This window comes from Silene latifolia, chromosome 9 (genome assembly GCF_048544455.1).
Source record: "Silene latifolia isolate original U9 population chromosome 9, ASM4854445v1, whole genome shotgun sequence".
Classification (NCBI taxonomy): domain Eukaryota; kingdom Viridiplantae; phylum Streptophyta; class Magnoliopsida; order Caryophyllales; family Caryophyllaceae; genus Silene; species Silene latifolia.
Window position 1 is genome coordinate 114,761,898 of NC_133534.1, and position 72,089 is coordinate 114,833,986.

The 72,089-nt window shown below is 39.9% G+C and overlaps 3 protein-coding genes across 3 annotated transcripts; 1 reads left to right on the forward strand and 2 right to left on the reverse strand.

Annotated features, from left to right (window-relative positions):
- Positions 1–9,872: 9,872 nt before the first annotated feature.
- Positions 9,873–10,818, reverse strand: LOC141601494 (uncharacterized). Its single transcript, XM_074421781.1, has 2 exons — positions 10,356–10,818; positions 9,873–10,198 (listed from the first exon to the last, which is right to left on the reverse strand). The coding sequence occupies exons 1-2, from the start codon at positions 10,816–10,818 to the stop codon at positions 9,873–9,875; spliced, it is 789 nt and encodes a 262-aa protein (XP_074277882.1).
- A 12,149-nt stretch (positions 10,819–22,967) lies between these two features.
- On the forward strand, positions 22,968–25,886 carry LOC141601495 (protein FAR-RED IMPAIRED RESPONSE 1-like). The gene is made up of 5 exons (XM_074421782.1): positions 22,968–22,983; positions 23,513–23,617; positions 23,725–23,874; positions 24,299–24,738; positions 25,341–25,886. Exons 1-5 carry the CDS (start codon positions 22,968–22,970, stop codon positions 25,884–25,886), a joined length of 1,257 nt encoding a protein of 418 aa, XP_074277883.1.
- Positions 25,887–27,272: 1,386 nt separating this feature from the next.
- LOC141598252 (uncharacterized) lies at positions 27,273–29,665 on the reverse strand. The gene is made up of 9 exons (XM_074418086.1): positions 29,520–29,665; positions 29,254–29,432; positions 29,082–29,175; positions 28,933–29,004; positions 28,672–28,770; positions 28,419–28,571; positions 28,054–28,329; positions 27,878–27,943; positions 27,273–27,471 (listed from the first exon to the last, which is right to left on the reverse strand). The coding sequence occupies exons 1-9, from the start codon at positions 29,577–29,579 to the stop codon at positions 27,451–27,453; spliced, it is 1,020 nt and encodes a 339-aa protein (XP_074274187.1). The 5' UTR covers positions 29,580–29,665; the 3' UTR covers positions 27,273–27,450.
- Positions 29,666–72,089: the final 42,424 nt, after the last annotated feature.

Consider the following 72,089-nt stretch of genomic DNA (forward strand, 5'->3'; position numbering starts at 1 on the left):
ATAAAAATCCGATGCAACCAATATTCCAAACCCTAACTATGATATTGAATGTGAAACTTAGATAAAAAACTTGATGTAAAAACTGGATGCTAAACTGAAGTTTCTAGGTTACGTTATATAGCAACTAACATAATTTTATTTCCTTAACCTAACATAAATTTGGGCTTCAAGATTCACGGTCTGTTAATTCTCGTCTGGAATAGCAACCTGGTCGATCGACTGCTAGGACTGGTCGATCGACTGGTCTTCAGTAAACAGTAGCTTCTGGAACCCGCAGTTTGGTCGATCGACTGATGGCAGTGGTCGATCGACTGCTTGAGCTGCTACTTGACTTCTATAAACTCGTGGACTTGTCTTTTGGGCCTTGAATTGTGCACCAAGCTCGTTCCTCGGGTGAATACTTCACGTCATATGAAATGCAGGATACTCGGGGACGGATTTAGCTCGATTTCCGCTGGGTTCTTCACATTTCTGCAATAATGTACAAAAATACGGAAGTAGACGGAAATAGGGAGAAATGTAGCATAAACTACATAAATGAGCTCTGAAACGCGTGTAAAAGGGGATGTAAAACATCATATAAAGAACACGCATCAGATATGTCGTATGTTGGCATGGATTGGTTGCAGTTGCTTAAAGGTAGGTTCGCCTACTCAGTTTCTGTAGATAGTCTAGTGTGTCGATTGTGGTGTCGTTGTTGTTGTATTGTGGTTGTGTTTGTGTGGCAGCGTATATACGGTTGTTGGTTGTTGTTGTATTGCAGTGGTTTGGGATTGTTTGTCTCTGGTTCTCGAGATGCGTTCTCGGCTGAGTGGAGTCACTTGCGGGAGTGGCTTCACGCCCTAGTTTTGCCCTCCGTGGAACCCGCCACGGGAGGGGATGTGCACATTAATGGGATAGGGTTATCGCTCGGTATGATGAGCGGGGCTTAGGTGGGAACGGCTGCGGTCCCCCACTGGCAGGGCTGGTCCAGTGGACAGTCGGTGACGGAGATTGATTGGAGTGGGTGTGATTGTGTGTGTGACTGATTGTGTTGTATTGTATTGTTAGATGTTGTTGGCATTGTTGTGTCTTATCTCAGTACTGACCTTGTGTGGTTGTCTTGTTGTCTTATGTGTCTGCCGTGATCCCTTATGGTGAGCAGTCTGTCTTAGCAGGTGTTGATGTCGTTGTTAGCTGAAGTCCGGGCAGGGATGAATTCATACGAGATTTGATAGTAATAGTGAGTAGCCTTTGAGTTGTATCTTTTATATCGTCAGTTGGTTTTAAATCACTTGTAATATAACTTAATAGTTCTTTTATCGACATTTGATTATTACTGTCCTCGGGCAACCGAGATGGTAATGCCCTTATATGCTAAGGAAGGCCTAGTTAAGGCTCCTCTGGATATGGGGGTGTTACAAAGTGGTATCAGAGCGACGATTTTGGAACCTGTAACAAATAAACTTAATGAACGTAGCGAGTCTAATAAAATGAACCTTGTGTATGTGTAATGGGAGCCCCAGCTGATGCTAGATTTTAGGTGAGTAGGCGCCCTCATTTCAAAATCTTGGCCCCATGATACTTAAGCCAGTCACAGGGTATGGGAATGTAGAGTCTGTGTGTATATATGTGATGTATATGTTAGTTGTGTCTGAGTTATTTGTGGTTGAGTCTTTGCTAACGTAGAGATGGGTATATTAGTTGCGTTTGGATGGTGTATAGTGAAGTTTTGGCATGATTAGTGAGCTTGTACGATGATTATGAGAAATGTGACAAGAGTTTATTTGATAGAAATGCGTGAAAATGTGAAAGTGTATGCCGTAATATGAAGGTGATCATGTTAGTGTTTGCTTCAGGTTGTTAATAACGATAATCATATATGAGTTTATATTTCCTACTGTAGCTATAAATATGATAGTTAAAGAAGTGTTGAGTTATAATATGAGACATAGCATATGGTAATGCGTATATGCCTTGTTTATTGGTTGAAACTTTCCGCTGCGTGACGATCGGTTTATGTAGAATGATTTGCTTATGATTTAATTTGGAACAGGATAGGCCTTAATTTGCTATGTAGAGTATGCATTTATATGACATATGAAAGAATGAATTATCGTTAATTATATGTTTCATGTTGATGTGAACACGAGTTTGGTAGTAATGTGGTAAGATAAGTTTAAGTATGGTAGGATGACGTGATTTTGCTTATGAATGACTCAGTAGCAGGTAAACCGAGTTGGGTAATTTGTTGTAGCGTATTATGACATAAAACTTATTTGTTGAGACGATATGGTATGCTTGAGTAATAATGGTAATGCGTGAACGAACATGATAACTAGTGACGAATCCGAACTTAGTTTGGAATCGACACGCGATATTGTTTTTGCAGGAATCTTCAATTTACTTCGTATTTTGACCGAGTACTTAACTATACTTGACCGAGTGCGAGTGCTTACTAGACCGAGTAGACCTCACTCGATCTAGTTAGGAAGCTATGACGTTGGGATGTGGAAATTTTCTGCAGATACTCGACGAAATAGCGCCTACTCGATCGAGTAGAGGGCACTCGATCGAGTACCCTAGACACTCGATCGAGTAGGTTACTGTACAATGATTCTTACGGGTTTCTTAAAACCCTTATTTCTTCATACTGTCCTCATTCCTTCTTCTTTATTTCGAACCATAAGCTCTCATAACCCTCAGAAACTTCCATAATCTTGTAGTGTGGTGACCGATTTTGGGTTGTTTCTTCTTATTTGTTTACATTCTTTTACTTTCCTACTTAATCAAGGTATGATTTCTTCCCTATTTACATGTTTTTATGCCTTTAAATTTGTTGGGATGATGGTATATCTGAAATTTTCGATTCATATGGGCAAATTATTGCTTTTAATTGTTGTAATATGATTTACATGCTTCCCTTTCATGAATGTTGGTGATTAATTGCTGTAAAATAGGCTAGAAATTGCCGATTTGGGGGCCGAAATTTTCTAGGGTTACAAAATCAAAACTTTGTTTGATTGTTTTCTACATGTTGGATGATTAAATTGAGTACTACATGTTGTATATACCTTGTTGAAAGTTGGATTTTGATGATTTTCGTCTTAAAACTTGCCTTAAAACTCCGTCTTAAAAGTGCCCCAAATTGAAATTCGTTTTCTATATCTGAAATTTGGTGTTGAATATGATTGTTTAAGTAAGGGTAAACTTCAACATGGTAATGGTGATGTTAATTGATGGTGAATATGTCAAAATCATTACAGCTGTAGAGACCGTCTGACAAGTCTAATTGAGTTGTTTGTTTCTAATATTGAAGGTTGATGATGATATGTTTTAAATTACTTTTCTATAAGCATGTACAAATACCTCACATGTTATTAGGGTGTATATAGAGTAACATTTGAATCGTGCTAGAATGTTAGAATTGGTTGGGTATGTTGTGTTTACCATGCTAAACTTTTCACAACTATTGAATATGAGTTGCTATAAACTGAATGTACATATCAAATTGGGAAATTACTGGTGAAAGTGTGTACCTAGTTTCGTATCCAAGTTCAATTGTATGAATTATGTGCTTCACATGTCTATACAAGTTTGGTTTAAGTTATATGCTGAAACAGATGTCGAGACTGAACATAGGGACCCGACAAAGCAAAAGGGGGAGGACTTCACAGCCTGAGACTGGGGAAGGGAGTGGACCCGTGGTACCCGCGGTACCGGAGTACCCTTCGGTAGTGTTTGTAGATTTTAAACAGAGAGAGCGTTTTGTGGTTTTGCAAAAACGCAAAATGAGGCCAACTCGGTGTGTGGATACCACACTCCTGACTGATTTGGGAATAGAGACGGATGTCCGTCACATATTTGAGACCTTGGGCTTTACGGGGTTGTATCGGCTGAGGAAACATTCCTACCCTTTCCTTACTTTGGAGTTTATGAGCTCCTTTAGTTATGACCCAGCTGCCCAAACCGTTGAGTTTCGGTTGATGAACACAAGTTTCTTGCTTACCATGGACCTTTTCGCGTCTCACCTTGGGTTAACCAAGCCTCCCAAGGATTCTATCACTGATACTCCTGCTGAGTGCGGTGTCTGCCGCCTAATGCCTTGTCTTACCGGAAAGCCAGCTCCCACCTCAAGTAACATGTTGATTAATGATGTCCAGCATGTTACCTTGAGGATCTTTCTTCGTTCTCTTTCGAACCTCCTTTATGATAGACCGGATATCAGTAAACTGAACAATCATGAGGTGTTGCTTCTGATGTCTTACCACAACCCGGAGCGGGCCGAGAGGGTGGTCTTTAATGCTCCTGCCATCGTCTGCGCTAGCCTTGCTTTGATGGCTACTGCCACTTCCCGGCACTTGATCTGTGGCGCTATCGCCACTTGGTTAGCTAAAAAGCTAACCACCTTTGAGGCTTCTTCGGAGTATGTGCCTCTGGCTACACCGGTGCCCATCATGGACCGTGACTACTACCTCGACCTGAAATGGTTGAGAACTTTAGCTGATGGCAGCCTTGCTTGGAGGGTGTGGGGCATGAGCTCGATGAAGATTCCGGCTCCTGAGCACCTCCCACCGACAGAGCCGTTAGACCCGATGGTCATAGCTGTGGACTCCGATGAGGAGGAGGAGGGTGATGATGTACATCGACAGTTGAGGACGTACCTCATTGATGACACGATTCTCGAGGTGATGCCCGAGCCGAAGAAGGGGGAGAACGCGGCGGTAGTGGAGGAGAGGCCCAGGTTGGGGAGAGGACCCCGTCGAGGGAGAGAGAGGACCGCTGAGACTAGATCACGACCGGTAGCACCACCACAGCAGCACCCTTTTCCGTGCTACCCCTACCTTGACACCCCGGAGACGCGATCGAGTTACTTGGCAGAGAGAGTGTCATCTACTTTGACACTCAGGAATATGCACGAGATGGCGTACACTCAGGGGATTGGGACAGAGGGACCGCATCCGGTATGGTGGAGTGGAGTTGGGGACTATAGTGGGGTTTTCCACTCTTACGGGGTGGATCAGTCTGCTTGGGGGACGCCTCAGTCCTTTGCCTTTGGCGGCTTGACCCCGTGGTACGTGAGTCCTGGAGCTGGAGCGGGGGTTGATGCGGGTATTGGGTCGTCGGGAGCGGGCACTTCGGGAGGTGATGGTGGTGGTGATGAGGTGATGGAGGAGGAGCAGCAGTAGCAGCAGCAGGAGTGATACTCTTATTTCTTTATCCTTGTTTATGGTCGTTGGTGTTGGATGTTAGTAGTTGTTAGTAGTTAGAACTTTTATTTTCGGATTTGTATGGTTGGCCATAAGGCCGGATTTACTAGCTTGACTTGATTGCAGGATTTTGTGAGTCGGTAAGTCATTCCGACTCATGTTATGTGACGATTACATATATATACATGTGGGTTATGACAGGTTTTCCAAGGTATTTGACCTGTAGGTACTCGACAGAGTACCCCATACTCGGTCGAGTAGCTGCAGGTGTGAAGGAAATGAAGCATTCTGATCTCAGGGCTACTCGATCGAGTAGCCAAGACACTCGATCGAGTAGCGGGCACTCGATCGAGTACCACTACATACTCGATCGAGTAGCACTATTACAGGGACTTTTGAGAAATTAAAATTGTTTAATGGTTACATAATTACATGCGTGATGTTTAGCATGGTTATTGATGCTTAGTAACACCTTTGAACTGCTAATTTCATATGTTGGAAGTCGTGCTTGGTTTTAAAGGCGTATTTGTAGCGAATAGTGGAGTTGTGATTATTCTAATTGCATTCGTTTTGCATCCGTTTTGTCCACAACTTATATTTCACTGAATTCTATATATACAAACTCAAATGATATGCTTATACGTGCTTGACGGTGACTAGTTGTTCAAATATGGTTGTATATATTGTTATGATTGACTAGTTGTACGAGTAATATAAGTAATGTCAACAATGAATAATATGGTTTGGATGTATGTCACGATGCATGTAATAAGTAACATATTTAGTGATTTGGTGGTGAACTTCGGGGACGAAGTTCCATTTTAGAGGGGAAGAGTAATGTCGCAAAATAAAAAGGCTGATAAAAAGGCTGATTTTGAGATTATGTTGTTGTTCGTTTAAAATGTTTTGTTGTTTATTTACAAAATTTTCTATTGCTTTGGTCACATTGCTTGTATGAAGTTGTAATTGGTTACCTTAGTTTGTTGAGTAATTCATGCATCGAAGTGAAAGTGGATAGTATGTTTTAAAAGACGGTCATAAAGAGATAGTTGTGGTGCAATGTGTCGTAGTAGAATCGCGTTGTTGAGTAACATGGTGGTATAGTCGTGCGGCATGAAGTTGATATGAGATATGTTTCGTGTTGATAGTTGTTACTAGTGAGTGGGGTAATCTCATATATGATGGGTGATCGTTGTTTGTGCTGGTTCGTATTGCGAGGTTGGTGTTTTATATGATAGTTGTAAGAGTCGATATGTATAGAGAGTTAGACAGTGATGATGATGACATGGGGGATGGCATTTCAGGGGAGTAGTGACATGTGTCGAAAGAGTAGTGATGTCGTTGTGTTCCCGTGTCTTGTGCTTGAGTTAGGTGAGTTGAACTTCGGGGACGAAGTTCTTTTTAAGGGGAGAAGACTGTAATACCCGCCCTTTTAGAGACTCTTTGACCAGCGTTGACTGACCTTGGGAGCGGTAATAGTCCTTAGAAGTGCGTGTCAAAGTTATCTTGGGTTGTGAGTTTCGGGTGGTACTCGATAGAGTAGAGGCTACTCGATCGAGTAGCTAGGATACTCGATCGAGTAGGGTGTCACTCGATCGAGTATGTGGGATACTCGATCGAGTAACGGGTTTTCAGCGAGGGTTTTTAATCGCGTTTTGTTAAATCCGCAAATCATTTCCGCCTCATTCCTTCAATCCTTGAGTCGCCTCTTTCCCTTTCCTTCACCATAAAACCTACATGGAAGCCTTTGAAGGTTCTTATGCCTTAGGAGAGCGTAACCTGAGTCGGGTAGCGGTCTTTTTCCGGGTTTCTCCTTGTAGGTAAGTCGTCATCATCATCCGTATCCTTGTCTTTGCAGTTAGGGTTTACTTGGTAGTAATAGATGATTGTGTTGTGGTTATAGGCATTGCTTGATTGCTGGATATGTCGTATGTTGACATGGATTAGTTGCAGTTGCTTAAAGGTAGGTTCGCCTACTCAGTTTCTGTAGATAGTCTAGTGTGTCGATTGTGGTGTCGTTGTTGTTGTATTATGGTTGTGTTTGTGTTGCAGCGTATATACGGTTGTTGGTTGTTGTTGTATTGCAGCGGTTTGTGATTGTTTGTCTCTGGTTCTCGAGATGCGTTCTCGGCTGAGTGGAGTCACTTGCGGGAGTGGCTTCACGCCCTAGTTTCGCCCTCCGTGGAACCCGCCACGGGAGGGAATGTGCACATTAATGGGACAGGGTTATCGCTCGGTATGATGAGCGGGGCTTAGGTGGGAACGGCTGCGGTCCCCCACTGGCAGGGCTGGTCCAGTGGACAGTCGGTGACGGAGATTGATTGGAGTGGGTGTGATTGTGTGTGTGACTGATTGTGTTGTATTGTATTGTTAGATGTTGTTGGCATTGTTGTGTCTTATCTCAGTACTGACCTTGTGTGGTTGTCTTTTTGTCTTATGTGTCTGCCGTGATCCCTTATGGTGAGCAGTCTGTCTTAGCAGGTGTTGATGTCGTTGATAGCTGGAGTCCGGGCAGGGATGATTTCTCGCGAGATTTGATAGTAATAGCGAGTAGCCTTTGAGTTGTATCTTTTATATCGTCAGTTGGTTTTAAATCACTTGTAATATAACTTAATAGTTCTTTTATCGACATTTGATTATTACTGTCCTCGGGCAACCGAGATGGTAATGCCCTTATATGCTAAGGAAGGCCTAGTTAAGGCTCCTCTTGATATGGGGGTGTTACAATTACTTCCCACTTGTATTCTTTAAAATGAGATTTAAACATGTGATCATCATGATCGACAATTGTGATCGCATTATTGTCGGAGGACACATATTCCAACAGGAGCAGATTAAGCTGATCAGACCGAGGATGAGAGCGGCCCAGGATCGACAAAAGAGTTATGCTGATCTACATCGTCGGGATATAGAGTTTTAGGTTGGGGACAAGGTCCTTTTGAAAGTGTCTCCTATGCATGGGGTCATGAGATTTGGTAAGAAAGGGAAGCTGAGCCAGAAGTTCATAGGACCGTATGAGATCTTAGACCGTGTGGGTGAGGTTGCTTATCAGTTGGCTTTACCGTCTGCTTTGGATAAGGTACATAATGTGTTTCATGTGTCTCAGCAGCGAAAGTATGTTAGTGATCCGTCACATGTGTTAGAGGTAGAGAACATAGAGCTGGATAAGTCCTTGTCTTATCTTGAGGTGCCTAAGCAGATTCTTGATCGAAAGGTTAGGAAAACTAGACATAGTGAGACAGTGTTGCTTAAGGTTCTTTGGTCTAACCATGAGGTTGAGGAGGCTACATGGGAAGGGGAAGAGGCTATGAGGGAGCGGTATCCGTCTCTTTTTGATCAGGTATGTATGGTTACGGGGACGTAACCGTGTTTCTTTTAGGAGGGTAGGAGATGGTCGCAAAGAGTTTTTACATGTATTTATGTTGATTTTGATATAGTTAGTAGTTGTTTGAGTCGGGTTGAGTTTGGTTTGGGAAGTATGTTTTGGAGTTTTATGTTGAGTTTTGTTTTCGTTGTTGTGTCGGGAGAGTGTTAGTGTGTTTTTGTTTTGTTGTGGTTTGAACTTCGGGGACGAAGTTCTTTTTAAGGAGGAAAGACTGTAATACTACGGTTTTATGAGTCTTTAGGTACTCTATCGAGTGGGGCTTACTCTGTCGAGTAAGTATGTTTTTATACAAAGCAGTAGTCTGCCTGTAGGGTACTCAATCGAGTAGGCTTGACACTTGATCGAGTAAGTGGCACTCGATCGAGTAAGTGACTTACTCGATCGAGTAAGTCGGTTATCGGGTGTTTTGCGACGGGTTTGTTAATAATGCGGATTAATATATATTAAGTTCCGTCATCTTCTTTAAACACTTTTACAAAACCTAAAATCACAGTCAAGAGAGATTTCAAGTTACGTTGTATCATTCATTCGCATTATTAGAAAATCCCGGAACTAGAGGTGTCGGTTTCCTTTGTTCTTTGTATCGTTGTGATCCTTGCGTCATGGGTAAGTTCTACATATCATTTTTATAGCATTTGGTTAATATTGGTTAAACCCTAATTTGGGGATTTGGGGGTTTTATGATCATATGGTTAAGGTAGTAATTATATGTATGAATGTATAGGAGGAGGCTTTGTTGAGGAGAGATTCTGAGTAGCTGCTTAGATCGTCTGATTCTGTGATTGCATTCCAAGTAGGGTTTCCCTACTCGGTATTAATTACATGATGTGTGTGGTGGTTGTATTGTGATTATTGATTAATTATATTGCTGGTGATTGTGACGGTTGTTGGTTTATATCGTTGATTGTTTTTTTTTTGGTTAAATGTAAGCTTTTATTAATGAATAACAAGATACATCAAGGAATACAAAGGTTTAAGGCCACACTTAGCATCCTTGCCAATCAGCAAAGAATGTCTAAGTGTTGTACCCAGGTTTTGTCAATACTCAAAACTGGTAATACAATAAATTGCTTCAGTCTAGCATGAACCAGCTTTTGAATTTCCTTCACAACATTAGCAGGTCTCGTAAGCTTCAGGTCAATCCTGCACTTGTTTCTCTCAAGCCAAATATAATACCAACAGGCCATCTTAGCCATTCTACAAGCATGTTTCTGCAAATCAGTTCCTTGCTGAATACCATAGTCCGAATTAAGTTGCATCCAGTCCTCAATCATTGCCAATATCTTCTTACTATAAGGTCAGTCCTTAAAAATATGTAAATGCGTCTCAGTAAATGCTGCACACAGAACACGGCAGTCATTAGCAATCAAGTGAAATTTGTACAGCTTGTCCTTAGTATTGAGTGCTTCATGTTTAACCAGCCATCCAATGAACGAATGCTTAGGGACACACCATCTATTCCAAATCTCAGAATGCCAATTTACAGGGGGGTGCAGTCCTTGCAGCCAGCAGTAACCAGACCCAACAGAATAACCCTTAGAATCAGGCATCCAAGAGTTATTCACATAACCAACAGCCATCCTGTCCTTTACCTTGCATATATTTCTCCAATTCCAATTGGAGTCTGTAGGAGGAATATAAGTAGCTCAATCAGCTCCTTTCATATATATATATATGGTCTATCCATTGAACCCACAGTCTATCAGCTTTGATATAAATCCAGTTCACCAGCTTTCCTACAGTAGCTATGTTCCATAGCTCAGCATTTTTTACACCCAAACCTCCAGTTTTCTTGCTGCAGCAGACCTTATCCCATGCCACCAGTGGGGCTCTTTGATATTCTATACCCCCATCCCACAAATAATTCCTGCAAACTGCAACAATTCTATGTATAACCATTTTAGGAATAAGGAAAATTGCTGACCAGTAGTTGTGCAAAGTGTTTAACACAGAGTTAATCAGTGTCAATCTACCAGCATAGCTCAACTTTCGAGCTCCAATCCTCCTTACTCTAGCAACTATCTTCTCCACAAGGATGTTACAATCTTGCCTTGTCAGTCTCCCAGCCTGAATTGGGATCCCAAGGTATCTGAAAGGTAAAACACCCTCCTTAAATCTGGAAATCTGAAGAATATCCTGTTTCACAGTATTAGATACACCAGCAAAAATAACTTCAGATTTAGCAACATTGATTTTCAAGCCAGATGAAGCAGAAAAGGTGGAGAATGCTCTCAACATCAGCATAATAGAGGTTGTATCTCCCCTACAAAAGAGCAGCAAATCATCTGCAAAGAGCAAATGGTTCAGTCTAAGCTCCTTGTAAAGTGGATGGTATCGTTGATTGTTGTTCTTGTATAATTGTCTGTGATATTCGGGGCGCATCCCTGGCTGAGTGGAGTCACTTGCGGGAGTGGCTTCACGCCCTTGATTCGCCTCCTGTGGAACCCGCCACAGGAGGGATGTGCACATTAAGGAAACTTGGGTTATTCGCTCAGTGGTTGATGAGCGTGGATTTGGTGGGTACGGCTGCGGTCCCCCACTGGCGGTGTGGAGTACCTGTTGTGATGGGTACTCTGGCAGGACTACACACTTTTGTGTGTAGTTAGTTGTGTTGAGATTGATTATGGAGACCGGAGACTAATGTGTTGATTGAGCTGTTTGGCATTTATTTCACTGTGGTTTATATCGTGTAATTAGTACTGACCCCGTTTAATTGTTTTAAAAACTGTGGTGATCCATTCGGGGATGGTGAGCAGTTGTTGAGCAGGTCTGATCTGGTGCATATGGGCTAGCCGGGATGAGTCATCACTTGGCAGTTAGAAGAGTCTTCCGCTATGTCAGACGATGTCTTTTAGTTGTTCAGTTTTATTAGTAGACAGTTTTGGATTGGTTGTATTTCAGTTAACAGTTTTTGGTTTGAACATGTAATCACTTAAACCGTATTCTCTTTTAAATTATGGTTCATCATTGTCTTATGATTATCATTGCCTCGGGTAACCGAGATGGTGACGTTCCTATACCTGAGTGGTCCTGGTAAGGCACTTGGAATATGAGGGTGTCACAATACCCATCCTAAACCCTAGAGCCAGTAGTAATATCCATATCCACCATACAAATATTATCCTTGACGCCAACCAACACACCGGCCAAGGGACCAAAATAAATTATAGTTGAAATCAGCGAGAACAAAGATAGAAGAAAGATTGAAGTCGGATGTATAGAGTAATTTGCTCGAAATCACAGTAATGGCGGTTGATTGTTGTAGGGTAGCATGAACATGAGCTTCAACTAAACATATAAGCACAATGAATTAGCATAATAGGAAAATTTCTGGGAAATTAGGGTTAATTACACAAATTGATGAATCTCGGGGGAAAAAATACATGAATGAACAAATTAGGGAAAGTATGGAGTATAATCGCCATTACCTGAATCCGCAGAAATGTGCGTGCGGTGGAAGGAGCGAAAATGGTGGTGATCGATGAATTCAACCCTAATTTGAGAAGCGGTTTGAGAAGAGTCAAAAATATGGTGATCGGAGTGATATGATCGTAGAGGATGATTGGAGTGGACGATCTAAGAGAGAGAAAGAGGATTTTTGATAGTGAGGGAGTTTGGAAGGTTTGGGGGGTCTGATGGCGTTGAAATTTTCGGGAACTTATTTACCAACAATCTTAATCTAATGGTTGTGAGTGGTTCTCATAGTTCTCATTATCTTGGTGGTTCTCACAGGATCCCGAATATATATATATATATATATATATATATATATATATATATATAGATATATATATATATATATATATATATATATATATATATATATATATATATATATATATATAGATATATATATATATATATATAGATATATATATATATATATATATATATATAGATAGATATATATATATGTATATATATATGTATATATATATCTATATATATATATATATATGTATATATATTTCATTTTGGGTTATCTAGTCAACTGTTGTTCTTTCTATTTTAAGATTACATTTGATGAACAATTTTCACTTATCATCTTATAATAAGCTCTCTAATCTTTTCTTGATATTTGTGCCAAAACCAAAGAACAATAATTGACAAGAACGGAGGGAGTAATAAATTCTAACAACTATATAATTCATTTTTTTATTTATTAATTTCACCATGTAAATTTTGGCTTAAATCCATATAACGTTCTTAGACCAGATACTTTATAAAATGAGTAAGTCTTCTCGAGAAACAATCTCACAAAGTCACAATAAATATATATACATATATATATATATATATATATATATATATATATATATATATATATATATATATATATATAGGGTAGGGGTCACGTACGAACTAAAGTTCAGTACGAACCGTACGAACTAACCCAACTAATAAAAGACACAAAATCTCACCAGTTCTTCCTCTCACTCTAATCCAATAAAAGACGCGCATCTTGATTTCTTCGTTTCTCTTTCCGACACCATTGATGCGCCTTCTATCTGTTAGGTTTATTTACCTCTTATTAGACTCCTCTAATAGTGAACTAATTAACTTCTTAATTATTTGATCTTTAGATCTAGTTCATGCATAACAAAATAAGAGATTTATAAGAAAAACAATGTCCCTTACATTGTAGGATGGTTCGAAATTTTGGGCACAAATAAGGTCACCTTCCTTATTTGTTCTTGAGCTTAAAATGTTGGATGATCCTCCGAAATCCTAATGTAGAGATTCTCCTTTCGATTGCACCCAAGACTAATCCCTTAAACTAGTATACTAATTAACTTGATTAATACACTAGTACCCTTAAAATTAATTCTAATATTATCACTATTACTACACTAGTAATCTTATTTTGATATTAGAATGGAAGAACAAATTCTTGTATTTCTAAAAACTTGTTTTAGAGAGATTGAGAGAACTAGAGAATATTTTGCATGTAGTATTGTGTGAATGAATGAGTAGTGTGTAAATGAGAAAAAAAATTCTCATAAAGAGAAGGAGGGAGGGCGGTTGGAACAAGGGAGTGATGCCAAAAATTAGCATCTCACTTTTCCTTTTTATCTTCTCAACATAATAGGTATGTAAGAATAGGTGTAAGGCTAGTTGTAGGTAGGCATCATCATGTTATTTTATCAAATAAAATAAAACAACCATAATCCATCAATACTCCCTCCATTTCGGTCCAACGCATAAAATGGACTACCATTTTATTTTGTCAATTTGTCATTTGTCACACAATATGTTACATGTAGTATGTTACATGTTATTAATTAATTTAATGCATATTTATCACATAAATATCATTTTATAAATTAATTAAATTACATACAACAAATTGACTAGTAATACTTGATCACATAAATAAAATGGGTCATTTAATTATAATTCACAATATCTTGTAATTATAATTAACCATTCATTCTTATCTCAATTGTTTCTCAAACAATAATCAATTTTAGTAATAAAGTATTTCAATTACTAAAATAAATCTTATTTAATCCCATTACAATAAGATATCAATATTCTCTTTCACCAACGAATTGTTCAATTTTAAGGAATTGATCAACTTGTATCGTCATACAATTAATCAATTTATCTATTAAGGGAGTTGTCCTTTAGGTGTGACCTTAAGGGATCAACTGACCACCACCGTCAAACGACAGTAATGTCAAACTCTAGTTAGCCAATCATTACCGATTAATGTTGATCAGTTGACTATAAAATGAATCATCCCTTTCGTATTCTTAATATGAGATTTAAACATGTGATCGCACTATTGTTGAGGACACATATTCCAACAATCTCCCACTTGTCTAAGACAAGTGTGCGTCACCAATTCTCTTGTCCTATTACAATCTCCCACTCAATGCAAGGTGTCTCGCAGGTCGTACTTGCATTTGATCATATCTTGAGTGGTTTCCTCGATCTGGAGAGTAACTATCTGACCGGAATTATCTACCGTAGATACCTTCCGAGCGTGGCCACGCATTTCCAGTTCACTACTCCTCGAGTGGCCTTGAGATTTCAAACAACCCTGACAAGGAGGTGGACAATTCCTATCGCACTATTCCCTTTGTTTAGCCACATTTCATCATAACCCAAAATATACTCATTTGACCTCATTTACGACAGTCGTAGAGCATAAATCAAAGCCAATCAGAAATTTGTGCCAACTTGGGCGAATTGTCTCTAGTCAAAAGAATTGACTCATAAGAATACTATAGCAGCTCTTGCCACGACCAGGCTTTACGAATTACCAGAACTCTATAAGCGGTCACTACCCGACAGAGTGTCCCATACAGTCTGCCTATGTGATCGACTAGTCATCCCATATGACTCTATGGCACTTGAACTTGCCATCAATCGCATCACACTCTAATCACTTCGAGACGTCACCTCACATAATTAACTAGGGGCGAATACCATGTGAATCCAGTTCACTTTAATGGGGTTCAATTTGTCTCTACAACCCATTTGGATACAACAAGGTAACGGGTGAGTTTAATAAAAAATCAAACGATAAATGCGATTATCATATATGAATAGTCAATACACTATTACTACTTCATATCCTATGATCTTTAGTGTATCTTTTACACTAGTCAAAATGTAATAAAAGCTTGGCAAGTGGATATACCCTATATCCATATATTCCAACTTTATCAATTGCTATTTCCTTCTTTTCAATGTTATATCTAATAACATGAATTTATCTAAGTATATGTCTAGTCTTCTTACTAGACTTGGGCTCTTTAACTTGAAAGATGCTCCCACTGTTATCTCATAACTAGTGATAAAGTCATTTGTAGAGGGATTCACCCTTAATCCCTACGTTGACCATTTTAGCACAATTTACTTAGATTCCTTTTGTAGAATTTGCAATGCGCGAAACTAAAACACTTTTATAGTCTCTTACTCCTAAGTCAATAAGACATCCTAGGATTTCAACAAATCCTGTTGGGTTTGGAAACTAAAGTTTGTGCAACCCTTCAACACATAACTTTGTTTATCATCCAAACATCTGAACGAATCCTTAATTCTTCTCAAGAATCTCAAAGGATGTTCTTTAAGGCTTTCACAAGACCATCTTATGAATTAACTTGTTATTGACTCATTATGCTCCTAGCATATGGTTCATCACAGCACGTGCGTCTGTTGGCATACATGATCGTTCTAATGGCGGAAATATTAGCAATCGATTTCATGTAATCAACAACTTAATAGGTTCAGTGAACGACTATGACTCCATCATAGTAATTCCACTTCCATCAACATGAATAACCTATTCTACCTTGTTGATGTACAACAGATACGAAAGATCTTATCCTCATAAGACTCTCAACTCTATGCCAATATTCTCTCACATAGATTCAAAAATCTAGAATACTTTGCACCTTATTCCAAGTCTCCCAATCAATCTTTTACAGAAGAAAGCATTGGTACATTATTCTCAATAAGTAATATGCTATCAACATATAAGACGTGGAGAAACAATTCTAGCTCCCACTTAACTTCATGTATAATCATGATTCTTCAATCATGTGAATGAAACCATTCACTATTATCACATGAACGAAAAATATAATCCTTTAATGCTTGCTTAAGACCATCCTAGGATCACTTAAGAAAGCTACGCATAATATGTTAGGATTCTTAGATCATTATCTAAGGTTTTGTGTTCCAAACACATCCTTCTCTAAATTTCCATTTTCGTATTTTTAATATCATTTGCCATCCTTCATCAAAATGAAATGTGGCGATTCCTAACATAATTTATCTTGATCAACATCTTCATGTCAATCTTATGCATTTGAGTACTCTAAAGCTCTATTTACCTTTAAAGAGACCCTCGCTTTAAAGTAAATCTACTCTTGAGTAATAATTTTTGGATTGTAATGATATGGCTCGTTTGTAACAAGGTCGATTTGGAATAAGGTCATAATACCATTACTTTCACAAAGCAATATTTTAACAACAAGACATGTGTGCTAAACTCCCACTGAACTATACTCCCATTCTATCTTTATAGATTATAGTCCCATTACTTTCACATTAACTATAAGACATGTTTGTTATGATCCAATCTACTCCCACTCTATCTCTTAGAAATACCTCTATCTTCTTAAGAGATAGCTTTGTGAGTAACAAACATATATGGTGAAGTAATTGGAAGTTTGTCTAGATTGACGTGTTAGCACATAAAAGACCAGCTCCATCATGGCAGCTTGATTCATGTTATATGCCAGTCTGATGCATGTCATATGTTAAATAGACTCTCTATTTTAGGTATCTCATGGTTGACCATCCGTTTAGAATTACGTGTCTGTTTTGGATTGCAATTTCCCAAAATTGAGTTCAATAACTCAAACCGACTCATATTAGTTTAATTTTTATGGGTAGTGACACTAGGTCATAATCCATATTATAAATCAAATTCATTACTTAGATCTTTGCCACTACGATTGGATTGTAATGCTTTAGTACTTTGTTCAATTGGTTCTCTACGTCATTTAGAAATTTCTCAAATTTCTCAAATGCTTCACTTTATATCTGATTAAGTAAATATACCCATATCTACTTAAATCATCCGTAAAAGTGACGAAGTAGTCATAAATTCCCCTTTCGGTGATGCTCATTAGAACACATACATCTGCATGTATTAGTTCCAATAAATCACTCGCTCATGTCCCTTTACCACTAAAGGGAGTACAAATCATTTTGCAAAGGAGACAAGATTCGCATATTCCATATGATTGTAAATCAAATGGTCCAATAATTCTAGTCGACACTAGCGTTTAATGCGTTTCTCATTTATGTGACCTAATAGAAAAAGCCAAATGTACAAATCATTTGGATTACTAGTTATGAGTCTTTTGGATTGTATTATGAAGATATCTTTGCTTGAGTTGGAAGTGTCTAAAACTTGTATATCATAAAGATAAGTGACATGGCTCACAACCATGTCTATTTTCAACAAAATAAATCCTTTCATGTCTAACATAGAAATGGAAATAATATTTTAGACAAGGTGGGTACATAATAACAATTATATAGATTACAACTCAAAGCTATTAGGAAAAACAAGTACATAAGTCCCTCTTGAAGTGGCGGCTACCCTAGCTTCATTTCCTTGTCGGAAATTTATATCACTCTTGTTTAGCTTTTCCACATTTCCAAGTCCTACTTGGAGTAATAAGTCCAACTTTGATATCTCCCAAATACTTGGGGCAATTTCGCTTCCAATGGCCCATGACATTACAATAATGACATTCCTCATTGGATTGGGCACTGTTAGGCCTGGAAATCCGCAGATATCCCTGAATCAATGTATCACCTTAACCTGACTATCAGGCCGCCAGGGTGTCAGGCTATCAGGACACATGAAGACAGGCGCCAGGCCATGGAGAGGATAACGGTCAAAATATCAGGACGATATCATACCAGGAGCTTATATTACAAGAGGAATATACGCGCGGCATTGAATAGGAAGATATCGCAATTAATGCAGCAATTAAGGACGTAATATTGAGAATTATTGCGGGTAATTAAGGAGAATATTCCGCATTAATGCCAGGATCAAGCAGCCGTTCAGCTAGTGCCTATATAAAGAGCATTTGGAAATCATTTGAAAGGATATACAAGACGAGAAATAGCAGACAATATACATATACAAATCTTACATATTTACGTCCCATTGTGCTAAACATATAATACAATAGTGAAATCCTCTCCTGGCTTGGTGCCCGTGGTTTTTTCTCATTTAAGGGTTTTCCACGTACAAAATTCTTTGTCTTGTTATTGTTATTTTTATCATCTTTATATCTTTATATTCTGCTTTGATAACCTGACTAATAAACCATATAGAGCTAGTTAACCCTACCTAAATCAACCCAGACCTGATCTTTCCTTGCGCAAAATCCACACAAAACAGGCACCCTTCTTGGTCTTGGTTTTGGTAGTCCCACTATCCATTTCCAATTCATTATCATGTTTGGGTTTCTCACCCATCTTTGCCTTTCCTTTACTACTACCAATACTCCTTTCATTTGCAAGAACACTTTTGCTAGAACTCCCACTGAATTTAATATTTCTCCTTGTTTCTTCAAACAAGGATGCCTTGGGTTTAGTGAGATTTTCTTCACAAGATTTTCTTACCAAAGTGGTGGGCATTAATATTTGAGTGGGTGGTGTGGAGGTGGTAAAGAAGCAAAAATTTCCATCCAGACCAATGCCAAAGCGTAATTCTCTAATCGTATCATTGTCATACTCCGAGCACTTCTCATCGAATGATTGGAGCCATGAATCAATGGTGATAGGTGTAGGAGTATTAGATGAATTCATTGCGTATAATTAACTAAAAAAACGGAAATGAAGGAAATAATTAACATCTATCGTTTTAATAATACTTGTAAACAAGTATTGCATTTATATAGTGACCTCTACCCAACTATTATAAATGATTCCGAGATCCAAATTCATATTAACTCGGGCACGGTGAGCCGATTCATCCCTTATCAATATAACTCAGTGGATTAACTCTTAATCGATTCTACTTCTAGAACTCTCGGTCAATAAAAATTACTTTAATATTTATCTTTAGCCCGGAACACATGCGACTTCGGTCACGAATACTTCCGTTGAGCTCAATCCAAATTTTGATGTAATAACATTTTATTACCCACTTACCCAACGTAACAAGTTTAGTACCCCGGTGAGCCAAGCCTACTTCCTCACGAAATTGGGACTCATGGTTTCTACTATTTGGTAAGGCTCGTTCTCAATTATTAATTAGTGAGAGGTCTTGTCAATTTATTATCTATCACGTTTTAAGTGAACTAAAGCGGTGAACTACGATAACTATAATTGACACGGTCGATGACTCGATATGAAATGCATGTTGTTGTTATGGCGATTTGGCAATGCATGTAACATATTAAAAGAAATGCAAAGCAATAATAGTAAATTCCTAGTATGGCCTTCCTAAAATTAGAAAATCAAATAATCTATTACATATTCGGAAACCAACTCCTTTGGTACCTTGAATCATCAAGTGGCACGCCACCCAAGAACACCGTCTTCGTCGGAACACCTTTCCGAATGGCACCGTCTTTGAAGAAACTCCATAATTACAAATAATAATAAAAATACAAAGCTATTCCTATTATACATTTGTAAAATGGAAAAACTAGTAAAAATAAAAGTGATACGAGATCACATTAAATTACAACCGAATCAATATTCCCTTTCATTACGGGTAATTATCGATTAAAACTAAGGCCATACTAAGATAAAATTAAATAATTCAAAATTATATAAGTAAAAGACATTCATCAATTGAAATATGCAGCATTATAATATGTATCTATCATGCCAAATTATGTGCCAAATCGCCCTATTTAACTTATATCGTATATATAACCCGGTTTTATGGAAATGCGTGATCATAACTTCTTAAAATCACAAATTAACACTTAAACCGCATTTAAGCTCAAGTTAATTATCCTAAAACTCTTAGGACTCAAAAATTAGTCATCACTCAATTTTTGACAATAATTCAACTTGATTTAATTTTTTTGCTCATTTTTTACCTTAAAGTCATACTCCCTCCATACCACACCAATGGTAACATTAACTTTTTCACACTTGTCGAGATACGTTTTGCAACGCGAATATCTTTAATTACACATTAAAAATTATAAAAATTTGATATTCTTATAACATGCATGGCGATAAATCAAACAATATCTCACATGACTATATTTTGTCTTATAGATTAAGAATAATATCGAAGATTCCCTACGATCATGAATAGTGCCAAGATTCTCAATGTTACCATTGGTGTGGTATGGAGGGAGTAATATTTATGAAATAAATCCAAATTAAATTACAATAATTTTGAATTTTGAATTTTAAATTTTTGAATATTCTGGAATAATTCTATGATACTCATAATATCAAAAATCATGGTTAAAATTTTTGAATTAATTTTGAGAAAATATAGTTGCAATTTATCGGTTTTATCTCATAAAACATCTAAAGTATCCAAAAATTAATCTAATCAATTTTACAACTTTAGATCTGATAAGTGGGATATTTAGGCAACCTAAAATAATTTTCTCATGTCATGCAATTCGTTTTAGCTATTTATGCGAAAATAGTCACTATTTATGCCATTTTTACTCTAAAAAATCATAAATCATGCCAAATGAGATCATTTCATCTCAAAATTTACATACACTCTGTAAATCATGCATGTGACAACATTTTAATTTTTCATGGCCTAGTTCAAAGTTTAACTATTTTTAACCATTTTACCTCTTTTAATCCATTTTTATCTCATAAAAATCATAAATCATGCAATATTAATCAAATTAATACGGGATTTTACACACTACTTGTAAAATATGCATGTGAGGTCATATAAAAGTTTCAAGGTCAGAGAGTAAGTTTAACCATTTTTAGTCATTTAACATCCAGTTATGCCATTTTTACACTAAAAATTCATAAATTATGAAATATTAATCACATTAATATGATATTTTACATGCAATACATAAAATATTCATGTGAGGTCATACTAAAATCTCACGGCCAGTAGTGAAGGTTAACTTATTTTAGTGAATAAAAGTTCATTTTACTCATAAAAATGTAAAAAAATCACTAAAAATCATTAAAATGAACAATAAATATCCATAAATCATAAAAATGACGTAAACATATTTTAGAACAAGAATATATAACATGCATCATTATTTTGTGGCTTACTCATATAAATCACAAATTTTTAGTTTTATATGTTAACATTTTAACTCGGAAAAACAATAACCGATTATGCATGCAACATCCTTATGCTCTGATACCACTTGTTAGGTTTATTTACCTCTTATTAGACTCCTCTAATAGTGAACTAATTAACTTCTTAATTATTTGTTCTTTAGATCTAGTGCATGCATAACAAAATAAAAGATTTATAAGAAAAACAATGTCCCTTACATTGTAGGATGGTTCGAAATTTTGGGCACAAATAAGGTCACCTTCCTTATTTGTTCTTGAGCTTAAAATGTTGGATGATCCTCCAAAATCCCAATGTAGAGATTCTCCTTTCGATTGCACCCAAGACTAATCCCTTCAACTAGTATACTAATTAACTAGATTAAAACACTAGTACCCTTAAAATTAATTCTAATATTATCATTACTACTACACTAGTAATCTTATTTTGATATTAGAATGGAAGAACAAATTCTTGTATTTCTAAAAACTTGTTTTAGAGAGATTGAGAGAACTAGAGAATATTTTGCATGTAGTATTGTGTGAATGAATGAGTAGTGTGTAAATGAGAAAAAAAATTCTCATAAAGAGAAGGAGGGAGGACGGTTGGAACAAGGGAGTGATGCCAAAAATTAGCATCTCACTTTTCCTTTTTATCTTCTCAACATAATAGGTATATAAGAATAGGTGTAAGGCTAGTTGTAGGTAGGCATCATCATGCTATTTTATCAAATAAAATAAAACAACCATAATCCATCAATACTCCCTCCATTTCGGTCCAACACATAAAATGGACTACCATTTTATTTTGTCAATTTGTCATTTGTCACACAATATGTCACATGTAGTATGTTACATGTTATTAATTAATTTAATGCATATTTATCACATAAATATCATTTTATAAATTAATTAAATTACATACAACAAATTGACTAGTGATACTTGATCACATAAATAAAATGGGTCATTTAATTATAATTCACAACATCTTGTAATTATAATTAACCATTCATTCTTATCTCAATTGTTTCTCAAACAATAATCAATTTTAGTAATAAAGTATTTCAATTACTAAAATAAATCTTATTTAATCACATTACAATAAGATATCAATATTCTCTTTCACAAACAAATTGTTCAATTTTACGGAATTGATCAACTTGTATAGTCATACAATTAATCAATTTATCTATTAAGGGAGTTGTCCTTTAGGTGTGACCTTAAGGGATCAACTGACCACCACCGTCAAACGACAGTAATGTCAAACTCTAGTTAGCCAATCATTACCGATTAATGTTGATCAGTTGACTATAAAATGAATCATCCCTTTCGTATTCTTAATATGAGATTTAAACATGTGATCGCACTATTGTTGAGGACACATATTCCAACACAATCCAACTCCATTCTTGCACCTCTGAATCGTCTCAAATACAATCAAGGTAAGTTTTAATTCAGATTTTTATTTCCTATTTCATGAAGAAATGCAATTAGAAAACTTAGGGTTTACTTAACAATTTGAACTCGAAACAATTAGGTTTTGGTAATAATCTAACAAGAACGATTTTTTATTTCATATGGTAATAATTGAAGAAGAAGATTCGGTTATGGCAGAAGTTATAGGTAAGTATTGCTGCATGTTCTTTGTATCCAGCAAGTTAAAGATGTGTATGTATGTAGATGTAAGAATGTGTCTTTAAACCAATGTTTTTGACATTTAATTTGGAGGGGGGAAGGGGATTAATATATCGTGATACCTTTTTTTTTTTGCTGCTAATTGAGACCCCAAATAAGTTGCTTCTAAAAGTTATGTGTATCCAGGTAGTTGAAGATGTGTTTCTGTCAATATGAAAAAATGTATGATTGTGAAGATGGAGGGAGTATTACTTAGGTTAGTCAGTGATTTCGATCTCATCTTTGCTTGCCCTTGTCTAAGTGGGGGGATGATCCTTGTAATTGAAGTTAAACTGAGTTTCCGTATTCATCGACTTAGATGTTAAGGCCTTGTTTTGATTCCGGGATTCTGTTTGGTTAGCAAAATAGAAGCGAAAGATAGGCGAAGGGATTCCGGGATTCTGTTTGATTCCTCTCTTCTTGCTTATGATATAAACTGAGTTTTTTCCCTTAGCTCAGATATTGATTTTCTGTGCAGACATTGTACAAGTTACTAATGTCCAAGGGTCTTCAATTAATTCACAAGGAGATCAGTTACTTGTCAATAATGCACCGCATGAACTTTCTTCGAACAATGTACCAGGTATTAAATTGTAGCATGTTATTAATTATTGTATTGTCTAATAAGCTTGAGTAGGTTATGACGGATAAAATTACAATCATTTTCTTTTATTTTTTTTGTTGTTGTAGCCACCCCAGAAGTTGTTTTTGATAATCCAATAGTGGGATTGCCGAGATGCTCAGCAGAATTAAAACCAGCATTGTGGATAAAATTTGCAACTTTGGAAGAAGGCATACATTTTTACGAGAAATATGCCAAGGTTGTGGGTTTCTTACAAGGTTAGACTCAACAAAATTGCTTGATGGGGTTATTACACACAAGTGGTGTGTGTGTAATAAACAAGGCAAAAGTAATCACAAGGGTACAAAAAGGAAGAGGACCCTTACACGAATTGGTTGTCAGGCTAAAGTTAGTTTTAGAAGAATTCAGACAGGTGAATATGAGATTTATGATTTTATTGAGCTTCACTCACATGCTATGAATACGCCAGCAACTATGATACATCTGAAACCATGTAGGGATTTAAACTTGGTTCACAAAAAACTGATGATGGACAATGCCCATGTAAACCATGGTCCGGTGCAAACATTTAGGATGTTCAAACAGTATGTGAAGGGATACAAAAATGTGGGTGATTCTTTACAAGATTTCAAAAAAAATTCAAGGGATGTTAAGAAATACATCAATGAATATGATGCCCAGATGTTAATAGAGAACTTCATGCAAAAAAGGCTATGTCTCCATCTTTCTTTTTTGACTTTGATGTGGATGATCAAAGCAGAATAACTAAGCTTTTCTGGGCAGATCCAATATCACTTAAAAATTATGCCCTTTTTGGTGATGTCGTTTTTGTTGATGCCACTTATAACTTCAACCAATATAAAATGGTGTTTGTCCCTTTCACGGGTGTTGATAACTATAAAGGTTGCATTACTTTTGTAGCGGGTTTGATACGAAACGAAAATGCAGAATCATTTTCGTGGTTGTTTCAAAACTTTATAACGGCTATGGGTGATCGCTATCCTTTTACTATAATAACTGATCAATGCAGAGGCATAAAAAAAGCTGTTAAAGGTGTGTTTGATGACAAAACACGCCACCGACTGTGTATGTGGCATATAATGAAGAAGTTGCCTGACAAGGTTGGTCCATCGATTTCCCAAGACACAACCTTTTTGAAGGAAATAAACTCAGTTGTTTGGGATGTAGAGATCACTCCAGAAGAATTTGAATCGAAATAGAATTCGATAATTTCCTCATATGAGATTTGTGATAACAAGTGGTTGAAGAAAATGTTAAGCACCTTGCTCTTTGGATTCCTGCTTACATTAGAGACACATATTTGGGCGGGATTTTGCGCACAACATCATGGTCAGAGTCTGAAAATAGCTTCTTTGGAAACTTCACCAACCCACATGTCACACTCGTCGAGTTTTGGATGCGTTTCCAAACAGCAATAGATGCTCAGAGATGGAAATATTCTAAGGTAATGGCTGATGATAAGAACTGTTATCCAAAATTGACAACCCCTCTCCTTTTAGAAAAGCAAGCTTCTTAATTTTACAAAATCGTCATATTTTATATTTTCCAAGTAGAAGTCCAAGCTGCATGTTATACTTGTGGCCATTTACCATCACCAAACACAACTGGTTCTGAGAATGATCATATTTCAATAATTGATCGTGAGAAAGACAAGGAATACAAAGTTAATTTAAGTGATAATAAGTTTTCTTGTTCTTGTAAGATGTTTGAAAGAATCGGGATACTCTGTAGGCACGTTTTATGGGTGTTGAAGGATAGAGGATTTGATCATATACCTAAAGAGTATTTAGCACTTAGATGGAGCAAATCTGCAACCTCCCACCCTCTTTCAAATGTTGTTGAAACATCTGTCCTAGCTGATTGTGTATCAATCGAAAGCCGCCAGAACAATATAAGTGGATTATGGTCGGAGGTATTTAATGCAGTTTCACTTGTTGAGGATAATGAGGAACATTGTGATGCGCTATTTCAATTGCTCCGGAGTTTCAATGAAAAGTTGATTATTTCAGTTAAGTCTGGGAAGTCAAAAGATAAGAAAGCTGAGATTGAGATGCTTCTTGGGTCAAAAATACCAACTGAAGCTACTGTTCTACCACCAGAAAAGTGCAAAAATAAGGTATCGGGAAAGAGGATAACATCAAACAAGGAAAAGGCAGTCTTGGAAAATGCAAAGCCTCTGAGGAAATGTCGTGCTTGCGGTGAAATGAGTAACCAGGATAGTAGAAATTGCCCGAGTCGACTCCCTTGAAACTGATTTCAGTGGGATTTGTAGATGTCACTCAAAACAGTCTGTGTTACGCTTTATAATGTTATGCTACTCACTTGAAACTGATTTCAGTGGGTTTTTAGTTTATTTGGTTCATGTAAGACTGGTTTTGTATGAACTTCAACTTTTTTTTTTAATTCTGTTTTAGGCTGCTGGTTTTTTTTGTTTTTTTACTGACTATGGACTCGTGGAGTATAGAGGGTGTTATCCTTGCTTTGCTGAACAAATGAAAAATTTTGTGATATTGTTTTGATAGGCGTATTGTTAGTGTATACGTTGTGTTCAATAAGGAGATGGGCTGACGTGCTTGAATGCTCAGGTTCAGTGAGTAAAGTGTTTCTAGTGACTGACTAAAGTGTATGTAGCTAACTGAAGGAGTGTAACTAGCAGTCCAAAAAAGTGTATGTAGCCAACTGAAGGAGTGTATCTAGCAGTTCAAAAAATTGTATGTAGCCAACTGAAGGAGTGTATCTAGCAGTTCAAAAAAGTAGGATTCCGAAAAAATGAGAAAGCCAAAAGGTAGGATTCAACATCATTTCAATGAACTCTTGAACCTCAAATTACTCCACGCAAATCGCTTATTTCACTATGCTCAAGATATGATGCATGTTGCAACAAATTGACCTATAATGTCATTTGTTCAAGTCTAATCTTGCAAACAACATGAACAAATCAGCACACAACAAGACTAGTGAACAACTGAACATCCTTTGGAATACGAACCCGAGACTATGGTCACAATGCCTCATTGTTTATTTGTGTATAGAAACTAGAAAAACACATGTCATCTCTTTTTACAAATTTACAAAAACTAGATGAAACGCATGCACATTTACAATTAAGTCGACAAAAAATCATATTTCTCGTTCAATAATAGACTCAACGACTTTCTTGTAAGCATAAAAACAGTCTCACACAAGACTAAACGTCCTGATTAGTACTTAGTATTATATTACTGGTGATATTGTTTTAATGGGCGTATTGTTAGTGTATACGTTGTGTTCAATAGGGAGATGGGCTGACGCGCTTGAATGCTCATGTTCAATGAGTAAAGTGTTTCTAGCAACTGACTAAAGTCTATGTAGCCAACTGAAGGAGTGTATCGAGCAGTTCAAAAAAGTGTATGTAGCCAACTGAAGGAGTGTATCTAGCAGCTCAAAAAAGTGTATGTAGCCACCTGAAGGAGTGTATCTAGAAGTTCAAACAAGTGTATCTAGCTGCCCAGAGACGTTCAAACTTATTTCCTTAACTATACCATTGAAATCCTAGCATCACAATTAGGAATAACACCCTCATGAAGAGTAGCCAACTTAACAAGTATTTCCCTTGGATTGAAAGGTTACCAACTTAATCAAACAACAAGTATTATGCCATACACTATCAACAAATTATCCAGGTTTCAAGTTTGAAATACTAGACATAGTCAACCAACTTAATCAACCTTTTCAAAGTGCAAAACCACTATTGACATGAAAATGTTAAACTGATGCCGAATCCCTTTGAAGTGAGGCTTGATTAAAAAAAACTGATCCAATATTCTTCATCATCAACCATCTTGAAAAATCGCCTGGAGATTTAAAAAAGAATGACATGAGCTTGAATTATTTTAATCATTATCAAGTAGAAATACCATGTGTATGAAGCAACTTATGGATGTGTAAGAAGGTGTATCTAGAAACTTTAAGACGAAAGTGTTTCTAGTGACTGACTAAAGTGTTTGTAGCCAACTGAAGGAGTGTATCTAGTAGTTCAAAAAAGGGTATGTAGCCAACTGAAGGAGTGTATCTAGTAGTTCAAAAAAGTGTATGTAGCCACCTAAAGGAGTTTATCAAGTAGTTCAAACAAGTGTATCTAGTTGCCCAGGGATGTGTATATATCTAGCTGCCCAAGCATGTGTATCTAGTAACTTCTAAGATGACAAATCAAACAAATAAAAATAGAAATTACTTGTCACTTTTTAGAAAAAGGTGTACCTGAGAAGTGTTTTTCTCCCATTTTATCAGTCGCAACATAATTTCTTGTCGATAAGCAATCAAGTCCTACAAAACAAAAATGGTAGAAATTTAAGATAAAAAATGGCAGAAATTTAAGATAAAATGGCAGAAATTTAAGATAAAAATATATGAATTATCAAGTTTATTAAACTCACTTTGTAGTGTTTCTTGTCCATCCATAAATCTATATTGAACATTGCACCTTCCAGAAACTTCATGACATATACTCCGCAGTCAAAACTATTCAAACAACGTATGATGTTGAAAATGATATTGAAATAATTAGCATTATGCAATAAAAAACGAAATATAAAACAAACTAACGTGTTTGCTTGCTGAGGTACATCCTTGATTTCAGTAGGAAACAAGCTGATGGCCTTGAGCCGCTTATAACCATTGCTGCTGGGTATCTGATTTGCAACATTGACTATCTGTGAACGACAAATAATCAGCAAAATATGAATGAATATCTTAGATTGTGACTTTTAAACTGAATTGAAATAAACAATGGCGACCATACAATATCCTCCACATAAGTATTATATTCCACCACGGCTTTCTTATCATTTTTCCTATATGTCTTGAGAGAGTCCAAAATATAGTTCTTCTCCGTCTTGAGGTCAGACACACAAGCTAACCAATGGTTATTATGTTTGCCAATTGTGAAAAAAACCTACATAAAAGCAAAATAATTTAAATAGGTAAGTAACTACGATATGCATGGTAATTAGTATATGCATATACCACTACAGTTTGGACGTTAGTAAATTTACCTTCTCAATAGTTGCTCCATCTTTTGGCTTGTAGTGCATCTTAAGATGAGGGCACCAAACAAAGTTTACCTCATTAACCTTTAATTGTGGCTTAGCATACTAAAAATTTAAGAAAATAAGTTAGTAAACTATACTGACAAATATATGACATCTGCTTTTTCAATTTGAACATAGTTCAGATGGCATATAGTTTCCTCACAAAAATGAAGTAAATATGAAAAAGTAAAACATAAATTCAAAATGTATTGCTTAGATACCTACCTTCACTGTTGAAGGCAAGTACAGAATATCTGGTCGATTATATGTACACATCACACCAAACATGTCAATCACCTACAAATGTAATAGTGTTACAAATATTTGATCATATTGGAATATAAGATATAAATGAAAAATGTTTATATACTCACCGTATCCCTTATCCAATGACGATTTTGCAAACTTTTCATTGCGTTTCGGCAGACATTCATCCATTCTGTGGCCACAATAATCTCATCCAAATACCTACAAACTAATACAATTAGCACAACTTCTAAGACCACAAATCAAACAAATATATAGATCATGAAGTTTAGAAATTACTTGTCATCCTTGCGGGTATTGATTACCCGCCCCAATATTTCTATGTCTAACAATTGACGTTGCCGGGTATCCTTGGTGGCGCCTCTGGTTTTCTTTCTCGGATTTTGGAAGTCTTGATTACCAGCAAAAGACAACATTTCGTAGCATGCCCTTGTACCAAAAACCTTAACTTGGTTGTTCTACAAACAAGGAAAAGGAAGGTTAATTTACGCTTACCCTATACATAGCAGTAAATAAATAAGGAAATTGAATGTAAAGCAGCTTACATCTTGGAGTCCCAAAACACAAGTCCTTCTTTCTCCTTTGTATTTCTCTAACAACCGCATGAGGTAAATTCCTGTATCACTTCCATTACCAAGATTTGATCTCAGAATAATATCCTATGGCTTCATGTCATGGACATCTACTATAGACGGCATTTTATTGACCAAGCATCTAATAACAAACTCTTTCTGCGTATGACATATATAAATTCAATCGGTTCTCAAAATGCATATAATATTAATATAGTAGAATAGCATCAAAATACGAGTAGGTTGAAATGCGCATACCGTAGACTCAATACTTGGTGCGTAATTTACGGTTTCTGGCCTCATCAAATGCAGGATTTCCAACTTCTTTGTTAGGAAGTTGAAACACATTGCAAATGGCGTCTCAGAAATTATTGGTACAAAGATCTGCAATTGTATAATATTTGTTCTTAAAAAATATCTATATCACAAAACCATACTGAAAAGTTAAACATGTAAATACTTACCAAAGCTGCCCCCATAAAATTGTCATCTATTTGAGAACTTAGTTCAGCAGATTGTGGGAGATACAACCTAGAAGGTGAAGTATGTGCTCTAATTGTTTCACATTTGTTCAACACGCAACACCAGGCATGTATCACTTGTTTAGGCACTATAGCACCTGATACTAGCGTCTTCAAATCTGCCAGAGTAACTGAAATGTCTGTACCAATTTTGAATAGGATCTAACTGCATACATAATGGTCCAGTCACAATGAAATGAGAAAAGAAAATGAGAAAAGTAATGACTGGATCTACCTAACTATAAATATGAATCGAAGAATTGTTTGGAATGTATCTAGGAATAAATTTGAAGGACTGTACAAACCTTTCATCAGAAAATTCTGAAAATACATAGTCCAATGCTTCTCTCTCATTTTTATTCACCTTGCCGTCAAGTCTGATACTTCTTTGAAGGAAAGGAGATCGAAAAGCTTATGTCTGAACTCTAACCCTCTTAGCCCTTGTCCTTTGTATATGTGTGGGTTCATTTGGGGGCAAAGAATAAAGTGGTACAACTTCAAGTGGCTCCACATTTACATTTATATTTAAAGCATCATCAACAAACTTTTACAAAACATCTTCTTGTGATTCTGAGCTAAGAAGTAGTGGGAATTCAGGTGGGTTCAAAGGATCAGGTGATGGACAGGAAGGAGGTGTAAACACTGGTGGGGAGTGGTGTGTAAACCTTGGTGATCGACGAAATGAGGTTGAAGCTTGTGCTGTTTTCTCAACATTCAACGGTTCAAACTCCTCCTTTTGTGACTGAGAGTCCACAAGAATAGGAGAAGTTGACTTTGGCAATTTTTCAGACGCAGCCTTGGAATCCACAAGGTTAGCAGATTTTGCTTTCTTCAGAACATTACTCCCAATATTTTCAACTCCAATGTGTAAACCATCATCATGTCCCTTTTTATTAACATCTTCTTGTGATTCTGAGCTTAGTAGTTTGAATGAAGGTGGTGTAAAAGCTGATGGGGAGTGGTGTGTAAACCTTGGAGAATGACGGAATGAGGTTGAAGCTTGTGTTGTTTTCTCAAAATTTAGCGGTTCAAACAACTCCTTTTGTGACTGAGAGTCCACAAGGATAGGAGAAGTTGACTTTGGCAATTCAGGAGACGGAGCCTTGGAATCCAAAAGGTTAGCAGATTTTGCTTTTTTCGGAACATTACTCTCAATATGTTCATCTCCAATGTGTAAACCATCCTCATGTCCCTTTTTCTCAACATCTTCTTGTGATTCTGAGCTTAGTAGTTTGAATGAAGGGGACTGGTGTGTAAACCTTGGCGATCGACGGAATGAGGTTGAAGCTTTAGCTATTTTCTCAAAATTCAACGGTTCACACAACTCCTCTTGTGACTGGCAGACCACGATAGGAGATTTTCCTTTCTTCGTAACATTACTCTCCACATTAACCGGCCGTTTTCCCAAAGCAGTTTCTAATTTAACAACAGCTGCCCACAATTCATCCTCAAATTCAAATGACTGACCATTAAGCTTAGACCATGGATTTGATTTCTCACTGTCATGTTCATCTGTATTAGAAACTCCTTCCTTCTCTTTGTCTTTTTCAGTGTCATCAGCGTTGGTGTTTATTGGTTGTGATGAAGGGCAGCATGCACCAAAAGCTTCATCCATTACAGCTAGCTGTTGTAAAAGTTTAGAGTCAGGGTGAATAACTTTAGCTGCTTCCAAATAATTTGTGAACCTTGCATAAGAATCTGCAAGAATAGTTGCAGATTCTGCCAGAACCTTGATAGCATTTATCTGCTTACTGTCCGTCTCACTCGCATTTGGTGAAGCCTTCGGTTCGTCGCCAGACTTCTGTTTTTGCTGATTAGAAGACTCAGACACTGCTGTTGGGACAATGAAACTTATTTTCTTAACTATACCCTTGACAATACGAGGAAGAACAGCTCATGTGCCAAACCCGTCTTGCATCTCATTCTTAAGCCTCTCTGAAATTTCGAGTTTTGTCTAGGTGGCTAGGGTGGGGAAGACGCAAGGAACTGAGAAAAACTTGTAGCACACTCTATCTAAATAACAAAAGACGAAAACCATGATGGGACCTCCAAACCAATCATTCTTCGAAATTCTCCACGAGTCAACGCTTTCAATAAACTGTTTTCTGGTAAACCCACACCAGTTTAACGTTTGAATAGATGAAACATCCCTAGATATTTCAGGACTCGAAGGCTTGCAAGGGTCCCCTTTACACCCATAAGAAAAGTAGAAACAACAAATACAATGAAGTTCCTTTTAAACTGTTCCCCGCCCTCCTTTTGCGTGATAAGCAGACTAAGGATGTCCTTAGTCTCCAGTCTTCCCGGATCTTTATCAAATTATTTCTTCCAACTACTCTTCAACTCAACAAACTCCTCACTCTTATTATTTAAGGAAGCTATTTGGACTTCATTTCCACCGATTGGAATACCGGTCGTCAAATAAATATCCTCATCTGTTATATGAAACTGACCTTTCATGTAAGAGCAAGACACGGAGTTAAAGCGGGTAACAAGCCAATGACCGAGAGCACCCGGCGCCGTATCTGTATTGAGAGTGAGAAGGCCTCGAAATCCCATGTCTTTAATATCAGATACTTGTTTTTCACTTAAATCACTGTTGATAAATGCCATCAGCATTTTATGAGACATACGAGTCCGTAAAAAACACTGTCCACCACCATCATCATCATTTCTCTTCCTTTTAGGAGTTCTCTTAGATGGATTCGTCTCAGTAACAGCTTGTTGTTTGCTTGTACTCCCACCATGATTGCTGATTGTTAAATCCGTCATTTCTGTATATGTAAAACAATGGTTAGTGTTGTAGCCACATTTGCTTTTCAACAAAAAAGAAAACAAAGAAAAATGCTGAGAGGGAAAACAAAGAAATAGGTCTGACAAAAGTGTATGTAGCTGCCCAAATATGTGAATCTAGTAACTGGCTAAAGTGTAACTAGCCAACTGTAGATGTGTATCAAGCAGTTCAGAAAAGTGTATGTAGCTGCCCGAAGTTGTGTATCTGGCAACTGAGTAAAGTGTATCTAGCCAGCAGAAGGTGTGTATCTAGCAGCTCAAAACAGTGTATGTAGCTGCCCAAAGATGTGTATCTAGTAGCTGACTAAAGCGGATCTAGCAAATAACGAAAGTGACAAAAGTGTATCTAGCTAGCTGAAGGTGTGTTTCTAGCACCACCAAAAAGTGTATCTAGTTAAGGGGGGCCGGATGAACCCTTTTTTGGGGACAGGATCAAAAGTAGGGGAACCGGGTATCCTAAAACGGGACGGGAAAGGGTTTAGGGTTGGATTAGGCGGATTCGCGGTTAAACCATTTCCCTTGTTCATTCAATTCGAACATCTGAAACACCAAAAGACACCCTAAGGGGGGGTCGGGTGAACCTTTTTTTGGGGACATGATCAAAAGTAGGGGAACCAGGTATCCTAAAACGAGACGGGAAAGGGTTAAGGCTTGGATTAAGCGGATCCGCTACCGCGGATCCGCCTAATCCAACCCTAAACCCTTTCCCTTGTTAATTCCATTTGAACATCCGGAAGACCAAACGACACCCTAAGGAGGGGCCGGGTGAACCCTTTTTTGGGGACGGGGTCAAAAGTAGGGGAACCGGGTATTCTAAAACGGGACGGGAAAGGGTTAAGGGTTGGATTAGGCGGACCGCTACCGCGGATTCGCCTAATCCAACCCTAAACCCTTTCCCTTGTTCATTCCAATCGAACATCCGGAACACCAAAAGACACCCTAAGGGGGGGCTGGGTGAACCCTTTTTTGGGGACGGGATCAAAAGTAGGGGAACCGGGTATCCTAAAATGGGACGAAAAAGGGTTTAGGGTTGGATTAGGCGGACCGCTACCGCGGATCCGCCAAATCCAACCCTAAACCCTTCCCCTTGTTCATTCCATTCGAACATCCGGAACACCAAAAGACACCCTAAGGGTGGGCCGGGTGAACCCCTTTTTGGGGACGGGATCACGAGTAGGGGAACCGGATATCCTAAAATGGGACGGGAAAGGGTTTAGGGTTGGATTAGGTAGTGGTCCGCCTAATCCAACCCTAAACCCTTTCCCTTGTTAATTCCATTTGAACATCCGGAACACCAAAAGACATCCTAAGGGGGGGGCCGGGTGAACCCTTTTTTGGGGACGGGATCAAAGAAGGGGAACCTGGTATCCTAAAATGGGACGGGAAAGGGTTTAGTGTTGGATTAGGCGGACCGCTACCGCAGATCCGCCTAATCCAACCCTAAACCCTTTCCCTTGTTCATTCCATTCGAACATCCGGAACACCAAAAGACACCCTAAGGGGGGGCCGGGATCAAAGAAGGGGATCGGGTATCCTAAAATGGGACGGGAAAGGGTTTAGGGTTGGATTAGGCGGACCGCTACCGTGGATCCGCCTAATCCAACCCTAAACCCTTTCCCTTGTTCATTCCATTCGAACATCGGGAACACCTAAAGACACCCTAAGAGGGGGCCGGGTGCACCATTTTTTGGGGACGGGATCAAAAGTAGGGGAACCGGGTATCCTAAAACGGGACGAGAAAGGGTTTAGTGTTGGATTAGGCGGACCGCTGCCGCGGATCCGCCTAATACAACCCTAAACCCTTTCCCTTGTTAATTCCATTAAAACATCCGGAAGACACCCTAAGGGGGGGCCGGGTGTAATACTACGGTTTTTTATAAGCTAGTACTCGACCGAGTAGAGCCTACTCGGCCGAGTAGTGTCAAGAGTGTAGTCTGTTTGGGTTCTGCCGAGGAATACTCGACCGAGTATAGTGAATACTCGACCGAGTAGAGGATACTCGGCCGAGTATACACTTTACTCGACCGAGTTTCCGGTCTGGCGAGTAATATTTCAGCGGTTTGATGCGGGAGTGTTTAGGGTTATTTAATATTTAAAGTCAGTTTCTAAACGTTATTTACAACCCTAATCATTTTACGATTACTCTAATCACTCCCTAATCACTCCCTAATCCTCCACTGTGTGTGCAATCGTCGTAGTCCTTGCGTTCAATCTTTCATTCTACTGTTGGAGAAGACTTCGTAGAGGAGCCTTTCTGATTGTTCGGTTTCCGTATTGCTTTAGTTGCTAAGGTAGGGTTTCTCCTACTCAGTACTGTTAATTGATTAAGATTGTATTGTTTCATAATTGTTGTTATCTGTTGATCGTCGGAGGATGGGTTTTGTGGTGACGGTGTTGGTGTGGTAGTGTGGTAGTGTGGTGATGGTTCCGGTGTTGTGACAGCTGTGATGCTGTGTGTGTGTGATTGTGGTGGAGTCACTTGCGGGAGTGGCTTCACACCCTAGTTCTCCCTCCGTGGAACCCGCCACGGGAGGGGATGTGCACATTAAGGGACAGGGATTGTTAGTCGCTCGTTGATGAGTTGGACTAGGTGGGGATGGGTTGCGGTCACCCACTGGCGAAGTGGATTACCTGTTGCGATGGGTAATCTGGCAGGGCTACATACTTCGGTGTGTAGTGGTTACTACGGAGGATGATCAGCCGGTTGCATTGTTTGTTTGTCTTGTATTGATTGAATGGTACTGACCCCGTTGTTGTTGTTTGTGGTATCTGTTGTGATCCATTCGGGGATGGTGAGCAGGTTTGACAGGTATTGCTTTTGGTGAGCTTGGGCGGTCAAGGGGGAGTCGTCTTCACCAGTTCTAGCATCACAGTCTTGAGTCTTAGTTATGATTTTGTAGTTGTCAGACATTGGATTTATTTTATTGGTTTGGTTTTGGATTTGATTGATGTAAACATTTATACTTTATGGTAATTTTAATAAATATGCTCAGTTCAGACGCTTTTGATATATACTAACCTCGGGCAACCGAGATGGTAACACACTTTTATGGTAGGGTGGTCCTGGTAAGGCACCTTGGTATGAAGAGGTGTTACAAAGTGGTATCAGAGCCGAAGATTCCGGCGCCTAAAACAAATGAACCTAATGAACTTAGGGAGTCTAAATAAAATGAACCCGGGGAGAGCTGTTTGGAGCTACCGCAAAGACTTGGGAGACGTCCCAGAGTCGCAATTTGGCCTTCACTAACTCGAGCCGGTCACATGGGGAAGTGTGTTGAGAGTTGTGTCATATATGTGCATGTATGTGAAGGTTAATGGTGGTAATAAGTGATGGTCAGAAATATGTATGTGAATTCGTATATATGGTGAATGGAAAAGTAGTAGAAGAAACGAATATGTGAAATTTGGTGAATCGGTTTTAGCATGAGAATGATTGGCATGATTAGGTGTTTATTATGTGGCATTAGAATCCTGTCGTTATATGTTTGATTGTGGGGATAGAAAGCATAATAGGGGACACTGCACTGTTTTATCCCGTCTTTAGCATGACTCGGCCGAGCAGGGCAGGTACTCGACCGAGTATGGGGTACTCGGCCGAGTAACCAGGCACTCGACCGAGTGTTGTTTGGCAGTAAGCAGCAGTTGCTACTGGATGTGTTTACTCGACCGAGTATAGTTAATACTCGACCTAGTAGAGCATACTCGGCCGAGTGTTGTTTATACTCGACCAAGTATGCGTTTTGTGAATTTGAGGTCGGCTACTGGAGTCAACTAGTCGACCGAGTATCAGTGATACTCGACCGAGTAGTCTTTACTCGACCGAGTACTGTCTGGTACTCGGCCGAGTGCTTCTTTGGCGGAAGATTGTTACATTTTGAGCCGTAGGCTTTTGTGCTTACGTTTCTTGTCTCTTATTAGCTCAAAATGCCGCCCAAAAGAACTGCCGCACAAATTCAAGCTTCTGAGATGTCCCTTGACGAGGTTGCTCGTATGATTGAGCAACAAGATGCTCTTCTTGAGGCTCTTAAGAATGTGGGGAAGGGGACGGAGAAGCCGGTGGATGCTACTCAGCTTAGCATCATCATTGCCTGCTTCAACCCTCCCACATATGAGGGTGTTGGGGAACCAACGCTGCTTGAGAAATGGCACCGTGAGATGGAAAGTCTCATGGAAGTGGTCAAGTGTCCTGATGACATGATCGTTGAGCAGGTAGTGTACTACCTGAGAGGTGAAGCCGCTGTATGGTGGCAAAACGTCAAGGAGGATGCTAGAGCTTACTACCAGGCCGAGGGTCTGGGAGCTATCCCGTGGTTAGGGTTGAAGAGCGCTATGAGAGAGCAGTTTGTGCCGGAGCATATCCGACACAAGATGAGATCTGAGTTTGATTCCTTCACCATGTCAGAGGAGATGACAGTCACTGAGTACTATCATCGGTTCCTAGAGCTATCTCGCTATGTTGAGGATATGCAGTTTGGACAAAGGGGTTTGGCTCTCCGTTTTGAGAGGGGTCTATCTGTGGACAGCGGGCCGCCCACGGGGGCGCTTGGTGAGAAATGGGGACAAGCGTTTGCATTTTGTAAGGAGTCGCCACCAATTTTATGGGAAATTGGAACCGTTCGAATACCTCGTGTCATGTCAAGACACAAAGTAGTGACATGAACACTAAGCAATCGTTACCCTTAGCATTCTATGTCTAGAATGACTCTCGTGGATGCCAATGAACACGGGTGCTCACGGAGATCTGGAGTAAGGGGTGAGGGTACGTATTAGGAAGCTCTTTTGATCGAACACCTAATCCCGCCCGCCTCGATAGCGGCCTCTACTAATGATTAGGGAAGTTATTCGTACTCGATATATCGTCGGCTATATGCATGCAATGCAACATCCATTGATTAATCCTAACATGTGAGAATTAAACTAAGTCGGTGAACAATTAGTTTAGCAAACAATTGGGTCGAAGTTGGATTTAATGTCGATTTACATGTGAAAACATACAAATGAATATAAATTACAATAAATAAATTACAATAAAATAAATTACAATAATTACATTGGGATAGACGATTTATGTCGAAAATACCTTTAAAATGGATAATTTAAGAAAAAGAAATAAAAGAATAAAAGAAAGAAATAAACGAACAGAAATCAGGTGATAATACGGATATTAGTTAATTAATTACGTAAGCTAATTAAACTAAGTCAAAGAAGAAACGGAGTTCAGGGACAGAACTCATCCTGGAATAGGCGCAGCAGAGCTGCGCCCTCTGGAAGAGCGCGCAGCGATTCTTTGCGTCTGTTCCAAGGGTGAGTTCTAGTTGTGAAGTAGGAACTACAAACCGTTAATGTTAATCGTTAATTTTAATGGATCGATTGATGATATTACTCGGATGAAAGTGATTTAATGGATTATTTACATATGAATGGGTCGTAAAAGCAGTAAAACATGAATGAAACGGATGCAAATGAATTAATTACATGAAGGGACGATGTTAATGAATTACAAACAAACAAATAATTAGACTAAACATGATGAATTGATGACGAATTAACAATGAATACGGATGCAAATATATCAACGATGAATTCCAGAAACTCAATATGAATGAATTGAATCTCTAAAACCCGGATTGAATATTAATAACGAAAACCCGCAAATATTGATTATAAGGGATTTAAGTCGGAACAATGATGAATTAAAACATATGAATTAATGATGATGATTAAAATATACATGTGAATATATCTTCGTCATGACGAATAATTAAAGACAACATATGAAAACGAATAAGAAAGACGGAATTTACAGAGGATTTAAGAAGAAGAAAAGAAGCGAGAAGCTGGCGGCCCCTCACGAAGAGGCGCGCAGGGAGGCTGCGCTCCTTCAAGAGGCGCAGCGATTCTTTGCGTCTTTTCTCGACGTCATCTCTCGGAAATCCATGAAAAACAGGTTTTAAAGAAGGGTTTTAGAAATCGGTTTTAACGGTGTTTTCGACATAAATCTTACATGAGTGATACGATAAACAAAAGTACAATAAATAAAACAGGATTATACACCCTCAGACTTACATGTTGACGGAACGAGATGAACTAAGTATCGACTAGTGAATACTCGACGCGAATGCAATGAAAGAGTGCCCTCGTAAGAGGAAAACGATTGATTAATTAAAGTTGATTATTGGTGTAGTTGGTCAAATTGGTCGGTCATGCAACGGAGAGGCTGGTACCCAGAAAGATCCGAGCTTACGTGGTCGGAAGTCCAAGCACGTAGGCGCCAATTAGTAAGAACGAAGTCTAGAATGCAAAGGGAGAAGAGAAGGGCGGACACTCGCGTGAGAAATATGAGGAGCGAAGGCTCCTATTTATACTAATCACGCGGAGGAATTAGGGTTTCGGAGACTCTTTGGAAGCGAATCTCGGAAAGATATAAAAAAGATACGTAAATCATGCAAAGAAGGGCCTGGGAAGAGGCGCAGCAGCCACTGCGTCCCTTGGAAGAGGCGCAAAGACTGCTTTGCGTCTATTCCCGTGGAGGTTTCCTCTCAAGAAGAAAGATTTCGCGTTTGAGTTATGGTAGGACGGAAATAATTCGATTATCTTGTGAATATTACGGGATATTATTTGCCAAAAGATAAAATTTGTGAAATATGGAATAGAAATATCCGGAACATTCCAGAACATTCTGACTCGGGATTTATCAGTTATCAGAAAATGGAGACGGTTTTTGACCCGGACTCCGAATGTGCTCTAATTACTGCCAAAACGACCGTATCAGGACGTAGAATACAACTAAGAGGTTGACATTAATATTTGAGCAAACACTTGACGATAATCTTACGAACTGTCACAAATCGTTCCGCGAATCAAACATGCGGCCCAATCATCACCGGGTGGTTTGCGGGAGGTGCGAAACGAGGTGTGTCTGAGCCCCCACTTTGACCGAGGCTTGGACAAGGCGAAAGTCAAAGTATAGCCATCAGTTCAATCGAAGATTACAACAACGACGACTATGGCGACGCGAGGCGGTTCAAGGGGTCGAACCAAGGACTGTCGTCGGGAACATTTTACGATCGTCGACTATCGGGAGGGTCGTTTAAAGTCCATTAGACTACGTAAGGAAGCTCGCCAGCCATAAGAAGAGACCATACCTGAGACTTCTTTCTCGAGATGCTTCCGGAGGTGCATAGGAGCTAAGGTTGAGCGTGGGAGCTAAGGGTAAGACCTAAAAGTTATATAAGGATTGTGCTAGGGTATGGGACCCTAAAGGAAAACATCAATGGGAAGGAGGCCTAACAATAAGATCAACTTAAAGGTGGCTAAGGTTTGGGTATAGGAAATTCTGGAGAACGACACCCTGTCGAACTCCGCGGGGAAACACAAAATATAGTGAAAGCAAGCAGGACGTCGGTAGAAATCGCTGGGAATCCGCTGCGTCGGTCTCAAGCGAACTCGGCAAAACTTGAGGTTGAATCTGCTTGCGTCGGTCTCAAGCGAACTCTCGTTGGGGAATATATTGACGACTAGGAACATCTTGATCGCCATGGCAGAAATCCTGAGTGAGCAGTACTGCTAAATACTACTGTGCCGGATAAAATAATTTGAGCAATACTGCAAAATACTGCTGCGCGGATAAAATGATTTGAGCAATACTGCAAAATACTGCTGCGCGGACAAAATGCGGACCGGAACGAAAGAAAATCATCGAAACGGGCCAAAAGAATATAATAGCGTTAAAGAAGAGGCGCACCAAAGATGGGCCCAAAAATAACGAACTCATAACGAATTTTTGAAAATTCGTATGGAGGGAACGCGAGGAAGAGGCGCAAAGAAGAGTCGCGTCTCTTGGAAGAGGCGCGGCGCTCGCGCGCCCTTTCCCCAATTTGGCTATTTCCGCGTAAAAACGCGAAATCAGAAGGGTTTTATTCATTATTTCGAAACACATTTCCTTCAATTTCTCTCTCAAATCTTCACCATTTCCGTCGAGGTTTGATCCAAAAGCTTGCTTTAAAGATGACTAATCGAGGTATGTGTCTTAATCTTGCATTAATCATCTACATTTGTCGAATTTTGATCCAAAATGGATAGTAGGCAATGTTAGGAACATAACCATGTATTTGCTTTGAATTTTCATCGAGTTTTGAGCCCTTGAGCGAATTTTGAGACGGTTTTACAGCTAAACCGTAAATTGCTTCGAAAATAGCCATAGGATTGTCCATTGGCGATGAAATTTGATATTTGGGATCCTTGGATGATGGGTAAACTTTCTGCCATCTCGAAATTTTAGTTTGTGACAACTTTTTCAGGACACCTTTCTAGGGCATAATCGCCGTTATAACGAAATGCTGCCGAATTTTCGACTTGAACCCGGAACTAGGCTTTGACTTGGACTTGACTTTGACCCAATTTATCACATGAGTGATTGGGTTGGCGGGAATATGGCCAAAGATGGCCAGAAAGAGCAGTTTTCAGGGCTCTGGAGGCTCGAAAACTCCTTAACAAAGGCTTGTCGTCATGTGACGCGGCCTAAATTTACTTTAATGTGCCGGTGATGAGGCTTCTACTTCTGGGAGGACTCCCATGGAGATAGACGTTGTTACGGTTGAGGAGGCTTTAGAGCAGGCCCTCACCGCTGCGGTGATGGCTACTGGAGACGAGGCTCACGAGGAGGAGGCCGTCGAGGAGGAGGAGGAGGCCCCGAGACGGGCCAACGTCAGGCGAGGAGGTCGTCAGCTGAGGAGAGCTCCCACGTGGGCTGAGACCTGGGAGAGTAGGCACCTTGTATGGGCTGCAGAGGGTCACTTGTCCTACAGGACGGTGAAGAGCTTGGTAAATAAGAATTCACTACTCATTACCTATTCTCTTTCGTTCTTTTTGTCCAAACTTCTTGCAAGTTTCATTCAAAACTAAAGATAGCTTTGTTTCAAATCATAATAGGAGGCCGGGAACATCAGGTCGTTCTCGGGTTACACGACAGCGATGGAGCACTACGAGCGGTTGTCAGCGGAGGAGAGGGCCATGATCGAGCGTGGAGCGTTTGGTCCCTGGTTGTGTCCGGAGGGATATCGTGAAGAGGAAGTTGCGGGCCAACCTTAGCCTGGTCCGTGCTTTCTTGGATCGATCTCCGGGATACGACTTCCACGTTTCACCCGCTTTCGGTGAGGTGGGAGTTACTCGGAGGATTACGGCATGATTTCGGGTCCGCCGTGTGGGGACCGAGGAGATGGTGTGGCCGGAGACTGCTATGAGAGCGGATTCGGCCGAGGCGAGGAGATTGATCGGCTGGAACTTATCGCCGAAGGCTGTTGCAGTGCCGGGCTTGGTACCTAGTACCTACGTCCGAGACTACTTTGCGGGGAAGACCCCGTACCGGTGACGATCGATGGGAGGGAGACCGCTCCTCCTCCTTGTACAAACCGAGCAGAGCTCGTCTCGTGGCTTTGGTGGTTCTTGTCTTCGATTTACCTCGGAGACAAGGGCGAGAGGCTATCGACGAATCTTCTTCCCTTTCTTTCGACCCGAGTTCCCTAGGCGTTGGGACCGGGTCACTTTGCTGGTTTTGCGGTCCTCATCCGCTTCATGAGGGCCATGGTTCGTCCGGAGTTGATGGAGAAGGGGACTTCTCCTGGCGCTGTCGGACCTGGACTACTGTTGGAGGTATGAACCTTCCTTTAGCCCAAAGTAAATTCTTTTTTTTGTTGAATCACGAAAGATCGTCATTGATTATTTTGTTTTATAGGCATGGGTGTACTCTTACTTCCCGAGTCTCGCGCCCAAGAGGACAGAGCCGCTGGAGAAGGCCTATCCCGTGGTGAGGGATTGGGTGATGTGCCGAACGAAGAGCAAGCGCTCTTCTCACAATGTCTACCGGCGGGATGTGAACGCCCTTCAGCTGAGCAGCGTGAGTATCCCACTCGTATTTATATTTCTTGTCCTTTGCTTTCACTTGATCATAGGAATGATCTTTGCCTTAACTTGTCGCAGTGGGTGCCCAGACCTTGGGCGGAGTACGCTGGAGCGCCTCCTTTTGTCGCTGAGGTCCTTCGACCTAGGAGCCCGAGTCGGCTGCTGTTGTGGACGTCGATGGGTCCTGTGTGGTATCTGGGCGAGCGTTTGGCTCGTCAATGCTCTGGGGCGCATTGACGGTTCCCATTGACCCTCCGAGGACGATGTTAAGGGAGCCTAATGAGGCTGAGAGGGAGGCGGACCTGGCTGGTGCCAGTGGTGACGACCTTCTTCTGCCTGGCGAGGACTACTCAGCGTTCCTTTACGGGAGGTTGGCGTACTGGCCAATAGTGGTGAGTATCCTTTACTTTTCTTGATTTGATTTCGGGAATTACGACGAAAGATCGTCGCTTAACGAGGGCTATTTGTCTTTGCAGGAGGTTGAGGCGGCGGGCATCGAGCCCCAAAGTGTACCCCGAGACTCTTGAGTACACCGACGCGACCGGGAGGACGACGATCTCCGAGTTGCGTGACTTCGACGTAGCCGTGACGGATCCGGCCTAGACGACCGGGCAAGATCCGATTCGGAGGGTGAGCCTCACTTATATACCTTTCGTGTAAGAACACATTTGATTGAACTTGTTCACTTTACTGAGAATTTCTTTTGAAATGCAGGTCGCGCCATCTCGGTTCGTGGCACTATGGAGGGTGGCCAACCGGCTACGAGCTACCGCCATCGAGGCACTCGTCGGTGGTCGAGGTCGTCAGGTATGAACCCCATTTGATTTCTTTTGATTTTTGATTTTCAGTTTTGTTTGAGTTGATTGACATGAGCCAATTTGTTGTTTTCTGGGGTGACCGCGAGTGGAGCGAGAGTTGGCCCGATCTCGGGAGGAGACGGCTCGCTTGTCGAGGAGCTCGAGTTTCGGACGCCGAGATTCTTTGCTCTTATGGCGAGGGTTGCTTTGAGTTGGAGGGTGCCCAGCAGTAGTTCCGCGTAGTTTTGTAGACTTGTACATTTGGACATTTGATTTTGAACATTTTCGGACTTGTTTGGGGCGCAAGCCCCCAGGTTGCTTGGACTTTGGGCTTGGTTTGGGGCGCAAGCCCCCAGTTTGCTTGTACATTTGTATATATGATGGCTTTGAGTGCCTTTTTTCTGGGTTGTGATGCTTGTACCGCAGTTAGTTCTTGAACGGGTTTGGTAAACAACGGTTTACGCCGTCATCTCGCCGAAATTCACATAGAAATCACGCAAAACATACATTTTATGCACATATGGTCTTAATTAGCGCAAAAAGAGACTCAAAAGGATACAAAAAAATGCAAAAATGCAAAAATTTTGTCTGCAAAAATTTTGTCGGAAATGACCGGACGGTAGGGAGGGTTACCCCCTAAAAAAAGAAAAAAATAGAAATCTGTAAGTGTAGAAATGAAAATGTTGGAATTTGTTAAACAAAAGAAAATTATTTCCGAAAAAAAATGAAATTAAAATGAAATTTATGAAATTTAATTAAAATGAAATTTATTTCCTAAGAATAAATAAATGAATTAGAATAATGATAAAAAGAAGAATTAAGTGCGATGAAAATGGCGAAGGTGTCGATGTCGCCTCGAAATGCGTGCCCGCGAATTTAGGAAACTTGAAACATGGTAAACTGCTCGTATTTACCAAAAGAAAATCCCGTAGGAATAGGAAATTATTCATTATAGAATTAGGAAAGATCCAAACGCGGAAATCGCAGAAGTGAGACTGGGGAAGAGGCGCAGCATGAGCTGCGTCCCTTTGAATAGGCGCAGCAGGAGCTGCGCCTGTTCCCAAGCCGGTCTATTTCAAGCGGATTTTTGGAAACAAAGAATTAGTATAAATAGAAACGTCGACGAAGCTTTAAATCATATAATTCTTCTGTCTCTTTTCCGTTAATCCACATAAAACTCCCCAAAATAAATTCTTAAGAGAAAATTGCCATTATGAATACTTTGGAGATCCGCTTGAAGGAATGGACTAATGAATTCTCGAATATTGAGAAGCACGACATGGGTGCTCATAACCTTGGGTCTCTATTGAGTTTGAAACTCATTAAGGTGGTAAAACCGTTCTTGGATGCTTGCCTTGACTACTGGGACCCAAATTGTCATGTTTTCGTGTTCCCAGGTGGTGATATTTGTCCTTTTAGGAGGAAGTTGTCGCTATTGGTGGGTGGGACCCCGAGCATTTACCCGCCATTCCTTCGACTTCACAAGGGTATAAGACCAAATTCAGAGACTTGCTTGGATTGACTAGACTTGAGGTGGATCGCTTAGTTACCCCGAAAGGCGTGAGAATGCTGGACTTTGTAGACCGATTCATCAATAGGGCTGACCCCACCGTCTCTTATGTTGCCAGGAGGAGAGCCTTTGGCTTTTGTTTGCTGCATGTGTATGTCTTCCATGGACACGTTGATGAAGATTTGCGAGGTGATCCCCGTCTTTTGGGTCTTATCGAGCAAATGGAGCTGCGCAGGAGCCCAGCTTGCTTGTGCTTAGGGGAGATTATCTTGGGTTTGGATAATAGGAAATCCAACCGCGATCTTCTATTCTTGGGGAGTCCCGTCATCTTACAGGTAAAAGACACCTCTCTTTTTTCGTTTTTTCGTTTTTTTTTTTTATTTTTTTATTTTTTTATTTTTTTTTTTTTCGGGTGTCTAATACCTGCTTTTGGTAGGTTTGGCTTATAGAATGACTCCGACTGCTCGAGCCCCCAGTTCATGCACTTTCCTATCATTCCCGTATGATTGCGATGAGGACGCGGTTGTACATGGTGGACTTCACTCGAGTTTGTGACTATTGGAAGAACAAGCTGAAGAATGATGATGGCCCGTTGATTAGGTGGGTTGTACCGTGGTGGCATCTCAAGTCTGTCACTGGAGTGTCTTCTTTGGATCCCACTAGGTCCGTGCGTATTCCGGGATTGGAGTTCATGGTATGCATCTTTCCGGAGAGATTGATGAGGCAAGTCGGGTCAAGGGCGGACTATCCCGAGGCTTGATACGTTCCGCAGATCGCCGTAGCGCTTACCACCGAGAGCCGAAGAGAGTGGGCTATCAAATGGGCCCAAAGGAACATGTGGTTCTTGAGCTTCTCCGCCAATGCTTTGTGGGTGTCGGATTCCTATCTGAGGTGGAGAAAGGCTGCGACTTCGGAAGAGCGCGAGAGATCGAGGAAACGCGAGCCCGTTGACTACAAGGTGCGCGAGGGAGAGAAAGAGAAGGAGAAGCATCGATGAAGGAGAAGAAGAAGCTGGATTTGGTCATTCATCCTTCGAAGAAATCAAAGACTACTCCTGTTGCGGAAATGGTGGTTGGCAAGAATGGGAGAGTCAGGCCTCGAGAAAGACCGTTGGTGATTAGGTCTGAAGTGGTGGAAGAGCGCCCGGCCCGAGGTCGTGACAAGAAGTATGACAAGAGTGACAAGGGCAAGGGGAAGATGGAGGAATAGCCCGAGTCCTTATTTATTATTTGATTATTATTATTATTGTTGTAACACCCCAGTTTATGAGGGAGCCTTTAGCAAGACATTCCCTAATAAACCGGACTGTTACCATCTCGGTTTCCCGAGGTAGTGAATAACAAATTAAACTCCAAGGCAAAAATTATATAATGTCTTTAACTTAATTATTACAAAACCTCTTTTACGTCAAATTACAAAGAACTAACATAAATAAAAGTGAAAGTCTTCTAGATGATGATCTAGCTACTAAGTCTTCTGATCCAGTGTCTCACGCCCACCAAGCTCCCGTTCTATCTCTTAAACCCGTCAAGTCCGCTCGCCAATATTTGGGTCATCACGGTGTTCACGAATACACAGTGGTCACCACGAGGTTGAGTAGGGAAAACTATGAAACAACAAAATATGATATGCATGCTCCTCCGTCACCTCCATCTCCATCTCAACTCATATCTCATAACTCATATCTCATAACTCATAACTTGGACAACTGACCCATACCGATCCCCGGTAGACTATATATATCGACCGTAGTCGATCCGCCACCGCATATTTGAGGACACCAGGGCAAGTCCCGCAGAACCCGCCCGGGCCTTATCACAACATCATCATCACCACACCACATCACCACAACATCCTCCATCTCCAATGCATATGAATGCTCAACAGTGAACAATGCAATACAATATGTATATCAATGAATGAAATCATGCCCACTAACAAATGTTGTGATAACACACTCAACACGAACAATTCAGTCAACCATATCATAGCGTAATCAACAACCACGAATCAAGTCACGCTCACAATTTGGTCATATGAAACACAAACAAGTCAACACAATTCAACAACACGATAAGAAGTCAAGTGTATTTCCCTACCTTTTCGCAATCCAAGCTCACACAAGCAATCAATTATGAACCTTCACATATCCATCACCTACATAACATAATTATATATAATTACCACCTACTCAATCAAATAATCATGCACATAACCTAGGCTCATCATAACTTAATAGGAATATCAACTTAAAGAACAAACACGATTTTTCCTGATTTTCCAGCACATGACAGACTCGGAATAAAATACATAACTAATTCCAGAAAAATCAAATTGATACAAAGCCAATTGAATTGGAACCCCATGAGTCTTAGCTACAAATTATATCTAACGTGTTTTTCCCAAATTCCATACTTATCAAGGGTTTTCAGACTGATTTCCAAAACTGACAGAAACCGTCGCATAAAAAGTATTGATTCATAAAACGAGTTTAAAACATTATTTTTCATAAATTCCAAATCCTATTATCATCTAGACTATACAAAGATTATGTATGAAGAAGCCTCATAACTGAATCGACATAAAAATTAAGGTTTCAAATCATTTTCCACAACCAAATCAGATTCGCGGACTTTTCAGCGACATGTTCATAAATAAATCACCTAGGACAAACCACAAAGAATTTGACTATGAGATTTTATATGCATAAACTAGACATCAAATAAACAGGACTCTCTTTTCAAACTTTTCGAAAAAAACGAAATTAAAACAGTATAAACAATGGAATTAAATCGACTTACAAACAGGGAATCGAATTAGGTTGGAATCGATGAGCAATTTTCAATCAAATGAAAGGATCGTGTGTGTGTGTGTTGGTGTGCGTCAAAAGGAGGGAGGAGGGTGAGATGAGGGTTGTGTAGTGTTAGGGTAATATTAGGTTAAGAATTAGGTTAAAACATGATGTTGGGTGTTGGGTTAAACATGTTATTGGGTAAACTCCAATGGGTCGAGGGTAAATGGGTTAGCTCACATCTCGAATTCCATGTAAACCCGTCTCAAATAACTTACGAAACAACTCGATCTTACGATACAACACGAGTCAAGTAAAATAACATAACGTAATTATCGACTAAACAATTAACCCGACTTAAATAGTAATATAAAATACGGAGTATTACAGTCTTCCCCCCTTAAAATGAACTTCGTCCCGAAGTTCGCTCATCTATCAAACCTCCAAGCATCACCGTGGGTACCAAAACAGATTTTCTAGTATAAGAACTCAAGAACTTAGGCCCATAAAACAAAATGTTACATTCTACCCTCCTAAAAAGAAAGTTACGTCCGGGAACTTACTTCATGCAAACATATCACCACGAATCATTCCATCATCCTACTACCGTCGTTCACCTCAAACTATCAGAGCGCCATACCAGTAGTTTAACTACACGTTTCTCTTACACATCAACCAACTAATGAAGTAAGAACACAACATAGAGAACTCATTTGCATGGGTACCACACAACGAAACATCAACTTGATCAAAACCACAATCTATAAACAAGTGCAACATAACATTAAGATTTTACAATCCTACCCAACTAAAAACATGGTTACGTCCTCGTAACCTCTTCTCAACTTTCATATACGTATGCAACAAAATCATCATCAACAACATGTAACAGTAGAAGAACACATGGTAAGAAATTTCGCATTAACATTAAGGTCGAAAACAAGGTTTCATTATGGAGTTAGCTGATTGTCAACAAGCAACACTTATTACTTAGCTCATTCTTAACTTAAAACACAACATTAACTAAAAGAACAACAAGAAAAGAACCAAAGGTTTACACGGTTTCATAACGAACCGATCATGGTGTTACTAGTTCTAACATAACAGTCCTTAGGTCGCGTTTACTCGATTTCGGTGACTTCTATGTCATTCCCTACCTGGTTCACCTCTTCCCCAAAGTCTGGTTTGGGCGGTTCGATCGTACTTTCGGCATCGGTACATTAGCATAAAATTCGTATCTCAGGTCGCCTGATATAAAGTCAAAGGTATGCTCGGGCGGGTAACTGGCCCCGCCGCAGTAATTGGGGTCACGGCATAACCTCATGCAATGGGTGGACAACTCTCTCATATGGCCATACTTGTCCATGGCAGCACAAAGTTTCTCACAATGCTCATTGAAGTCAGCATCAAGTGACATGCAACAGTCTCGCGGGTGTACATTGTAGGGATCCATCCTACAGAGTGGAAAGTTAAACAAATTATGACACAAGGGTTCTACCGTAGAAGGGTGTTAATATAAAGGATTCATTCACGAGGTTTAAGGGTGCGGAAGTTATATAACAAGTTTTCGTAGTATTTGTTGTAATACCTGGGTTTTGGTCAACTCAAGATTATCACAATTCGCATTATCTACCAGAGAACAACAACCTTAGAAAGATCAACCACAAGGATACACGTATATCAGCATACAATCTAACGTTGACCCCACCAAATTCCTCTCCCAAGTCGAAATTATTACTAATTCCGAACAATTGAACCATATGCGCATTCATTCCGCCCTACTACTAAACAATCACCAGGAGTATTAAAACATGCTGCACATATGCACTACTTAAACACTTTGAAACCACAGAAAACATAACATGTAATCAAAACCATTTGACTCATTAGACACGCAACATGAGTTAGTCAGTTTGTATGATATAAATTCTGAAAACGTATTTCTCAATAGCGTAACAACATATGTCCCATGACAACAACAACATTACTTCCATATCACACATGTGTTTAACATTTTCGCAACCATATCGTTCAGTTGTGTCCAGCAACTTAGTATAACTCATTTTCAGCAAAACAAGAGATATCGCATAAATAGCTTAACATATACATTTGCCATCATATACCTTGTAGAATATTATCTATGATAAAAGTTTAGCAACTTGAACAACTTCTCTGGTTTGCACGGTTTGAACAAATAGGCAACTCGCGGTTCGATTAAACGTAACTATAACGACTATCATTTAAACGTACGCATGACATGTGAATCATCAAAGGGTTATCTCATTGTAATTCGACGGTTCGAGAATATATTTCAAATATCGTGACAATTGCAACAATCACCTTAGCATTTCATGACAATACAACTATGAACATATCCAATAAGGAACAACAACACTATTTTATTATCATATCATAAGTTTAGGTTGGACTGAAATAAATTAATGCAATGAAAGTAATAAGTATAACTATAGGCACACAGACTCACATAAAAGACATGAGAACTCGGATGACATCCTACATGTGTGAACATTTAGACATACTCATTACTACCATCCATGTGTAAACATTTTAACATAATTATTATAATTATTCACGCGAGTATATTAGAACAATCAAGTTAACGTTTAACACCATCAACTTTACCAAGATATGACAATATAGTTTTATATTTATATATATCCGACCACTATACAAGTATGATGAACACACCAGAGATACTACAACATGCCAAACATATATAAAATATGTAACAACTGGACTCGTATAAAATATTTCACCCTCGAATAAGGATCAGATTAAGCTATTCAATTTCACACATACTATCATGCCAGCAATGTTATAAACTAAACTTTTTTTTTTTTTTTTTTTTTTTTTTTTTCACTTGTTAAGATACATAACTACTGAACATGCGTGCTACGATCATCATATAAAAACATTATAAGGTCGCATTAATAAGGCTCATGAATTAACCAAACAATTGTATGAAAACTCAACATAGAACACACATTTTAAAAGTTATGATTCACGTTGTAACTTCCAAAAATCACGAACAAATAACCGTTCAACGAAACTTGAGTTATATTACTTTTTATAACATACAGAGAGTTAATAATTCGTGAGAAAAAGAGTGAGGTCCAAAGCTCAAGAATTCAATTTTTAAAGGATTTTGCAACTCGGTTGGTCCAAACAAGTATGTGACAGCAATTGGTCCGAAACTTGGGTCAGTTTGCAAAACTTACCATTTAATATAGAGACATCAAGAATTTTCGTGGCTTATCAATTTGAAAACATAGGCGAATCTTCTGATCGATGGAGTTGGAATTATGCAGAAATTATTAATACAATTTAAATGAGGATTTTTACAAAATCGTTGGTCAAAACATCACTGCACAGGAACTTCCTGACCACAGCCCACCAAAATATTTATTACTCCTAATCCCTATATCCTATAAGCATGAAACCAACGCCAAATGAACACTAATTCCCGAGGCTACCTCCCATAAATTTTCATCCATAGGCAATAAACAGAAAAGAAATGGCAGTAAGGTCAATTAAAGAGTAAAATCAAACAAAACGAGTTTCAAAGACTAGGTTATTCTTTACTATGTTACAAGCTCTTATGAACATACTATGTATACTAACCCATCCCAACTTAAATCTCACACTTTGTGCTTACGTAAACATCTATCCCATAGAATCCCTTCGTATCTCGATCTACTCCTTACATCTAAATCACGATTGCTATGACTAGAAACATGCAATTCAATAGTGTTTTGATTACTATCAAAATACTATACTAGCATGGCTTCGGGATCACATAACCGCATATCGCTAGACATATTAGCTCTATCAACACGTCATTCAACATCCATCCAAATAAATATCATCAATTCGCAATCATTTTCACGCTCACGATTACCACAATCCAACAATTATCAACCTGAACACGAAAATTTTAATTCTCATCTCCACAACATCACATGATCACGCCATCATTCATACAAAATACTTACCGTAACGTTGTCCTGCAGCATGGTTAGAATATATGGGTCTCAAGGTGTACATCCACTCGATTATATCCAAAGTTTTCCTTCTAACTACCCCATTCACTCAATTTCTCTCGGGTTACCTGGTTCAAAACTGAGAGGGCAAAAGAGCACGTATTAAGGGCGCCTTCTTAACCGCACTGTGAGCTCCTAACAGTTTATTCCCAGGGTTCATTTTATTTAGACACATCCTACGTTCATTGGGTTCATTGGTTTAGGCCGGAGGATCGTTCGCTCTGATACCACTTTGTAACACCCCGGTTTTGAGGGAGCCTTTAGCAAGACATTCCCTAATAAACCGGACTGTTACCATCTCGGTTTCCCGAGGTAGTGAATAACAAATTAAACTCCAAGGCAAAAATTATATAATGTCTTTAACTTAATTATTACAAAACCTCTTTTACGTCAAATTACAAAGAACTAACATAAATAAAAGTGAAAGTCTTCTAGATGATGATCTAGCTACTAAGTCTTCTGATCCAGTGTCTCACGCCCACCAAGCTCCCGTTCTATCTCTTAAACCTGTCAAGTCTGCTCGCCAATATTTGGGTCATCACGGGTGTTCACGAATACATGTGGTCAACCACGAGGTTGAGTAGGGAAAACAATGAAACAACAAAATATGATATGCATGCTCCTCCGTCACCTCCATCTCCATCTCAACTCATATCTCATAACTCATATCTCATAACTCATAACCGGACAACCCAAACCATACCGATCCCTGAGAGACTATATATATCGACCGTAGTCGATCCGCCACTCCATTTGAGGACACCAGGGCAAGTCTGCAGAACCCCTGGGCCTTATCACAACATCATCATCACCACACCACATCACCACAACATCCTCCATCTCCAATGCATATGAATGCTCAACAATGAACAATGCAATACAATATGTATATCAATGAATGAAATCATGCCAGCTAACAAATGTTGTGATAACACACTCAACACGAACAATTCAGTCAACCATATCATAGCGTAATCAACAACCACGAATCAAGTCACGCTCACAATTTGGTCATATGAAACACAAACAAGTCAACACAATTCAACAACACGATAAGAAGTCAAGTGTATTTCCCTACCTTTTCGCAATCCAAGCTCACACAAGCAATCAATTATGAACCTTCACATATCCATCACCTACATAACATAATTATATATAATTACCACCTACTCAATCAAATAATCATGCACATAACCTAGGCTCATCATAACTTAATAGGAATATCAACTTAAAGAACAAACACGATTTTTCCCGATTTTCCAGCACATGACAGACTCGGAATAAAATACATAACTAATTCCAGAAAAATCAAATTGATACAAAGCCAATTGAATTGGAACCCCATGAGTCTTAGCTACAAATTATATCTAACGTGTTTTTCCCAAATTCCATACTTATCAAGGGTTTTCAGACTGATTTCCAAAAACTGACAGAAACCGTCGCATAAAAAGTATTGATTCATAAAACGAGTTTAAAACATTATTTTTCATAAATTCCAAATCCTATTATCATCTAGACTATACAAAGATTATGTATGAAGAAGCCTCATAACTGAATCGACATAAAAATTAAGGTTTCAAATCATTTTCCACAACCAAATCAGATTCGCGGACTTTTCAGCGACATGTTCATAAATAAATCACCTAGGACAAACCACAAAGAATTTGACTATGAGATTTTATATGCATAAACTAGACATCAAATAAACAGGACTCTCTTTTCAAACTTTTCGAAAAAAACGAAATTAAAACAGTATAAACAATGGAATTAAATCGACTTACAAACAGGGAATCGAATTAGGTTGGAATCGATGAGCAATTTTCAATCAAATGAAAGGATCGTGTGTGTGTGTGTTGGTGTGCGTCAAAAGGAGGGAGGAGGGTGAGATGAGGGTTGTGTAGTGTTAGGGTAATATTAGGTTAAGAATTAGGTTAAAACATGATGTTGGGTGTTGGGTTAAACATGTTATTGGGTAAACTCCAATGGGTCGAGGGTAAATGGGTTAGCTCACATCTCGAATTCCATGTAAACCCGTCTCAAATAACTTACGAAACAACTCGATCTTACGATACAACACGAGTCAAGTAAAATAACATAACGTAATTATCGACTAAACAATTAACCCGACTTAAATAGTAATATAAAATACGGAGTATTACAATTGTTGTAATAAAAAGGAGGGATTTTTAGAATCCTAGCCTATTCTACTTTTTATTATGTAGCGTACTATTATTATTAGAAAATGAAAGGAATAAAAAAAGGTTGAATGGTTAAGAAACCATTTGTGATTTTCTTTTTTATTATTCTTGTCGAATTTCAAATGCAATGCAAATGTCCTTCTATTTACATTTTAGGTATAATGGGTTGAATCCGGTGAAGGATTGCCTACGTATTCACTTAAAAAAGCGAAATCAAACCCTTGCGCATAGTTCGAGTAAATGTAAAAGAATAATTGTTCGAAGCAAGAGCTTGTTAATGAACATAGAAAATAAGCATGAGCTTTTGCTTGTTCTCAAGGTGCGAATTTAGTTTATTTGACGATATGAGGATGACAATCTTGTCAAAATGCAAGAGCATAGTGACACTTAGCTTATTTCAGCTTGGCCAGGGCCGTTTATTTAGTGCCACAAGAGCGACACATGGGTTTACGCGAGGCGCGTTTTTGTCCTATTCTAGGCATAGTATCGTTTCAGTTGGTCAAGGTTTGTGGGGTTTGAAAACTCATTCCCGTCTAGGTCTGTGATCCTAACCGCACCCCCTGGGAGTATGGATTTGACTAGATATGGTCCGGCCCAATTAGGTTTGAATTTTCCCCTTGGGTCGACAGGTAAAAGAGCTCTAACCGATTTGAGTACTAAGTCTCCTTCTTTGATGTTTCTTGGCCTAACTCTTTTGTTGAAAGCTCGTTTGATACGTGCTTGATATGTTTGGACATTATGCAAGGCGCGTAGCCTACGTTCATCCAGGAGGATGAGTTCTTCATATCTATCCCTCTTCCAATCGGCTTCAGGGATTTGGCTTTCGAGTAGAATACGCAAGGATGGTATTTCTAGCTCGACTGGTTGTACGGCCTCCATGCCGTAGGTCAAATAGAAAGGAGTAGCCCCAGTGGGCGTCCTAACTGATGTACGATATCCCCATAAAGCAAAGGGTATCTTGCTTGGCCAATCTCTATAGTTGTCAGTCATTTTCTTGAGAATTGTGACAACGTTCTTGTTTGCCGCCTCTACCGCGCCGTTAGTCTGTGGTCTATAGGGCGAAGAGTGGTGATGCTTAATCTTGTATTTGGCTAGCAATTGCTCGGTTTCAGCTTGGAAGTGTGACCCATTATCACTGATGATCTCATGTGGGCAACCATATCGACAAATGATGTTGTTTTGTATGAATTTTGCCACATTTTTAGCTGTAAGAGAAGTGTAGGAAGCCGCTTCTACCCACTTGGTGAAATAGTCAATTGCTACTAGAATGAAACAGTGACCTCCTGTTCTACTGGGGTTATCTTCCGATTATGTCAATTCCCCATGCGGAAAATGGCCAGGGAGATGTCATCGTGTATAGCAACGAAGGAGGGACATGTTGTACATTTCCGAAGATTTGGCAATTGTGGCAATGTCTCACGTATTTGATGCAATCAGATTCCATGGTGGTCCAATAATACCCTAAACGTGTGATTTTCTTTGCCATCATGGGCCCGCTCATGTGAGGACCGCATTCTCCGTCGTGGACTTCTTCCATCACCTTTCGTGCCTGTGAATGATCGAGGCAACGTAGGACTACACCAAGAGGTGTTCTTTTGTATAATTCTCCTTGCATGAGGATGTATTGGGAAGCTAATAGGCGTATAGCACGTTGTCCCCTTTTGTCCATATCCGGTGGATAGGTACCGTTAAGCTTAAAGTTCAAGATTGCTTGGAACCAGGGTTCCTGTGCGATTTCTTCTTCATCGGTGATTTGATGGACATAAGCCGGTTCTGATCGTCGTTCAATACACAAAGGCATTTCTACCATGTGGTTTGGCATATTTATCAAAGATGCAAGTTTCGCAAGAGCGTCTGCAAACTGATTTTCCTCTCGAGGTAGGTGTAAGTAGGTTACGTGATCGAAGAATTGAGCCACTTGGTCTATTCTAGCCTGATAGGGTGCGAGGCTTTCGCTTCGGATTTTCCAAGATCCTGTAACTTGATTGATGATCAGTGATGAATCCCCATGTACTCGGAGGTTTTTGATGCCTAAGCTTATTGCCGCTTGTAATCCGATGAGACAAGCTTAATACTCTGCAGCGTTATTTGTCACCTCAAAGTCGAGTTTGACAGCAATCGGTGTATGCTCCCCTTCAGGAGAAATGAGCAACACTCCTATTCCGAATCCTCTTAAATTTGATGCTCCATCAAAGTATAGATCCCAAGAGTCCACGTCTGTTTGAAGTATGTCCTCGTCGGGAAATGACCAAGTATCTATGGTTTGTGCGTCGTTGATAGGATTCTCTGCGAAGAATTCGGCGACGGCGCGACCTTTTATGACTTTCAGTGGGACATATTTGAGGTCGAATTCTGAGAGCATCAGAGTCCACCTTGCAAGACGTCCGTTGAGGACGGGTTTCTCGAAGAGGTATTTGACTGGATCCATTTTGGAATATATCTTGACGGAGTAGCTAAGCATGTAGTGACGTAGCTTCTTCGTTGCCCACACAAGAGCGAGGCATGTCTTTTCGAGTTGCGAGTATTTGCACTCATATCCTAAGAACTTCTTACTTAGATAGTAAATAGCTCTTTCTTCACTTCCTACAGTTTGAGCTAACATAGCACCCATGGCAGTTTCAGTTACTGTGAGATATAAACCAAGAGGTTGATCTCGTTGTGGCGGCATGAGCACTGGTGGTTTAGCCAATATCTCCTTGATTCGGTCAAACGCCTTTTAACAATCATCATCCCACATGGTGTGGTCTGTTTTCTTGAGTTTCTTGAAGATAGGCTCGCAAATCATGGTAAGTTTCGATATGAACCGACTTATATATATTGTACCTTTCCCGGGAATCCTCGACTTCTTTTTTGTTTGAGGTTGTGGCATTTCGATCGGAGCTTTGATTTTCGAGGGATCTATTTCTATACCGCGTTGGCTGACGACATATCCCAGGAGTTTTCCGGATGTTACCCCAAATGTGCATTTCTGAGGATTGAGTCTCATGTTGTACTTTCGTAGCCTTGCGAAGAACTTGCGAAGGTTTGCAATGTGTCCCTCTCTTTCCTTGGATTTGACGATCATGTCATCTACATAAACCTCAACTTCTTTGTGCATCATGTCATGTAGGAGTGTAGTTGCGGTGCGTTGGTATGTAGCTCCGGCGTTGATCAATCCGAATGGCATTACTGTATAGCAATATGTTCCCCATTGGGTGACGAAAGCGGTCTTGTGCATATCTTCCATGGCCATCTTGATTTGGTTATATCCCGCATATCCATCCATGAAGGATAGTAACGCGTGGTCTGCAGTATTGTCCACCAATATGTCAATGTGAGGTAGAGGGAAGTCGTCTTTTGGGCTCGCTTTGTTTAAATCCCTGAAGTCAACACAAACACGGATTCTCCCATCCTTTTTGGACACAGGTACTATGTTTGCTACCCAGTCAGAGTACTCGGAAACTTTGATGAACCCGGCTTTGAATTGTTTATCCACTTCTTCCTTAATCTTTAGAGCCCATTCTGTTCTCATTCGTCGAAGCTTCTGTTTCACAAGTTTGAAACCCGGCTTAATAGGAATTCTATGTTCGGCGATATCCCTGTCAATCCCTGGCATGTCTTTGTAGGACCAAGCGAAAACGTCTTTGAATTCATTTAGGAGGTCTATGAAATCGGCCCTTTCGGTAGAGCTCAAGGTAGTCCCTATCCTAAGTTCTTTGGGTTCTAATTCGGTTCCTACGTTGATGGGTTCGGTATCTTCTTTTACTGGTCCCCTTTCCCCTTCTTGTAATATTTCTTTGGCTACGTAGGGTGGTATTTCGGTCAAGTCTGGGTCTTGGTCATCCTCAGTATCATCATAAACAGAATTGCACTCGAAAGAACACAGAGAGTAAGCGTAACCCGATTTATTCATATTAAGATTTGAGTAAAGTTGAAACAAAGAAGCCCGGTGATCCATGGTCGGTGGCGGCAAAGGAACGAGATGGTGGGGCATTCCCGAACTACCGTGACTACTCGAGGCTAAGCTAGGAGAAACGAAGGGAGTGGGGATGACAACAGGAGTAGACTCTCTAATGACCTCTCTAGACTCTGACTCTGACTCCGACTCCGACTCCGACTCGAACTCGTCGTCTTCTGGTTCTCCTTTGAACATCTCTCCTTCTCCAGTAGTGAGTTTGAAGAGTCTTCCTTGGTTGTTGGTCCATTTGATAGATTTTCTCCATCCTTCTCGCCGCTTTGTGTCGATTTCGTGATCAACGCGGTGGGGTTGAAGCGATCGTCTTGAAGTATCATAGTAATGATCTCATCCTGCGCGGCCCTAATGAATCGGTCCTCCCCAAACAAGAGGCTAACAGCTTGTTCGTCGAAGCAAGGTGCTTGACGGGTTTTGACGGTAGGAACCGTTTCGGGAGGAATGAAGTAGCAATCGTGAAAGATCTCGATTCCGGCTAACTTCCTCTCAAGATAATGCCAAGGTTCGGGAAATCCATGGAAGAGTTCTGAACTTCCTTCTTGAACGAAGTACCCATTTAGAGTGGGGAGATATGGTCTCATTTGGACTCCCACGTGCTTGCGATTTTGGACTTGAGCGAGCATTTCGAGAACTTCTTCAGTTGTGGGTTTGTATCCTAATCCAAGTGGTATCCTTGTCGAGTTGCCTTTCTTGTATGGTGCGAAGGTGTTCTTCCGAATTGGGTTCAAAGGCATTCCGGGAAGTATCCTGGATTTGAGTATGTGGTTGACCACCAAGTTGGAGTAGGGATTATAGTATAAGGGTGCCAACTCACTTTCTATGACGTTCACACTTTGGAAGCCCCCAAGTTCGTATATGGGATCTGCAAGGACTTGATTGTTTGATTGCTTCTCAATTATCGCTTTGATGGGTGACGAAGTGATCGTCACAACTTTGCCATTTAGTGGGATCTTGATCTTTTGGTGAAGGGTGGATGTTACCGCTTTGGAAGCGTGAATCCAAGGCCTTCCCAGAAGTATGTTGAATGAAGCTTCGATGTCCACTATTTGGAAATTAACTTTTCGCTCGATTGGTCTCGTGGCTATGGTTAGGCTAGCAAGTCCAACCACTTTTCGTCGTGTACCGTCATATGCACGTACACCTTGATTGGTGGGAGTCCAATCCGACTCCTTCATGCCTAGTTTATATGCCGTTTTGAGGGGTATGACGTTGACCGCGGAGCCATCATCTACCAAAGTCATTGGCACGTTCTTCTTTAGACAGATGACAGTGATGTATAGAGCAAGGTTGTGACTAGCGCCAAAAGGTGGCAAGTCTTCATCTGAGAAAGTAATAGGATTACTTAGCCTCGGTGATTCTTGGAAGACCAAGTTGACTACATCTTCGGGAGTAGAGTTATGTGCTACATTCAATTTGGCCAAAGCTTGCATTAAAGCTTGGCGATGCGGAAATAAGCTTGCCACTAGTTGCCAGACTGAAAGATCGGCCTTGGTTTTCTGTAATTGCTTGAGCAAATGATCAGTGGGGTCGTCTTCGTTCTCATTTGGTGTGATGACGTTGGTTGGACCGTTTTGAGTAGTGCTTTGATATGGACGACCCGAACGAGTCAGGTGATCCACATCTTGGTCTTCACCATTTTGGACTATTTCCTTGACTAAGGAGTTTTCAATGAGGTATTCGTCTTCATCGTCATCGGCCCAAACCCCATTGATTGCAGCTAGTTCCTTCATTCTCATGATATCACTTTCTAGTCGTATGATTTGATCGACTAGTTTATCAACCATGGTGACTACTTCTTGCATAGTGGCATTTTGAGAGAAGATCAATGGTACACGTTCTTTAGGCATTGCATTGGGATTGCGTAAGGTCGTTACCATGTTTTCTAATTCCCACACTTGTCTATCTACACTCCTTGCCCATGCGATGAAGTCGGAAATGGTAGGGGAGATAGTAGAGTAGAGCCTTTCTTTCTCAATTGCATGAACTTCGTTTTCGGTTGGAGAAATGAGATGTGAGCAATCTAAGGTAGATTCGTCACTTATAATCACTAGAACTCCAAGAGGATTCTGAGTGTTGTTGGGCTTACCTCCTGGTGGAATTGGAAGTCGACCATCTTCAATCATATCTTGAAGCACGTGTTTCAACTTGTAGCATTTTTCTGTGTCGTGCCCTTTGCCCCTATGGTATTCACAAAGAGGAGTTTTCATCCCAGAATTTGGACTTCTTTTCGGGTTCGGGAGTAGGTCCAATGGGTTGGAGTTTACCTTGCTTCATTAGCCTTTTTAGAGCGTTGGAGTATGTATCCCCAAGGTTTGTGAACTTCCTTGGTGGGCTAGTTTTCTTGGATAGCTCGAGAAGGTTAACTTCGTCGGTCTTGCTAGTTGAGCCGTATGAACGACTTGTGGACCCTTGATATCCTCGACCTACCGTTTTGGACAAGAGTCCTTTACGGATGTCATCTTCAATTCGTGTCCCTAGTACGGTTAAGTCCTTGAAAGTCTTGATGTTTTGATATCTCAAGTGACTGGCATATATGGGCTTGAGATTATCCACGAACTTTTCCACAAGAGTGGTCTCATCCGGGCGTTCAACTAGTTGAGTACTAGTCTTCCTCCATCTACTTAGGAAGTCGGTGAACCCTTCTTTGTCATTTTGGGTAAGAACCTCTAGGGTACGCATGTTGACTTGGATCTCGGCATTATCCGCGTATTGTTTCGAGAATTCGATCGCGGCGTCTTCCCAAGTAGCGACCTTTTTGTGATCCAAAGTGTAGAACCATTGCTTTGGAATGGTGTCAAGAGATGAAGGAAAGATCCTTAAGAACATCTCGGGTTTGATGCCTTTGATAGACATGTAGTCCTTGAAGGCGCGGATGTGGTTCAAAGGGTTCTCATGTCCTTTAAACTTAGGGATATCCGTCATGCTAAAGTTAGTAGGCAATTTGGAATTGACGGCTTCATATTTGCGATTGTTTTCCCTATAGATGTCATCCCCCTTAAGGTACATCAATTGCTCCTCTAGGTATTGGAGTCTTTTCTCAGCTGCGGTTGTCCCTAGGGCAGGATTCTCATCTTTAGACTCGTCATCGGAAAATTGTAGTACTTCACCTTTAAGGGGAGGCAACCTTCCCTCTACATCAAAGATACGGCCTTCGATAAGTTCAAGGCGGTCATAGGTTTGTTCTTGAGTGATTTGCATTTGGGTTAGCGCGGCTAGGATTCGATCATTACTCTCTTAAATTTGCTGGAGGTTTGTTTCATCACTTGACCGGGCATCTTGGAAACCGGATAAGAGATCGGCGACGAATCAAAACACGATCGACCATTCTATCACACTTGCTAAAAGAAGGAAAGTTTTGACTCGTGAAGTGGGTGTGTGCCACTTGTGTTGAGTGAGTTTTGAAGAAAGACAAGGTCTTTGAAAATGTGTGTCCTAGTCAACTGTAGTGTAGTTGTAGGAGTGGACTCGAAGTGAGGTTTTGAAATGGGCTTGTGGCCCGAATTTTGACTTGACAAACGGAAAGAGTTTTGACCGGATTTTGCGCTAATTAAAGGCCTACTTTTCGAAATTCTTGTTTGAAAATGAGGATTTTGATTTTTTTGAAAGCTCGTCATGGTTTTGTTTAGAAGTGGTGATCACGTAAGGTTTACACATTTATACAAGCATTATAACGGGATGCTGAGTGCATTTAAAAGGGTTTTGGTTTAAGAGGGTGGGTTGCCATACCGAACCATCAAACCCGAAGTCTGTGGAGAGGCTCGTGCCAAACAAGAGTAAGGCCGATTCCTAGTCCATTTCCTCAAGTAGTGAAGGCCCTTGATACAAACAAGAGTAAGCATCATGGTATGGATGACGTCAATCGCTATCCATCCTTAGGCCCAAATAAGAATTAGGACCGTTTAGACGGGACAATTGGTCGAATGTGTTGGGTTGGGCCTAGGAAGGCCGAATAAAACGGTCTAGGAAGACCGAGTTATGAAAACCGACAATTGTCTTGTACAAACTTATTCCCTAACCTTGTTCAAGTTTCACCCTAGCTACACGTAAGTGTAATATCCCCAGTGAGTCGCCAAACCGTGGACAGCGGGCCGCCACGGGGCGCTTGGTGAGAAACGGGGACAAGCGTTTGCATTTTGTAAGGAGTCGCCACCAATTTTTATGGGAAATTGGAACCGTTCGAATACCTCGTGTCATGTCAAGACACAAAGTAGTGACATGAACACTAAGCAATCGTTACCCTTAGCATTCTATGTCTAGAATGACTCTCGTGGATGCCAATGAACACGGGTGCTCACGGAGATCTGGAGTAAGGGGTGAGGGTACGTATTAGGAAGCTCTTTTGATCGAACACCTAATCCCGCCCGCCTCGATAGCGGCCTCTACTAATGATTAGGGAAGTTATTCGTACTCGATATATCGTCGGCTATATGCATGCAATGCAACATCCATTGATTAATCATAACATGTGAGAATTAAACTAAGTCGGTGAACAATTAGTTTAGCAAACAATTGGGTCGAAGTTGGATTTAATGTCGATTTACATGTGAAAACATACAAATGAATATAAATTACAATAAATAAATTACAATAAAAGAAATTACAATAATTACATTGGGATAGGCGATTTATGTCGAAAATACCTTTAAAATGGATAATTTGAGAAAAAAGAAATAAAAGAATAAAAGAAAGAAATAAACGAACAGAAATCAGGTGATAATACGGATATTAGTTAATTAATTACGTAAGCTAATTAAACTAAGTCAAAGCAGAAACGGAGTTCAGGGACAGAACTCATCTGGAGCAAAGCAGTGAGCTGCGCCTGCTGGAAGAGGCGCAGCGATTCTTTGCGTCTGTTCCAAGGGTGAGTTCTAGCTGTGAAGCCGGAACTACAAACCGTTAATGTTAACTGTTAATTTTAATGGATCGATTGATGATATTACTCGGATGAAAGTGATTTAATGGATTATTTACATATGAATGGGTCGTAAAAGCAGTAAAACATGAATGAGACGGATGCAAATGAATTAATTACATGAAGGGACGATGTTAATGAATTACAAACAAACAAATAATTAGACTAAACATGATGAATTGATGACGAATTAACAATGAATACGGATGCAAATATATCAACGATGAATTCCAGAAACTCAATATGAATGAATTGAATCTCTAAAACCCGGATTGAATATTAATAACGAAAACCCGCAAATATTGATTATAAGGGATTTAAGTCGGAACAATGATGAATTAAAACATATGAATTAATGATGATGATTAAAATATACATGTGAATATATACTGTCATGACGAATAATTAAAGACAACTTATGAAAACGAATAAGAAAGACGGAATTTACAGAGGACGAAGAAGAAGAAAAGAAGCAGGAAGCTGGCGGCCCCTCACGAAAGAGGCGCAGCAGGATGCGCTCCTTCAAGAGGCGCGGCGATTCTTTGCGTCTTTTCTCGTCTGCTTCACTCGGAAATCCGCGAAAACAGGTTTTAAAGAAGGGTTTTAGAAATCGGTTTTAACGGTGTTTTCGACATAAATCTTACATGAGTGATACGATAAACAAAAGTACAATAAATAAAAGAGGATTATACACCCTCAGACTTACATGTTGACGGAACGAGATGAACTAAGTATCGACTAGTGAATACTCGACGCGAATGCAATGAAAGAGTGCCCTCGTAAGAGGAAAACGATTGATTAATTAAAGTTGATTATTGGTGTAGTTGGTCAAATTGGTCGGTCATGCAACGGAGAGGCTGGTACCCGGAAAGATCCGAGCTTACGTGGTCGGAAGTCCAAGCACGTAGGCGCCAATTAGTAAGAACGAAGTCTAGAATGCAAAGGGAGAAGAGAAGGGCGGACACTCGCGTGAGAAATATGAGGAGCGAAGGCTCCTATTTATACTAATCACGCGGAGGAATTAGGGTTTCGGAGACTCTTTGGAAGCGAATCTCGGAAAGATATAAAAAAGATACGTAAATCATGCAAAGAAGGGCCTAGGAAGAGGCGCGCAGCCCATCGCGTCCCTTGGAAGAAGCGCGCAAAGACTGCTGCGTCTATTCCCAGGAGGTTTCCTCCGTGAAGAAAGATTTCGCGTTTGAGTTATGGTAGGACGGAAATAATTCGATTATCTTGTGAATATTACGGGATATTATTTGCCAAAAGATAAAATTTGTGAAATATGGAATAGAAATATCGGAACATTCCGAACATTCGACTCGGGATTTATCGTTATCGAGAAAATGGAGACGGTTTTTGACCCGGACTCGAATGTGCTCTAATTTTCGCCAAAACGACCGTATCGGGACGTAGATGACAACTAAGAGGTTAACATTAATATTTGAGCAAACACTTGACGATAATCTTACGAACTGTCACAAATCGTTCCGCGAATCAAACATGCGGCCCAATCATCACCGGGTGGTTTGCGGGAGGTGCAGAAACGAGGTGTCTACACTATCTGCCAAGATCGTGAGCCGTCTGCCAGCTGGGGTTGCTACTGACCTTAAGGAAGTGTACTTGAAAACGGGCCAAGCTGAGAGGATGGTAGATCTCTCAAAAGAGATTAATGAAAGGGCTGCTGCCGAGAAAAGGAAGGGTGATAGTGGAAACAACAATCAGTCCGGCAACAAGAGGGGTAACTTCAATCACGCCAAGGCTTTTTCTGGTGGAGCTGGTTTCTCTGGGGGATCTCGTGGTTAGGGAAAGACTGGTGGTCGGAGTTTGAGTGACAACTCCAACCTTACATGCTTCAACTGTGGTGGTGTAGGCCACAAGAGGCGGGAGTGCACAAGCGGCAAGACCGGCGCAGGTTCGGGAGCTTATCAAGGGAATTTCTCTCAGGGGCCGACTCAGAGCTTTGCTAGCAACCGACCGGGTGGATCATGGGGCAACAGAAGTGGACAGAGCAACCAGGGCAGATATAACCGCAGTGGTGGTAGATCTTATCAGCGTCAGAGCAACAGCGCCACCTAGGATTCGACAGCCAAGCCGAGCACCTCCAATGCTTTGGTCCAAGGGGGAGGACAGAAAAACAGTGGGAAGCTCTTCATGATGGACAGGCAGGAAGCGCAGAATGATGCACATATAGTCACTGGTACCTTTCTTGTTCATAATGTACCGTCTTTTGTTTTGTTTGATTCGGGGGCAACACATTCTTTTGTGTCTAGGAGTCATGCCTTGACTATGGGTTTGGGGAAGTTTGAGATTGTAAAGGATGACGTGTTCATACCTTCTGGGGAGTCTGTGTCGTGTCTCAAGTTGTATAAGGGAGTGTCTATGGTAGTTGGAGGGGTAGATTTACCGGTAGACCTGTTAGAGTTTCCTATGGATGGGTTTGAGGTGATTGTCGGGATGGATTGGTTGGGTAAGTATGATGCCAAGATAGATTGTCGACAGAAGAAAGTGTCTTTAAAGGGTCCAAAGGGTGTTAGGGTGTCCTATAGAGGGTTTGTGGTAAAACCTAAGTGTAAGTTCATAGCTGTGATGACTTTAAAGTCATATCTGAGGAAGAAGTGCCCCTTGATTCTTTGTCATGTGAGAGATGGTCGGGTAGAGTCACAATCAGCTGCTGAGATACCTGTGGTGGGAGAGTTTGATGATGTCTTTCCGGAAGAGATACCGTGTTTGCCGCCAAAGAGGGATGTTGATTTCAGTGTGGAGCTTAAACCAGGAACAGGTCCTATATCCAAAGCACCTTACCGTATGGCACCTAAAGAGTTAGCTGAGTTGAAGAAACAGTTACATGAGTTGTTAGACAAGGGTTATATCCGGCCAAGTGTGTCACCGTGGGGAGCCCCAGTTCTGTTTGTGAAGAAGAAAAATGGGAGCATGAGGCTATGCATAGATTACCGAGACTTAAACCGTGTCACAGTGAAGAACAAGTATCCTTTGCCTAGGTCACAGCAAGGTAATAACATGATCTGGGTGATTGTTGATCAGTTAACCAAGTCAGCTCACTTTGTTCCTATGAAAGATACCTGGTCTAAGATGCAGCTGGCATTGGGTTACAGGAGACATGTGGTACGGTTACATGGTATACCCAAGGATATCGTTTCTGATCGTGATGCGAGGTTCATATCCAAGTTTTGGCAAGAACTGCAAGAATTGATGGGTACAACCTTGAATATGAGTACATCTTTTCATCCAGCAACCGTTGGTCAGACGGAGAGAACCATCAAGACCTTAGAGGACATGTTGAGGGCATGTGTCATGGAGTTTGGGGGCAGCTGGGAGGACAGACTTGATCTGATTGAGTTTTCATACAACAACAGTTATCATACGAGTATCGGGATGTCACCTTTTGAGGCTTTGTATGGTCGGAAGTGCCGAAGTCCAGTTTGTTGGGATGATAGTTCCGAGGCTGTAGTTTTAGGACCACAGCTGGTACAGGATATGGTTGCGCAAGTCCAGATGATTCGGCAAAAGATGAGAGCAGCTCAAGATCGTCAGAAAAGTTATGCCGATTTACACCACAGGGACATAGAGTTCGCAGTAGGTGACAAGGTCCTTTTGAAAGTGTCACCTATGCGTGGGGTAATGCGGTTTGGGAAGAAAGGTAAGCTAAGTCAGAAGTTTATAGGTCCTTACGAGATTTTGGACCGTGTAGGCGAGGTAGCCTACAGATTAGCCTTGCCACCAGCTTTGGATAGAGTCCACAATGTTTTTCATGTTTCACAGCTTCGGAAGTATGTGAGTGACCCTTCACATATACTTGAGGTGGAGAATATCGAGCTTGATGAGTCCTTGTCCTATGCCGAGGTTCCTAAAGAGATTCTTGACCGCAAAGTTCGTAAGACAAGGAATGGTGAGACTGTCTTACTCAAGGTACTTTGGTCTAATCACAATGTGGAAGAGGCCACATGGGAACCCGAGGAAGCTATGCGAGAACGTTTTCCTAACCTTTTTGATCAGGTATGTTTGGTTACGGGGACGTAACCATTGTCTTTTTAGGGGGGTAGGAGATGGTCGCGTGTGTGTTTTGTCATACTTTGAGTCGGGATAGTAGGTCTCCTGATGCTTTGTGTAGTTCTTGGGTGTTGTTAAGTGTTCATTGGGAAGTCTTTTTGTGTGTTGTGTGTCTTGTTTTAGAGTAGAGTGTGAACTTCGGGACGAAGTTCTTTTTAAGGGGGGAAGACTGTAATACTACGGTTTTTTATAAGCTAGTACTCGACCGAGTAGAGCCTACTCGGCCGAGTAGTGTCAAGAGTGTAGTCTGTTTGGGTTCTGCCGAGGAATACTCGGCCGAGTATAGTGAATACTCGACCGAGTAGAGGATACTCGGCCGAGTATACACTTTACTCGACCGAGTATTCGGTCTGGCGAGTAATATTTCAGCGGTTTGATGCGGGAGTGTTTAGGGTTATTTAATATTGAAAGTCAGTTTCTAAACATCATTTACAACCCTAATCATTTTACGATTACTCTAATCACTCCCTAATCCTCCACTGTGTGTAGAATCGTCGTAGTCCTTGCGTTCAATCTTTCATTCTACTGTTGGAGAAGACTTCGTAGAGGAGCCTTTCTGATTGTTCGGTTTCCGTATTGTTGTTGTTGCTAAGGTAGGGTTTCTCCTACTCAGTACTGTTAATTTATTAAGATTGTATTGTTTCATAATTGTTGTTATCTGCTGATCATCGGAGGATGGGTGTTGTGGTGACGGTGTTGGTGTGGTAGTGTGGTGACGGTTGTGGTGTTGTGACAGCTGTGATGCTGTGTGTGTGTGATTGTGGTGGAGTCACTTGCGGGAGTGGCTTCACACCCTAGTTCGCCCTCCGTGGAACCCGCCACGGGAGGGGATGTGCACATTAAGGGACAGGGATTGTTAGTCGCTCATTGATGAGCTGGACTAGGTGGGGATGGGTTGCGGTCACCCACTGGCGGAGTGGATTACCTGTTGCGATGGGTAATCTGGCAGGGCTACACACTTCGGTGTGTAGTCGGTTAATACGGAGGATGATCAGCCGGTTGCATTGTTTGTTTGTCTTGTATTGATTGAATGGTACTGACCCTGTTGTTGTTGTTTGTGGTATCTGCTGTGATCTATTCGGGGATGGTGAGCAGGTTTGACAGGTATTGCTTTTGGTGAGCTTGGGCGGTCATGGGGGAGTCATCTTCACCAGTTCTAGCATCACAGTCTTGAGTCTTAGTTATGATTTTGTAGTTGTCAGACATTAGATTTATTTTATTGGTTTGGTTTTAGATTTGGTTGATGTAAACATTTATACTTTATGGTAATTTTAATAAATGTGCTCAGTTCAGACGCTTTTGATATATACTAACCTCGGGCAACCGACATGGTAACACACTTTCATGGTAGGGTGGTCCTGGTAAGGCACCTTGGTATGAGGGGGTGTTACACCGGGTGAACCCTTTTTTGGGGGACAGGATCAAAAATAGGGGGGACCAGGTATCCTAATAAATGTAATAAAATAAATTGTAACAAAAGACAGAAGTATAACAGATACAAAAGTAAATGAAAACTCATAAGTAAAGAACATTGTATTTGGTAATACAGAACAAGTTCATAGAAAAGTGATCCATGGAAATATTGAAAACAAAGTACAGGATTACATGATAATTTATGTTATCCAAAATGTTAAACTAAGAAGGTTGACAGTACTACGGAATTATAAATAATAACAAGTAGAGGGCTACCAAAAGGGCAACGTTAAAACCTTAACGTGCAAAACCCTAATTACACGGATACAACATTAGGAAACGTGGGCTATATATACATCATCAAAGGTAAATCAAGAAAAGATATATTTTGACGAGTGACTAGTAAGTCCGCAGCAATGCCAATGGCTATATCTCGTTCCTCACTAGGAGCAGCTAAAGCATGCAATAACTCATTAACTTGGCCGAGTGCAACATCATCAAGAGCATTAAGATGAGTACTCTGAGATGGAATTTTCGTTTGCTGAAAATGCAGTAAGAATTTGGCGGTCATATCCTCCGTCAGGGAACATTTGCATGTTTGAAAGACTATTCTAGGACCCCTACGAATAATCCGAACACCATTCACATCATTTATACATAGAGTAAGCCAATATGTCATGCTGACACCAGGTGCACTTGGGTGTATGAGAAACAGTTGAGCCCGATTTCGACATACAAGCGCCATATGTGCTTTATCTTCGTAAAGATCAATTTTAGAGAAGATGTTATGCATAAGATCTTGATTATTAAAAACAGAATGATATGCTTGATAGTGATGGCCGGGCACTATAACTTCCTTTAACGGAGAAAAAGAGAAACCCATAGCTGATTGTTTTTCAGTGACATAATTGTCGCGAAAGAACACTTGATCCTCATCAAGAAGATTGACAACACAACCATTGCACCAAGTTGTCATACTTGTCTATGAAACAAGTGAAATAAAACTATTAGTGACACAAAAAATATGAAAATGTGTATCTAAGCGATGTCTATCGAGTAACGGACTAAAGTGTATATAGTCAGGTGAAGGTGTGTATAGCTACCCAGAGATGCGTTTGTAGCTGCCTGAAGTAGTGTATCTAGCAAGTGACGAAAGTGTTTCTAGTTTACTTAAAGTATTTAACTAACTACTGAGGAAAGTGTTAGAATTATTAATCTCATGATTTAACATATTCATATATGAATTAATTTATTTAGTCATAAAATAAATTGTTGATCTTATGCATGCAAACTAAATAAGAAGAGATAAGAAAATCGATTTCTCACCATCTAAATTTCGGTCATTTGTGGGCGCCAACAAGATCTCCTTCTTGTTAGTTCTTGAGCTTTCCAACAATGGATGAACTAGATTCAAGTTTAGAATCTCTCCCAAAAGCATATACCCAAGGAAACATCTTAAAGACTAAAATAATATGATCAAGTATTAGGATTAGTCTTACTTAAAATTTTGACACAAAAATATTAATTTGTTGTCCTCTATTTCGGTTAAGAGGAGAAGAGATCAGTGAGTTTTATTTCTCTAGGATTTTCACAAATAGTTGAGAGTTTTTGTCTATATCTTTCTTACTATAGAAATTATAGATTTTGAATGAATAATAAAAAATTAAAGAGAAAACTCCTTCTCTTTTTCTTTTGTTTTGGCCGAAAAAAGGGACTTGGGTAGGTTGCCCAATATTTTTCATTTTTGCTCTTCACAAGAGACTAGGCATGCAACCCTAGTTATAGGTTTGTTCTTCTCAAGATGTCTAGTCTTGCATGCCTACAACCTAGGGTTATGATTGTGTCTCCATTTAAATATAAACAACACAATATAAACTATATACTCCCACCCTTATTTTCGGTACATGCATAAAATGGAGAATCCATTTTATTTTGTCATTTGTCAAATTGTGACAAATGTGACATGTTACTTGACATGTGAATTTGTAATGTATTTTTAACATATTAAAAATCAACATACTCATAAAATATGTCATTTACAAAATCGACTAGTAATTCGTAATTACTTGTACCAAAACGGTTTATCAAATTATAAATTACAACGTCTTGTAATTATAATAAATTATTCATACAATTTCAATTCAAAATTGTTTCGTAAACAATAATTTTATCTAAGTAATAAAACAATTCCATTACTTAGACCGTATCTAATATAATCGAATTACAATGAGACATGTTAATTTTACTCACAAAATCATCCGTCAATTTTAAGCAATTTAATTAACTCGTATCGGCATAAGATTAATTAAATAATCAATTAAGAGTATTTCCCTATAGGTATGACCTAAGGGGATCAACTGATCACCACCGTCGCACGACAGTAATGTCAAACTCTAGTCAGCCAATCATTACCGATATGTGTGCACCAGTTGACTGTAAAATTATTACATCCCACATGTATTCTAAAAATGAGATTTAAACATGTGATCATCATTATCAACAGTTGTGATCGCATTATTGTCGGAGGACACATATTCCAACAATCTCCCACTTGTCCTCGACAAGTGTGCGTGTGACACCCTCATTTATCGCGGAAAAGTAAACACGTAATTCTAGAATAAAACTGCATGGATATGTTTGTAATAGGTTCATTTGGGTAAAAACCTGTAATTTTTAAAACCTGAACCTGTTATAAAGATATCCAAATTGGAAGGTGTCAAACATACAAGGTCTAACTAGAAGTTTCATAACATAACCATCGCTAAAGTCGCGAATAGCAAATCATACAACCAAATGTAAAGAGGGAGACATATGTCCCTAAAATGTATGTGACATAAAAATATTTAAGGGTCACAATATAATAAAGTCAATCTAGGTTCCAAGGTTACTTTGCTCGCTAGCTCGTCCATGTACCCCATATATGCATCACCTACTGTGGCCAATCGCATTTTATACAAATACGAAAGCCACGGTCGGTGGGGAGTAACTCCGAGTTCTCCCACCACGAAATGTCATAATTAATATAACATGTAAACATAAGAATATGAATATGAATAACACATAGCCTTAGCATATAGATGCTAGACAATCGTGCTTATCATGTGAACAACAATATAACAACACATAGTCCTAGCATGTGAATACTAGACCGACTCATACTACACTATCATGTGAATCACATAACATCCAGGAATCCAAACTCTATCAACCATAGCCGGCTTGCATCTCACCTTCTATGATTCATAGAATCATCAAACAAGAAAGGACAATATATCAAAGACAGGCATAAGTTCTTAGCACGGTCAATAGTCACTTTGTAACTCGAGTGTATACCACGAGGTAGGGAAGGTAATCGAACCGGTATCCTGGCTCAGAGGTTCTATAAAAACATGGCCAAGACACAACACAACCCTAGTCCTAAATCTGCGCAGACCTAGACATGCGGATACACACCACCGCACCCAAGACCCACAATTTTATAAAACCATGTGAGTACCCTAAGGAGTCCACCAAAGGGTTGGCTAGTACTTAAGCTGACCACTTACTCTCAAAATAAGTAACGAGGTCATGCCCCAACTTGGATATAAACCCACCAAGTCAGGAACAAGAAGGCTATTGAGCAGTGAA

Bases quoted from the DNA above. Each gene is read 5' to 3' on its own strand.
- LOC141601494 (XM_074421781.1), bottom strand. From the start codon at position 10,818: ATGCTGATGTTGAGAGCATTCTCCACCTTTTCTGCTTCATCTGGCTTG. The intron at 10,199-10,355 runs GTTTGGGTGTAA...TTCCTCCTACAG, and splicing joins CTGCAGCAAGAAAACTGGAG to ACTCCAATTGGAATTGGAGA.
- LOC141601495 (XM_074421782.1), top strand. The intron at 23,875-24,298 runs GTTAGACTCAAC...TATGATGCCCAG, and splicing joins GGTTGTGGGTTTCTTACAAG to ATGTTAATAGAGAACTTCAT. The intron at 24,739-25,340 runs GTTGGTCCATCG...TGTTCTTGTAAG, and splicing joins TGAAGAAGTTGCCTGACAAG to ATGTTTGAAAGAATCGGGAT.
- LOC141598252 (XM_074418086.1), bottom strand. From the start codon at position 29,579: ATGCGGTTGTTAGAGAAATACAAAGGAGAAAGAAGGACTTGTGTTTTG. The intron at 29,433-29,519 runs GTAAGCTGCTTT...CCTTGTTTGTAG, and splicing joins GTGTTTTGGGACTCCAAGAT to AACAACCAAGTTAAGGTTTT. The intron at 29,005-29,081 runs GTGAGTATATAA...TTACATTTGTAG, and splicing joins GTCATTGGATAAGGGATACG to GTGATTGACATGTTTGGTGT.